This window comes from Hordeum vulgare, chromosome 3H (genome assembly GCF_904849725.1).
Source record: "Hordeum vulgare subsp. vulgare chromosome 3H, MorexV3_pseudomolecules_assembly, whole genome shotgun sequence".
In the NCBI taxonomy this organism is placed as follows: domain Eukaryota; kingdom Viridiplantae; phylum Streptophyta; class Magnoliopsida; order Poales; family Poaceae; genus Hordeum; species Hordeum vulgare.
Window position 1 is genome coordinate 140,619,392 of NC_058520.1, and position 72,089 is coordinate 140,691,480.

Here is a 72,089-nt window from a genome sequence, read left to right on the forward strand (position 1 = left end):
CTGTTTTTAACTCATCGGGACCATACAGATGGATCTGATGATAGCCCGAGTAGGCATCGAGAAACGACAGATGCTCGCCACCCGCAGTCGAATCGACAATTTGATATATGCGGGGGAGCGGAAAATGGTCTTTTGGGCAGACCTTATTGAGGTGCTTGAAGTCGATGCACATTCGGAGCGACTTGTCCTTCTTGGGCACCATCACAACATTGGCGAGCCACTCGGAGTGGTGAACCTCGCGAATGAAGTTGGCTGCTAGCAGCTTGGCCACCTCTTCCCCGATTGCCTTCCTCTTGCGCGCGGCGGACCGGCGCAGGCGCTCTCGGACAGGCCGAGCCGTGGAATCCATGTGCAGTCGGTGCTCAGCCAACTCCCTGGGTACACCTGGCATGTCAGAGGGTTTCCATGCGAAGATGTCCCAGTTCTCACGGAGGAATTGGGTGAGCTCGGCTTCCTATTTAGGATCGAGGGTGGTGGAGATGTTCGTCGGGGCAGCAGAGTCGTCCGTCGGGTGGATGCTGACCTTCTTCGTCTCTCCCGCCGACTGGAATGCGGATTCAGAAGCTGGTTTCTTTGAGCGCATCAGGTCGGCGGGGTCGAGTGTCTTCTTGTACTCGTCGAGCTCGAGAACAACCATCTGCTGGTCGGCGATTCTTGATCCCTGCTGCAGACACTCTTCGGCTCGCTGACGATTGCCCGTGATGGTGATCACGCCTTCCGGGCCTGGCATCTTCAGCTTCAAGTAGACGTAACACGGACGGGCCATGAAACGAGCATACGCCGGGCGGCCCAGGATTGCGTGATAAGTTCTCTGGAAGTCAACCACTTCGAACGTCAGCTTTTCCTTGCGGAAGTTCTTGTCGGAGCCGAAAACGATGTCCAACGCGATCTGGCCGAGTGATTTGGCCTTCCGTCCAGGGACGACTCCGTGGAACTGCATGCTGCTCTCGCTGAGTCTGGACATCGGGATGCCCATCCCCTTGAGGGTGTTGGCGTACATGATGTTCAAGCCGCTGCCGCCATCCATGAGGACTTTGCGCAGTCGGACTCCTTCCACCACCGAGTCGACGACCAGGGCCTGTCTTCCCGGGGTGGGTACATGTGCCGGATGATCCGACTGGTCGAAGGTGATCGCAGTCTGGGACCATTTGAGGAACTTGGGGTTGGAAGGGGTGGCCATGTTCACCTCTCTGTTCACCAGCTTCAGTCGGCTCTTGCTCTCGACGTCAGCAAAGATCATCAGGGTTGCATGGACTTGGGGGAACGGATCCTCCTTATCCTCTTCATCCTGTTCATGGTCCTTCTCACTCGGTTGCCCTTCGCTGAACCCCTGGATCAGGAGGCGACACTGTCGACTGGTATGCTTCGCATATATGGGGTTGCCCTCTTCGTCCATCGTCGTGTGAACCGGACAAGGCTGGTCCAGGATGGGATTGTTGAACGGCTTCTTCTTGGGGGTAAACTGCACCTTCCCTTTGCCCTTGAACTTGGCATTGGTTACGGCTGCAGCTTCTGCTTGCGGAGCGCTCAGAGCTTTCTGCTTCTGCTTCCGAGTATTGCCCCCATCGCCATCAGCGACTGTTTTGTGTTTGCCGCTTCGGATGCGGTCCTCTTCTTCTCCATTTGCGTAGCGTGTAGCTATCTCCATCATCTTGCTCATGGAGATGTCACCTGTTCGGCCGAACTTCAGGTACAGATCCCTGTACTGCACGCCTGCCTTGAAAGCGCAGACTGCTTGATGCTCGGTGACGTTCTCCACCGTGTGATAGAGAGTTGTCCAGCGCTGGATGAAGTCACGCAGGGGCTCATTCCGCTTCTGGACGCAGTGCTGGAGTTCCACAAGGCCAGCAGGGCGCTTCCACGTCCCTTCGAAGGTCCTGATGAACACTCGGGCCAGATCTGCCCAACTGTAGATGCTTGAGGGGGCCAATTGGTTCAGCCACGCTCGTGCCGAGCCGTCGAGCATCAGAGGGAGGTGCTTCATGGCAACATGGTCGTCCCCTCCTCCGATATGGACTGCCACTCGGTAGTCATCCAGCCATGTTTCTGGCTTGGACTCTCCTGTGAACTTGCTAATTCCCTTCGCCAATCGGAAGTTGGGAGGGATGTCAGCCAAACGGATGGCTCGACTGAAACACTCGGGGCCAGACACGGTGGCCCTGCTTCCACTCGGACGGTCGATATCGCGACCATCGCGGTGGGCTCGACCTCTCTCGACTCTTCGCTAGGCGATATGTCCTCTTGCGTCGGGTCTTGGGTCGTAAGTGTCGCCGACTGAACGCCGATCATCATGATGTCGGGACCCATAGGGCCCACCCCACGGAGGGGTGCGTGAGCGGCGACGGTCTTCGTGAATGACGGAACGGCTGCCTCCTCTGTGGCGCTGATGGGAACCAGGGCTGTGAACCGACCGATGCGTATTCGCGTGGACGGAACTGTTGTAGATCCGGTTGTGCGACTGGGAGACTGCCGAATTCTGCTACTGCGCCGTGTGCAACAGGGTTCGGATCTGCTCGATCCCTCTACCAGCCTCTGAATCAGTCGGCTGGAGGGAATCGGCTATTTTGGCAGCTGCAGCCAAGTTGAGGAGAGGTGTGCGGAACAGCTCCACGTTGCTCCGCCGAGTGCGCCGACTAGCAAAACGGTGAGGTGGACGACGTGCGCCGGACGTTTCTCCGATTTCGCGCTCGTTCCGGCCAGCCTGACGGGGATCTTCATGGGAGTTGGCCATGTGTACTTCTGCTGCAGGCCCTCGACCCGCCTACTCGGAAGGAAACTCAGTCGGAACAGAGCCCAAACGCTGGGAACGCGGGGCAACCACAACAGACTCCAGAACTGCCACTTGAGAAGACGCGATCTGACGCGCTCGGGCATGCTGCACCCAACGTTGGAGACGCGGACGGCGGGACTGCTTGTTGCGGCGCATGACGGAGGTGCAGGTCGACAACGGAGCCGATTGTTGGAGAAGAAGAACGTCGCGGGCGCCGGCACGGAAGTGTGTGGCCCCGCGATGGGGAAGCGCCTCGACGTCGAGAGGCGCCTCCCGAAGCCACGCCGAATCGTCGACGGTGAAGGAGAGAGCGCCGAAGAAGATCTGGTGACCCATGCTCGAATCTCCACCGGACGACATCACGAAAAGAAGTAGTCGCAAACTCGCCGGAAGTCGCTTAGACGCGTGCCCCACGGTGGGCGCCAACTGTCGTGTGTATAAGCCTGACAGTAGATGTGTAGGGTACGAATGAGATGGGCAGAGTCCTAGCTACGGCAAGGTTGTATGAGTTCAGGCCCCTCTACGGTGGAGGTAACAGCCCTACGTCTCAGTGCTCTCGGAGCTTGTTGTCGAGTGTAATATGGAATTCAATGATTTGCTAACCCCTCTACCAGTGGAGGAGGGTGGCTTATATAGAGTCCGCTGCCCTCCGCAACGGTTCCGGTACAGGGGTGGAGTAACGTGGGTTGAATGCGTACGTTACAGGTAACGTATGCCCTAAATGCTAATAAATGCACCCGGAAACGTACGGCAGTTTCCCTCCAGAGAGGTTACGATGCACCGAGTGTAGCGAGTCGGTTAGCCTGGTATCCTTCGAATGCTAATCTCCGACTGGATGATTCAGGACCTGTTACCGACTGAATGATGGGGACTCCTTAATTCAGTCGGGGCAGACTTAGGGCCCTGTCCTTTGTGTGGGGTAGTCCTTGGGTAGGACTTGAATGGGAGGCCTATGACCCTACCCTAGGACTATGACCCCATCACCACCCAAAATTATTATCTGTGTTTTCAAAGTTTGAGCTCTGGCACCTCTGCAAATCAATGCTCCCCTCTGCGAAGGGCCTGTCTATTTATTTTCCTGTCGAGTCATCCTTCTCTTATATAAGCACCAATTAGAGAGCACCTCTGTCATTTTTATGCTTTGCTTTTGATTGATATTGAGTATGACTATGACTGGATCTTAGTTGCTAATACAATGTTTAGTCAACCCTTGATCTTTGAAAGTGCTCCGCATTTATGTTTTGCGGTCTCAGAAAGAGCTAGCGAGATACCACCTATTCATATTGCTTCATGATTCTTTTGATTGAAGTGTTGGTATTTGAAACTCATTATTATTTGCTCGTTAGATGATTATGCCATTGATATTAGTTGACCGTGAGACCTTTGTGTCATTTTCTTATGTGGTTAACTTGTGATCTTGCTGAAATTCTAGTTATGAGTTAGACATAGTTGCAACAACAAGATCAAACAGAGTTTGTCAAAGTTTTTCTTTCTCTCTCAGTTTTTCAACTGAGTTGCTTGAGGACAAGCAAGGTTTTAAGCTTGGGGGAGTTGATACGTCTCCATCGTATCTAGTTTTCCAAACTCTTTTGCCCTTGTTTTGGACTCTAATTTGCATGATTTGAATGGAACTAACTTGGACTAACGCTGTTTTCAGCAGAATTGCCTTGGTGTTATTTTTGTGCAGAAATCAAAGTTCTCCAAACGTCCTGAAAATTTATGGGGAGCAGTTTTGGAAAATATCAAAAATATCTGCACCAAGTTCCACCTCAGGGGGTGGGCCAGTGGGACACAAGCCCTGGCTCCGCCACCACCCCCCTCGTGGCGGTGGGCAGGCTTGTGGGGCCCACACAGCTCAGCCGCCCCCAATTCCAGCTCTATAAGATCCCTTTCATCCTAGAAAAAATAAAAAGAGAAGTTTTCGTCGCGTTTGCGATACGGAGGCGCCGCCACCACCTGATTTTCATCTCGAGGGCAGATCTGGAGTCCGTCTTGGGCTCCGGAGAGGGGAAATCGTCGCCATCGTCATCATCAACCTTCTTCCCTCTCCAATTCCATGAAGCTCTTCGTCGTTCGTGAGTAGTCTATTCGTAGGCTCGCTAGGCGGTGATGAGTAGGATGAGATCTATCATGTAATCGAGTTAGTTTTGATGGGGATTGATCCCTAGTATCCACTATGTTCTGAGATTGATGTTGCTACTACTTTGCCATGCTTAATGCTTGTCACTAGGGCCCGAGTGCCATGATTTCAGATCTAAAATTATTATGTTGTCACCAATATATGTGTGTTTTAGATCCGATCTTTCAAGTTGTAGTTACCTACTACGTTGTTGGAAATATGCCCTAGAGGCAATAATGAATTAGTTATTATTATATTTCTTAGTTCATGATAATCGTTTATTATCCATGCTATAATTGTATTGATTGGAAACACAGTGCATGCGTGGATACATAGACAAAACACTGTCCCTAGTAAGCCTCTAGTTGACTAGCTCGTTGATCAAAGATGGTAAAGGTTTCCTGACCATAGGCAAGTGTTGTCACTTGATAACGGGATCACATCATTAGGAGAATCATGTGATGGACTAGACCCAAACTAATAGACGTAGCATGTTGATCGTGTCATTTTGTTGCTACTGTTTTCTGCGTGTCAAGTATTTGTTCCTATGACCATGAGATCATATAACTCACTGACACTGGAGGAATGCTTTGTGTGTATCAAACGTCGCACCATAATTGGGTGACTATAAAGATGCTCTACAGGTATCTTCGAAGGTGTTCGTTGAGTTAGTATGGATCGAGACTGGGATTTGTCACTCCGTGTGACGGAGAGGTGTCTCGGGGCCCACTCGGTAATACAACATCACACACAAGCCTTGCAAGAAATGTGACTTAGTGTAAGTTGCGGGATCTTGTATTACGGAACGAGTAAAGAGACTTGCCGGTAAACGAGATTGAAATAGGTATGTGGATACTGACGATCGAATCTCGGGCAAGTAACATACCGAAGGACAAAGGGAATGACATATGGGATTATATGAATCCTTGGCACTGAGGTTCAAACGATAAGATCTTCGTAGAATATGTAGGATCCAATATGGGCATCCAGGTCCCGCTATTGGATATTGACCGAGGAGTCACTCGGGTCATGTCTACATAGTTCTCGAACCCGCAGGGTCTGCACACTTAAGGTTCGACGTTGTTTTATGCGTATTTGAGTTATATGGTTGGTTACCGAATGTTGTTGGAGTCCCGGATGAGATCACAGACGTCACGAGGGTTTCCGAAATGGTCCGGAAACGAAGATTGATATATAGGATGACCTCATTTGGTTACCGGAAGGTTTTCGTGCATTACCGGAAAAGTTTCGGGCTCAAAGGTAGTGTACTGGGAGTGCCGGGAGGGGTGCCGAGGACCATCAGGAGGGGTGTCACGCCCCAAGGGGTCTCATGGGCTATGGGAAGAGATAAACCAGCCCCTAGTGGGCTGGAATAAGTTCCCACTAAGGCCCATAAGGTTTGAGAAGGAAAAAACACAAGGTGGAAAGAGTTTCCAAGTGGGAAGGTGGAATCCTACTCCAAGTAGGATTGGAGTAGGACTCCACCACCTCCAATTTCATCCAAACCTTTAGGTTTTGAGGCTGCCTCCTCCCCTCCCTCCGTCCTATATATAGTGGGGTTTTAGGGATGATTTGAGACAACTTTGCCACGGCAGCCCGACCACATATCTCCACGGTTTTACCTCTAGATCGCGTTTCTGCGGAGCTTGGGCGGAGCCCTACTGAGATTAGATCACCACCAACCTCCGGAGCGTCGTCACGCTGCCGGAGAACTCATCTACCTCTCCGTCTCTCTTGCTGGATCAAGAAGGCCGAGATCATCATCGAGATATACGTGTGCTGAACGCGGAGGTGCCGTCCGTTCGGCACTAGATCGTGGAACTGATCGCGGGACGGTTCGCGGGGCGGATCGAGGGACGTGAGGACGTTCCACTACATCAACCGCGTTCACTAACGCTTCTGCTGTGCGATCTACAAGGGTACGTAGATCGAATATCCCCTCTCGTAGATGGACATCACCATGATAGGTCTTCGTGCGCGTAGGAAATTTTTTGTTTCCCATGCGACGTTCCCCAACAGTGGCATCATGAGCTAGGTTCATGCGTAGATGTCTTCTCGAGTAGAACACAAAAGTTTTTGTGGGCGGTGATGTGCGTTTTGCTGCCCTCCTTAGTCTTTTCTTGATTCCGCGGTATTGTTGGATTAAAGCGGCTTGGACCGACATTACTCGTACGCTTACAAGAGACTGGTTTTATCGCTACGAGTAACCACGTTGCTCAAAGATGACTGGAAAGTGTCAGTTTCTCCATTGTGGTGTTTGCGTAAGTAAGATGCGATCCTACTAGATACCCATGGTCACCACGTAAAACATGCAACAACAAAATTAGAGGACGTCTAACTTGTTTGTGCAGGGTATGCTTGTGATGTGATATGGCCAACGATGTGATGTGATATATTGGATGTATGAGATGATCTTGTTGTAATAGATAATATCGACTTGCACGTCGATGGTACGGCAACCGGCAGGAGCCATAGGGTTGTCTTTAAACTAACGTTTGTGCTTGCAGATGCGTTTACTATTTTGCTAGGATGTAGCTTTAGTAGTAATAGCATGAGTAGCACGACAACCCCGATGGCGACACGTTGATGGAGATCATGGTGTGGTGCCGGTGATAAGAAGATCGTGTCGGTGCTTTGGTGATGGAGATCAAGGAGCACGTGATGATGGCCATATCATGTCACTTATGAATTGCATGTGATGTTAATCCTTTTATGCACCTTATTTTGCTTAGAACGACGGTAGCATTATGAGGTGATCTCTCACTAAAATTTCAAGACGAAATTGTGTTCTCCCTGACTGTGCACAGTTGCGACAGTTCTTCGTTTCGAGACACCACGTGATGATCGGGTGTGATAGACTCAACGTTCACATACAATGGGTGCAAAACAGTTGCACACGCAGAACACTCGGGTTAAGCTTGACGAGCCTAGCATTGCACACATGGCCTCGGAACACATGAGACCGAAAGGTCGAGCATGAATCGTATAGTTGATATGATTAGCATAGAGATGCTTACCACTGAAACTATTCTCGACTCACGTGATGATCGGACTTGAGATAGTGGATTTGGATCATGTACCACTCAAATGACTAGAGAGATGTACTTTTTGAGTGGGAGTTCTTAAGTAATATGATTAATTGAACTAATTGTCATGAACATAGTCTAATGGTCTTTACGAATTACGATGTAGCTTGCGCTAGAGCTCTACTGTTTTTATATGTTCCTAGAGAAAATTTAGTTGAAAGTTGATAGTAGCAAACTTTGAAGAGGATTTTCCTCGTTGCTGCGCAGAAGGCTTATGTCCTTAATGCACCACTCGGTGCGCTGCACCTTGAGCGTCGTCTGTGGATGCTGTGAACATCCGACATACACGTTTCTGATGACTACACGATAGTTCGGTGCAAAATATTTAATGGCTTAGAAGCAAGGCACCGAAGACGTTTTGAAACATCACGGAACATAAGTGATGTTCTAAAGAGATGAAATTGTGATTTCATGCTTGTGCCCTTGTTAAGAGGTACGAGACCTCCGACAAAATTCTTTGTCCACAAAGTAAAGGAGAAAAGCTCAGTCGTTGAGCGTGTGCTCAGATTGTCTGATTACGACAATCGCTTGAATCAAGTGGGAGTTAATCTTCGAGATGAGATAGTGATGGTTCTCCAAAGTCACTGCCACCAAGCTGTGAGAGCTTCGTGATGAACTATAACATATCAAGGATAGATACAATGATCCTTGAGAGATTCGCGATGTTTGACACTGCGAAAGTAGAAATCAAGAAGGAGCATCAATAGTTGATGGTTTGTAAAACCACTAAGTTTCAAGAAAGGCAAGGGCTAGAAGGAATACTTCGTGAAACGGCAAAACAGTTGCTGCACTAATGAAGAAACCCAAGATTAAACCCAAACCTGAGACTAAGTGCTTCTATAATGAGGGGAACAGTCACTGAGGCGGAGCAACTCTGGATACTTGGTAGATAAGAAGGCTGACAAAAGTCGAAAGAAGTATATTTGATATACATGATGTGTACTTTACTAGTACTCCTAGTAGCATGAGGGTATTGGATACCGGTTCGGTTGCTAAGTGATTAGTAACACGAAATGATAGCTACGGCATAAACGGAGACTAGCTAAAGGCGAGGTGACGGTACGTGTTGGAAGTGTTTCCAAGATTGATATGATCAAAACGTCGCACGCTCCCTCTACCATCGGGATTGGTGTTAAACCTAAATAATTGTTATTTGGTGCTTGCGTTAAGCATGAACATGACTGGATCGTGTTTATTGCAATACGATTATTCATTTAAAGAGAATAATGGTTACTCTATTTGCTTGAATAATCACCTTCAATGGTTTATTGAATCTCGATCGTAGTGTTACACATGTTCATGATATTGGTGCCAAAATATACGAGGTAATGATGATAGTACCACTTACTTGTGGCACTGCGCTTGAGTCATGTTGGTATAAATTGCATGAAGAGGCTCCATGCTGATGGATATTTATACTCACTTGATTTTGAATCACTAGTGACATGCAAATCATACCACATGAGCAAGGCCTTGTTTTCATTGAGATGAAACGAGATAGTAACTTGTTGGAAGTGATACATTTTGATGTATGCAGTCCAATGGGTGCTGAGGCACGCAGTGGATATCATTATGTTCTTACTTCAATGACAATTTGAGTAGATACAAGAGTATTTACTTAATGAATCACAAGTCTGAAATATTGAAAAGTTCAATTCTGTTTCAGGAGTGAAGTTCGTCGTAACAAGAGGATAAGCTGTCTACGATATGATCATACAAATGAATATCTGAGTTACGAGTTTTGGTACGCAGTTAAGACAATGTGGAAATTGTTTCGCAGTTCATGCCACCTAGAACATCAAAGTGTGATGATGTGTCTGAACGTCATAGCCATGCACTATTTGTTATGGTGCATGCTATGATGTCTCTTATCGAATTACCACTATCGTTTATGAGTTATGCATTAGAGACAACCGCATTCACTTTAATAGGGCACCGCGTATTTCCTTGAGATGACACAGTATAGACTGAGGTTTAGAGAAATCTAAACTGTCGTTTCTTGAAAGTTTGGGGCTTCGAAACTTCTGTGAAAAAGTTTCAGTCTGATAAGCTCGAACCCAAAGCGGATAAATGCATCTTCATAGGATATCCAAAACAGTTGGGTACATCTCCTATCTCAGATTCGAAAGCAAAGTGTTTGTTTCTAGAAACGGATCCTTTCTCGAGGAAAGGTTTGTCTCAAAATAATTGAGTGGGAGGGTGGTGGAACTTGATGAGGTTATTGAACCATCACTTCAACCAGTGTGTAGCAGGGCGCAGGAAGTTGTTCCTGTGGCGCCTACACCAATTGAAGTGAAAGCTGATGATGCATCGGATCAAGTTACTACAATCCTCGTAGGTTGACAAGGTCACGTACTACTGGAGAGTGGTATGGTAACCCTGTCTTGGAGGTCATGTTGTTGAGCAACAATGAACCTACGAGTTATGGAGAAAGCAATGGTGGGCCCGGATTCCGACAAATGGCTGGAGGCCATGAAATCCGAGAGAGGATCCATGTATGAAAACAAAGTGTAGACTTTGGAAGAACTACTTGATGGTCGTAGGACTATTGAGTAAAGATGGATTTTTAAAAGGAAGACAGACAATGATGGTGATAAGTCACTATTAAGAAAAGCTCGACTTGTCGCAAAGATGTTTTCGACAAGATCAAACAGTTGACTATGATGAGACTTTCTCACTCGTAGCGATGCTAAGAGTATGTTAGAATTATGTTAGTAGTTGCTGCATTATTTATGAAATATTGCACGTAGGATGTCAAAACATTGTTTCCTCGACGGTTTCCTTGAGCAAACATTGTATGTGATACAACCAGGAGGTTTTGTCGATCCTAAAGATACTAGCAAGTATGCAAGCTCCAGTAATCCTTCAATGGACTGGTGCAAGCATCTCGGAGTTGGAATATACACTTTGATGAGATGATCAAAGATTTTGGGTTTGTACAAGGTTTATGAGAAACTTGTATTTCCAAAGAAGTGAGTGGGAGCACAATAGAATTTCTGATAAGTATATGTGGTTGACATATTGTGGATCAGAAGTAATGTAGAATTTCTGTGAAGCATGCAAGGTTGTTTGAAAGAAGTTTTCAAAGGACTACTTGGATTGCGCTACTTGAACGTTGAGCATCAAAGATCTATGAAGATAGATCGAAAGCGCTTAATGGAAGTTTCAACAAGATGCATGCCTTGACAAGTTTTTGAAGGAGTTCAAAATAGATCAGCAAAGAAGGAGTTCTTGGTTGCGTTGTAAGGTGTGAATTTGAGTAAGACTCAAACCCCGACCACGGCAGAATAAAGAGAATAGACGAAGGTCGTCTTCTATGCCTTAACCTTAGACTCTAAAGTATGCCATGCTGAGTACCATACCTGATGTGTGCCTTGCAGCAAGTCTATTAAGAGGTACACAAAGTGATCCAGGATTGAATCACTGATCAGCGGTCAAAGTTATCCTTAGTAACTAAATAGACTAAGGAATTTTTCTCGATTATGGAGGTGGTTAAAGAGTTCGTCGTAAAAGGTTACGTCGATGCAAGCTTTGACACTAATCCGAATAACTATGAGTAGTGAAACGGATTCGTATAGTAGAGTAGATATTTGGAGCATTTCCGAATAGCACGTAGTAGCAGCATCTATAAGATGACATAAAGATTTGTAAAGAACGCACGGATCTGAAAGTTTAAGATCCGTTGACTAAAACCTCTCTCACGAGCAAGACGTGATCAGACCCCAGAACTATATGGGTGTTGGATTCGTTGAAATCACATGGTGATGTGAACTAGATTATTGACTCTAGTGCAAGTGGGAGACTGTTGGAAATATGCCCTAGAGGCAATAATAAATTAGTTATTATTATATTTCTTAGTTCATGATAATTTTTTATTATCCATGCTATAATTGTATTGATTGGAAACACAGTGCATGTGTGGATACATAGACAAAACACTGTCCCTAGTAAGCCTCTAGTTGACTAGCTCGTTGATCAAAGATGGTCAAGGTTTCCTGACCATAGGCAAGTGTTGTCACTTGATAACGGGATCACATCATTAGGAGAATCATGTGATGGACTAGACCCAAACTAATAGACGTAGCATATTGATCGTGTCATTTTGTTGCTACTGTTTGCTGCGTGTCAAGTATTTGTTCCTATGACCATGAGATCATATAACTCACTGACACTGGAGGAATGCTTTGTGTGTATCAAACGTCGCACCGTAACTGGGTGACTATAAAGATGCTCTACAGGTATCTCCGAAGGTGTTCGTTGAGTTAGTATGGATCGAGACTGGGATTTGTCACTCCGTGTGACGGAGAGGTGTCTCGGGGCCCACTCGGTAATACAACATCACACACAAGCCTTGCAAGCAATGTGACTTAGCGTAAGTTGCGGGATCTTGTATTACGGAACGAGTAAAGAGACTTGCCGGTAAACGAGACTGAAATAGGTATGCGGATACTGACGATCGAATCTCGGGAAAGTAACATACCGAAGGACAAATGGAATGACATACGGGATTATATGAATCCTTGGCACTGAGGTTCAAACGATAAGATCTTCATAGAATATGTAGGATCCAATATGGGCATCCAGGTCCCGCAATTGGATATTGACCGAGGAGTCACTCGGGTCATGTCTACATAGTTCTCGAACCCGCAGGGTCTGCACACTTAAGGTTCGATGTTGTTTTATGCGTATTTGAGTTATATGGTCGGTTACCGAATGTTGTTCGGAGTCCCGGATGAGATCACGGACGTCACGAGGGTTTCCGAAATGGTCCGGAAACGAAGATTGATATATAGGATGACCTCATTTGGTTACCGGAAGGTTTTCGTGCATTACCGGAAAAGTTTCGGGCTCATCGGTAGTGTACTGGGAGTGCCGGGAGGGGTGCCGAGGACCATCAGGAGGGGTGTCACGCCCCAAGGGGTCTCATGGGCTATGGGAAGAGATAAACCAGTCCCTAGTGGGCTGGAATAAGTTCCCACTAAGGCCCATAAGGTTTGAGAAGGAAAAAACACAAGGTGGAAAGAGTTTCCAAGTGGGAAGGTGGAATCCTACTCCAAGTAGGATTGGAGTAGGACTCCTCCACCTCCAATTTCGGCCAAACCTTTAGGTTTTGAGGCTGCCTCCTCCCCTCCCTCCCTCCGATATATAGTGGGGTTTTAGGGATGATTTGAGACAACTTTGCCACGGCAGCCCGACCACATATCTCCACGGTTTTACCTCTAGATCGCGTTTCTGCGGAGCTCGGGCGGAGCCCTGCTGAGATTAGATCACCACCAACCTCCGGAGCGTCGTCACGCTGCCGGAGAACTCATCTACCTCTCCGTCTCTCTTGATGGATCAAGAAGGCCGAGATCATCGTCGAGCTGTACGTGTGCTGAACGCGGAGGTGCCGTCCGTTCGGCACTAGATCGTGGAACTGATAGCAGGACGGCTCGCGGGGCGGATCGAGGGACGTGAGGACGTTCCACTACATCAACCGCGTTCACTAACGCTTCTGCTGTTCGATCTACAAGGGTGCGTAGATCGAATATCCCCTCTCGTAGATGGACATCACCATGATAGGTCGTCGTGCGCGTAGGAAATTTTTTGTTTCCCATGCGACGTTCCCCAACATATGTGTTATGATCTGGCAACCCCGGAGTGACAATAACCGGAACCACTCCCGGTGATGACCATAGTTTGAGGAGTTCATGTGTTCACCAAGTGCTAATGCGTTGGTCCGGTTCTTTATTAAAAGGAGAACCTTAATATCCCGTAGTTTCCTTTTGGACCCCGCTGCCACGGGAGGGATGGACAATAGATGTTATGCAAGTTCTTTTCCCTAAGCATGTATGAAGACACATGGAATGCATGCCTACATCACATTGACGAACGGGAGCTAGCCACATATCTCTCCGTGTTATAGCTGTTGCATGATGAATGTCATCCAAACAAATCACCGACCCATTGCCTACGAGTTTGTTCTACTACTGTTACTTGTCTTGCTCTGCTACTGCTGCTACTACTGTTGCTACTACTGTTGCTACTGTTGTTACTTGTCTTGCTCTGCTATTGCTACTACTGTTGCTATTGCTGTTACTTGTCTTGCTCTGCTGCTACTGTTGCTACTACTGTCGCTTGCTACTGCTGTCACTACTGCTTTTCCTTGCCGCTTCTACTGCTTGTTACACTGCCGTTACTCGCTACTTTGCTGTTACTACTTTGCTTGAAGATACTAATCTTTCAGGTGTGGTTGAATCTGACAAATTCAGCTGCTAATACTTGAGAGTATTCTCTCACCTCCCGTCGTGCGAACCAACAAATTTGGGTTGAATACTCTACCCTCGAAAACTGCTGCGAACCCACGCGCTGGTGGGCCATCAACAACATTCTTCTAGTTTCGTTGCTGGGGAGTGCTAGCAGCGTTCTTCTGGTGCCGTTGCAGGGGAAGATTTGTTGTCATTAGCATTCGTCTAGCCATCGCCAGAGATTGCAATCACTGCCCTACATGCTCAAGGCATCTATGTAATTCTCTTGCTATTGCTATGCTCGGTTTGTTGGGTTCTGATGGATTATGTTCAGATTGTTATGAGTTATATATTTGATTTTCCTTTTATATTATGTTCCTTAGTGATTCATGCATGTTCTCCATTGCTATTTATTTCTTTGGCCGAGTAGTAGATCGTAACTCCAAGAGGGAGCATGATTGTGGGTTCATGCCCCTCGATGTCTAGCTTGAGTGACAGAAACATGAGACTAGGGGATGTGTTGTTGCCATCAGGGAGAAAACAACGGTGCTTGTGACCATGGTTGCAAGGATTGTTTACCTTACGCACAGTTGTTTAATGCAGTTGTCCGTTGCTTTGAGTTTACACTTTGGGTGGAGCTCGCAACTTAATATCGGAGAGATGTTGTGGATAGATATCTCAAGGTGGATGATTAATAAGTAGATGCTGATGAATAAACAGTCTACTTGTCTTGGCGTACTGCCCATTACTATTGAACCTCTAACTATCAAGTAGCATAATTAGGATTGCGGTGCATTCATAATTCTGTCAATTACCCAACTCTGATTTGTTTACCCAAGCATAGTTGTTTATCGTCTTTTGGGAGAGAGACATCACTAGTGAACATCATGTGACTCCGGTCCATATCACCATCATTGTTTACACCTCCATCATTTACTGCTTTCATTTACCTTTTCGTTGCAATCACTATTACTATTCCCGCTTGTGTTTTGATCCTTTGCAAACTACAAGGCCGGAGAGATTGACAACCTCTCTGTACTCGTTGGGAGCAAAGTTATTTGTTGTGTGTGCAGGTCCACGTCTTCTGCTAGCGCCAGGGTGGAAGACACCTACTTGTTGATCCTAGGAGTCCTCCTGGTTCGATAAACCTTACAGTCTCCGTGTAAAGGAAAACTTGCTGCTGAGTACATCTCAACCTTCCATTTGAGGTAACCAACGAGGAGTGAGAAGTATATACATCATCTCATCATATCATCATCAACAATCACATCAATTTGAACCCATCGAGGGTGATACCTTGGATTTCTTTGATGTTATGGACACACAATTACTTTTACTTTAGTACTTGAACATGATGAGACGTGTGGAGCGAGTGGATACCTGTGTGATAGTGATGAGGTGTGGGCAGACATTGTTGTCCCTTACCACAAGTCCTTGAGACGGGGCGACTCGACCAGATATCGTGGGTCATTGATCGTCGCCGTAGTTAAGGAGCGGGTGGATACCCGCTGATAGTGACAAGGCGCGGTCGAGCATTATTGGCCCTTGCCACAAGTCCTCAAGACGGGACGACAGGGCGACATGACCACATATCATGGATCATTGATCGTCATCGCAGTTAATAAAACATTATTGGGGTTGGATATATGATGTGACAAGGCCTCTGGCCTGTTTCGCACTAACCACCACGCGAGAATAAGTATGAGCACTCTGCGTCGTACATTCGCCCGAAAGCTCTTCAGATGCCACAATTAAGCGGCACGTGTCCGGGTGGCTCGCGCAAGCACTCTATTTGTATAAAGAGGTGACAGGACTGACATCGACCGTCCATGTCACACGTAGTATTGTGAAGGGAGATTGGCCCATGACACCGTTGCGATTAGGATGTAGACCGGCGTGTGGCCTCTCTGTTGATCCTAGGAAGGACTACGGCGTGTTGATCAACTGAGGCCGGGCATGACCCAGTAAAGTGTGTCCAGTCAGAGCTAATCGAGCGTGTTGGGTAAGTTTGTGCACCCGTGCAGGGAAGTATATCTATCTGAATAGACGTGTCCACGGTAACGAACGCTCAAAGTTGTATCCCAATCTAATACAGCTAGAAGTGTGACTTAAATTGAAATGTGTCTCCAAGATTGCTTTCTCACAGGGAGTCGAGAAAGGATCTCTGGGCGTTATTAAATGAATTTGCTGCGACATAATTTTTACATATGTGTTACTGACCTACACTCTTCTAATGCCGCAAGACATTGAAGATGCTAGTCTTTGATAGGACCAAGCCTTCTTTCTATTTCGGCATTTCTGCAACCAGTCCAAAGATATGGCCCCATTCCTTTGGTACTCATGCATACTTGGCATAGTTCTAATGTGAGTCTTGCGAGTACTTTGGATGAGTACTCACCATTGCTTTGCTCCCCTTTTTCCTCTTGATACGATTGCCGCGGCCATATGACGGAGCCCAGGAGCCAGTTTATCCCGCCGACGACTACTACTACCCCCGACGGAACCTACTACTACGTGGAGGCCGCTGATGACTACGGGCAGTTAGGAGGCTCCCAAGCAGGAGGCCTTGCCTTTTTGATCCGATGCTATGTTTGTGCTAGCCTTCTTAAGGAAAAACTTGTTTCCTTATGTCTGTACTCAAATATTAATTTCTTCCGCTTACTCGTTTGTATTCGAACTTATGTATTCAAGCCCTTGAGGCATATGTCTTGTAATATGAAGCTTGTATGACTTTAATTTGTGTCTAGAGTTGTGTTGTGATATCTTACCGTGAGTCCCTAATCTTGGTCATACCTATTTACGTGTATGATTAGCATACAATCAAAATGAGGGCGTCACACCACCACACAATAAGTATCAAGGCAATGAACGTTAACTCAAGAGAACTAGATGAAAATAACTTGGTAAAATTCTTCTGTGTCCTCGAGATCTGTTTAATCCCTATAAGTAATACATCTTGCTTGTTCTTATCATAGTTAAAGACTAGGCCACTTGGTACACCATTGCACTTTTTTCACAAATTCCATATCAAACAACCCATCAAACAATCTATGAAACTTCTATAGTGATTCTTTACCAGTCTCCATGAGATAATTTTTTACTGCTTTTTAGGTTTGACACCCTTACTTATTGAAAAATGATTACAATATATCTGCTACATTTGTGGGTTTTTAAGAATCTTTTCTGCCAATGTTGCGTGGAAGTGTAGCACTTTTGGTAAATGAAATTTGGTAAGAAAAGTGTTTTTGTGTTTGTCATTTTTTATTTTTGTTTTCACTTTTAGTCCACCATGGAAAACCTTGTTGCAAATAATATGTTAGGAGGGATCGCCTACACCACTAACGTGGTTAGGAGGGAACCTCCACCTTCCGAAAAAGTTTATCAAATACCTATTGGCTTGGTTGAGCATGTGAGAACTAAACTTTATGCATAATACAAAACCGTTCAACCTAAAGATCGTTATCTCAAACTTAAAGATTTGTGTAATCTTTTTAGACATTCAGGTTTATGGGATGATGAAGCTAAGAAAAATATATATTCCCTATATATAACTTTGGAAGGCAAGACATTGGAATGGTTCAGGCTCTTGGATATTCCTTACTTTTTTGAAGTGAAGGCAAAAGATTTGTTTCATATATTAAATAAGAGAGGATAGTTGTTTGTTACAAACGGTGCACTCGTACACGACATGTGGGATTACTCGCGGTAATAATGATGTTTAATGTCTTTGCACAAGCGGTGATCCACAGGTTTGCCTCTTGATCAATGATGTTTAAGAGGATGGATGGTGGAGCGCTCCGGTGATGGAAGACCCAATCATTTCTATCATTCCACACCGTCCATGAGACAAGCATGATGAGAGAAGTCATTGCCTTCCTACTAGGGACCCTAAGCCCATTCTGTCAGCCCACCAGTTCAGCACTGAATCCTCGAGATGCCAAAAAATAGGGATAATCCTTATGAAATAGAAGCAATGAAATTGATTCTGAATTGAGCCCCAAAGTTGTCTTTTTGTGAAAGCTACTTTGTATTTTTTATCGAGAGCTACTCATATATTCAAATGACCTGAAATATGAAGCGTACCTCATGCACCAACTTATATTCCATGCAAAAAACAGTTGGAGTTTTTTTGAATTTTTTAGTACTTTTTGTGAATTTTCTTTTCACCAGGTGCAGATGAGTCTGAGCTCAGAAATGAATACTCCTTTTGAATGTTTCTTTAAAAATAAAGACATCAATAGTAGATGGAATCTTATTGAGAGGACATTCCACCCAGCTCCAAGGTGGCCATTTAACTTCTTTTCCCTTTGACTATTCGATGCCACATGGGTTATGGGTGATGTGGTTTTTGATAGAGGTTTAAAATTACGGGTTTGGAGTTCTAAGAGCAACTCCAATCGGCCGACCCAAACGAACGACGTACTTGTTCGTTTTTGTCCATTTGGGCTGGCCCGACGGATACCAACGTCCGCTTCCATGTTTGGATCAGCGCATGCGTCCAATGCAGGCACGACCAATTTTGACAACACGTGAAAAAATATGCAAACCATTTCCAAAAATAAAAACAAACATTAATTGAACATTAAAGCCGGCCACAAAGGCCGGCGAGAGTCCACATGTCCCCATTACATTAATTAAACAATAAAAAACCTGTCGCCCTAGCCGTCCTCGTCGGCGGCGCCACGGCCGGTGAGGTCGATCAACGTCGGCGCAGGACCAGCCGAGGGGAACACTGATACGTCTCAAACGTATCTATAATTTTTGATCGTTTTATGCTGTTATCTTGTCAACTTTGGATGTTTTTATACCTTTTATATCTTTTTTGGGACTAACTTATTAATTCAGTGCCAAGTGCCAGTTCTGTTTTTTCTTTGTTTTTGACTCTTTTGAGATCTAATTTTGGAACAGAGTCCAAACGGAATAAAATCCCTGAAATAATTTTTTCCAGAACAGAAGAAGATCGGGGGACTTGAGGGCCAAGCCAGGAGAGCCACAGGGGGCCCACAAGCTTTGTAGCCGCCACCAGGTGAGGGGGGCGGCTACCAGGCTTGTGGCCCCCTGGAGCTCCCCTGCCCTAGCTCTTTCACCTATATATTCCCTAAAATCCCAGAAAAAATCAGGGCATCCACGAAAACACTTTTCCGTCGCCGCAAGCTTCTGTTTCCGCGAGATCTCATCTCGAGACCCTTCCCCGTGCCCTGCCGGAGGGGACTTTGGAGTTGGAGGGCTTCTACATCAACATCATCGCCTCTCCAATGACTCGTGAGTAGTCCACTTCAGACCTACGGGTCTGTAGTTAGTAGCTAGATGGCTTCTTTTCTCTCTTGGATCTTCAATACAAAGATCTCCATGATCTTCATGGAGATCTATCCGATGTAATCCTCTTTGGCGGTGTGTTTGTCGAGATCCAATGAATTGTGGATTTGTGATCAGATTATCTATGAATTATATTTGAGTCTTTGCTGATTTCTTATATGCATGATTTGATATCCTTGTAAGTCTCTCCGAGTCTTGGGTTTTGTTTGGCCAACTAGATCTATGATTCTTGCAATGGGAGAAGTGCTTGGTTTTTGGTTCATACCGTGTGCTGACCTTTCCCAGTGACAGAAGGGGCAGCAAGGCATGCATCGTGTTGTTGCCATCAAGGGTAGCAAGATGGGCTTTCATCATAGATTTGAGATTGTCCATCTACATCATGTCATCTTGCTTAAGGCGTTACTCTGTTCTTTTGAACTTAATACACTAGATGCATGATGGATAGCGATCGACGTGTGGAGTAATAGTAGTAGATGCAGAAAGTATCGGTCTACTTGTTTTGGATGTGATGCCTATAGATATAATCATTGCCTTAGATAGCGTCACGACTTTGCGCGGTTCTATCAATTGCTCGACAGTAATTCGTTCACCCACCGTCTACTTGCTTTCATGAGAGAAGCCACTAGTGAACACTACGGCCCCCGGGTCTATTCACAACTATCGTCTCCACTTTCACTTTTACTTTGCTTTGTTTACTTTTTGCTTTCAGTTCTCGCTTTGCAACAATCTATAAGGGATTGACAACCCTTCATAGCATTGGGTGCAAGCTCTTTGTGTTTGTGCAGGTACTTGTGACTTGACGCGAGCCTCCCACTGGATCGATACCTTGGTTCTCAAACTGAGGGAAATACTTACCGCCGCTGTGCTACATCACCCTTTCCTCTTTAAGGGAACACCAACGCAAGGCTCCAAGGCCGCGGGGAAATCCTTTGCATATTTGCCAAGGAAGTCCTTATAGGCATAGCCCGTGACAAAAGGATTCCTGGCGCCGTTGCGAGGGAAGGTCTATTGTCGCAGTAGTAGAAGGATTTCTGGCGCCGTTGCCTAGGAGGAGGATCGCTTGCCGAGGAAGATCAAAACAAGAATAATCTCCGGTCAACAAGCCTATTTCTAGCGCCGTTGCCGGGGAGGAGAGATCAAGTCAAGATCTATCCAAGTAGGTGTCACAAACTCATCTCTTGCATTTACCTTTTTTGCCAGTTGCCTCTAGTTTTCCTCTCCCCCACTTCACATTTGCCTTTTTCGTTTGCCTTTTTCTTTGCCTTTTCTTTCGCCCTTTTCTCTCGCTTGCTTTATGTTCGCTTGTGTTCCATGTGCCTTCAATATGCTTGCATCTTTGCTTGCTGAAAATCTAGTGATATGGATCCTCATCCACTTGCTAATCTCTTTAAGAGATCCAATTATGTTGATACAATTGCTAGTGACTTGAGTGCACTTGACTATCTTTATGGAGTTTTGCTTGAGATGCTTGAATCTGAAAACTGTGAGAAAGAAATTTATGAAGAGATTCATGAGGGCTCCTTGGATGAAAAGCATGATTGCAATGGTTTCACTATAAATTCTATTAGTGACAATCATGCTAAAAATATGCAAAACCCTAAGCTTGGGGATGCTAGTTTTGCTATGACTACTACTTATTGCAATAATCATGATTGGGGTGATGATCTTTCTTATGGTATTGAAAATTTGTTTAAACCTCATCATGAATATGCTCTCCTCCTGCTCCCTCTCCAGTGGTTCGTCCTCTCCTTCCCGCTCCAGCTCCATCTGCTGCGCGCTGTCGGCGTGATCTTCCGTCAGGTGCTGCGCCCTCCAGTGTTGGAGGTAAGCAGCCTCCTATTGTAGTGTCGCGCCCAACCAGATGGGCGGCGCGGAGACCCACTCGTGGACGCAGCGGGTCCAGTGGTAGAGCTACGGCTCTGGATCCGTGGGCTCGGTCTTCGGCGGAGGGGCATGACACAGTAGCCGACGGCGAACAACGCGATGGCCTCCGTGAGCCGCGCCTCGTATGCCGCATCCTCCTCCTTGGCCTTGCGCCGCTCTTCCTCCTTGCTCTCGTGAAGTGTGGCTGCCAGCGCCGCCTGGTAGGCAGCCTCTGCCTCCTGATCCTCGTCGGTAATGACGGGCGTGGGCGGAGGAGGGCCTCCTGGCTGCAAGTCGCGCACGCCGCATCGGTGCTGCTCCTCGTGCTCGAGCCTGAACCAAACCTCCAAGTCGAGAGAGTTGGCCGCATACACAAGGTTGAGCCGCTGCTCCGACATCAGCCGCCGCCGGCGACTCACCTCCTCCGCATGTGTGCGTGCCCGCTGTGGCACGACAGGCACCAAGATCTTCTCCGAATCCAGATGCTAGTGGTGTGGCAGGATCACGTCTGGGTATGGCAGCGAGATGCAGTGCTCCCAGTGCCACTGCGCTTGGTGCACCGGGACGCTGACACTTTAGCGAGGCCGACGGGAAGGCGCCGACGGGAAGATCGCGGGGATAGATGAGGGACTTGCACTTGTTTTGGGAGGAGACAACCATGGTTGCTAGGGTTTGGTCACCAACGAGGGAGCAGAGAGGTGGTGAGACGGGGACGGGGGTTCTGAAAACAGATGAGGCCGAACCCGACCACCCACTCGGATTAAAAAAAGGTCGCCCGTGGTCGCTGCTGCATGGGCCCACGGAGGGCGGCCGTCATTAATTAAGTTGACTACGGGTAGTTGGACGACCGACGGGTGTGGATGGGGTGGTCACCGAGAAGGCGCGCGCGTCCGCTTCGTGTTCGCGCTGACGCATTTCAGTCCCAAATTTGGGTCGAAAATGTGAGTTAATCATGTTGCCCTGTAGACGTAGGATTAGGAAAGAAAGCCAAACCGAATACTAGTAGTACTAGGATACCTAGTCCTAGTCTATTTCCATAGTCCCTTGTGGACGTGTTTAAAAGGCACCCTAGGGGTGTTGCTTGTAACAACAGAAAAACGAAAAGCAATACAAAGTTTGACAGCCTCGATACGAGTCTGTGGCCATACATCGATTCGTGCCTTCGTGTTCGTTCCACCAAAATTGTGTCTGTCGATCGTAGCCGGTTGAAGAAACGATCCGGCTGCACACACACGTACGTGCCTGGATATCCATCCAGCTACCTGCTTGCTAGCTTGCTAGCTTTGCACGTACGTATGTGTGCTGCTGTTCTCGTCTTTTGATCTATGGATTAAAAGCCAACAATTGGTATCAGAGCCTCGACGATCTACGATCTACGATAACGGACGGCGACCTTGAGTCGGTCAAGTACGGCAAAGGCGGTCCCAAGGCGAACAAGAACGGCGACAAGGTGAAGAAGGGTGGAAAGTCAGCAACGAGTGGTGGAGGAACGAGCGGCGCCAACGTCCAGGTACATTGCAACATCCCCATCTAGTACCCGATGCTCACCGACGCCAACTATGGCGTGTGGGCGGTGAAGACGAAGATTATTCTCCGAACACTCCGAGTGTGGAAGGCAATCACGGACGACGACGTCGATGACGAGTCTGACGAAGGTGCCATGGCCGCCATAGCCCAGTCCGTGCCGATAACATTGGCGGAGTTTGAGATGGCAAGAGAGGCGTGGAACGCACTCAAAGAGATGAGGATTGGAGAAGATCGCGTCACCAAGGCTCGGGCACAAGTGGTGAAGCGCCAATTTCACAAGTTGAAGATGGAGGAAACTGAATCGGTGAACGACTACGCCATGCGTCTTACTACTTTGGTGGGAGAGATCCGTGCGCTTGGTGCAAAGCTCGAGGAGACCGAGATTGTGGAGAAAATTTTCAGTCCGGCGACTGAGAAATTCACGTACATCATCCGCAAGCTCGAGCAGCTTTACGACATCGACGACATGACCATAACGGAGGCGATGGGACGCCTGCGGACGTGGGAAGAGAATGCTCGTGGCTGTCGGAAAGGCAACGGAGCAGGTAGTGACCAACTCATGTACTCGCGTGCAGATTTGAAATTCCCAAGTAGCAAAGGAAGGCGTGATGGCAACGAAGGCTCAAGCAACGCAACGCGCGGCGGACAAACCGGAGAAGGCAAAGGAAAAGGCAAGCCACAAGGTCGTGGTAAGGCTGACCGAACTAATGGGTGGAAGCAACGGAACTTGGATATGTCCGAGTTCAAGTGCTATAACTGCAACGAGATGGGTCACTTTGCAAAGGATTGTCCGGAGCCTGACAAGCGAGAGATCAAGGCAAATTTGGCAAAGGAGGAAGATGAAGGTCCAGGTCTTCTGATGGTCGAAGTTTGTGATCTCGCTGAAATAGTGGTTGTGAAACCAAGCCGAAAGGTGCTACTTCATGAGAAGAATGTGACACCTAAGTTATCCGGGGATCACAACGTGTCGTGGTATCTCGACAAGGGTGCCAGTAACCACATGACGGGATGCAAGGAGAAATTTATCGAGCTAGAATGTGATGTTGAAGGCTCGTTCAAGTTTGGTGATGGTTCAAATGTGGAGATTTGGGGGCAAGGATTTGTCCTCTTCGAGGGTCTCACAGGCGAACATCACATACTCATCGAAGTGTACTACATCCCACGGCTTTGCAACAACATCGTCTCTATTGTGAAGCTTGACGAGAATGGATGCAAGGTGGGTATCGAGAACGGAGTGATGATGATCTTCGACAACCTTCAGAACGTGCTAGCTCGTGTTACTCGCACACGGAACAAGCTCTATTTCCTCAATCTTGATCAATCTCAACCGGAGTGTTGGCTCGCCAAGAGTCATGATGATTCGTGGTTATGGCATGATAGATTTGGACATGTTAACTTCCATGCCTTGAAGAAGATGTCAAAGATGGAGATGGTATCCGGGATGCCAGTTATTAACCATGTTGATCGAGTATGTGATGGTTGCTTGGTTGGAAAATAGCACCGCAGGCCGTTCCTTGCTCAGTCTACCTATCGTGCAAGTGATGCACTCGAGCTGCTCCATGGTGATCTATGTGGCCCTATCACCCCGGCAACTCACGGAGGAAAGAAGTACTTCTTCCTTGTGGTAGATGACTACTCGAGATATATGTGGGTCGTTCTCCTACGATCTAAAGATGAGGCGTTTGAAGCGTTCAAGAAGCTAAAGGTTGCAACGGAGATGGAACACAAGTTGAAAGTTCGCGCTCTACGGACAGATCACGGCGGAGAGTTTACTTCGAATGAGTTCAACGACTACTGCGAGAAGATTGGCATAAAAAGGTTCCTCACGGCACCTTACACGCCGCAGCAGAACAGGGTCGTTGGAAGGCGCAATCGAACCATCGTTGACATGGCAAGGAGTTTACTCAAGAGCACGAACCTGCCGGGGACTTTTTGGGGAGAAGCTGTCTCGACGGCGGTCTATCTTCTCAACCGGGCTCCAACGAAGGCGGTGATCGGCAAGACTCCGTATGAAGAAATTTACGGACGCAAAATGAATGTGTCTCATCTACGGACGTTCGGGTGCGTGGCACATGTGAAGACGACGGAGCCGCACCTCTCAAAGCTTGCCGATCATAGCACCAAGATGGTGTTCATCGGATACGAGAGGAGTTCTGGCACTAAGGCATACCGCTTCTACGAACCACAAACCAAGCGTCTACGGATTTCACGCGATGTCGTGTTTGAAGAAAACCAAGCGTGGAATTGGAGCGCCACAACCGACGATGCTCCAAACGGTAACATATTCACGGTTGAATTTCCAACTGATGATGATGCAGGGGAGGATGTCCGGGTGGTTGGCAAGACGCCCAACCAAGGTGACCACAATGGTAGTGATCATCATGGTGCCGACACCGACGACGACGTGCATAGGTCGCAAGGAGATAGCGACAACGAAGCGCACGGCACGGGTGGAGATCTCGACGACAACATCGACAACGAGGCGCATAGTGACGATGACAATCAAGATGATGGTCATGATCACGACGACTACGCCGACGACACGGATGTCGATGACACGCCCGGGTCTCATCCATCTGCCTCAAGTGCATCAACACCGGCACAATTTGTGTCGCCTCCTTCGCAAGCCACAACGGACTCCTCAGGGCCTCGTCGCTACAAGGCCCTCAAGAAAGTCTACAAGTACACAAAGCTAGTTACGCTCGAGTACTCCGGACTATGTTTGTTCGGAGTTGAGGAGCCGGCGAACTTCGTAGAGGCGAGCAAAAGTCCTAGCTGGACGCACGCCATGGATGAGGAGATGAAGGAGATTGAGAGCAATGGCACGTGGACTTTGGTAACCCGACCTCCAAACCAAAAGGCGATGGGTTTGAAGTGGGTTTACAAGTTAAAGAAGGACATGGAGAGTGCCATTGTGAAGTACAAGGCAAGACTCGTTGCAACGGGATACGTACAACGTCAAGGAGTTGACTATGATGAGGTGTTTGCACCGGTTGGTCAACTCGAGACGATGAGAGTGCTCCTAGCTTTGGCAGCACAAGAGGATTGGAAGGTTCATCATATGGATGTTAAATCCGCTTTCCTCAACGGCGATCTCACATAATAAGTGTATGTAGAACAACCCCTCAGCTACGAGAAGAAAGACGAACAAGCGGAAGTTGACAAGCTCAAGAAGGCACTTTACGGGCTGATGCAAGCGCCAAGAGCTTGGAATTCAAAGTTAGACCAAAGTATGGTCACGTTCGGGTTCAAAAGTTGTGCCCTCGATGATCCGAAGGACAGTCTACAAAGCACCAAAGAAGAGGTGAAGATTGAAGACACGACCAAAAAGGAGTGTTGTCATCAAGCTACGGACGATCCGACGACAGTAAAGACGGTCCATGAAATGTTGCAAGGGACGACAAAGGCCATGCCGATGATAACAGTTATGAGAAGCAACAATCGTGTTTGGGACCCAGGTCGGAAGTAAGGACATCGTGATTAGGGGGTGAATGTGAGTTAATCATGTTGCCCTGTACACGTAGGATTAGGAAAGAAAGCCAAACCGAATCCTAGTACTATTAGGATACCTAGTCCTAGTCTACCATAGTCCCTTATGGTCGTGTATAAAAGGCACCCTAGGGGTGTTTCTTGTAACAACTTAAAAACGAAAAGCAATACAAAGTTTGACAGGCTCGACACGAGTCTGCGGCCATACATCGATTCATGCCTTCGTGTTCGTTCCGCCGAAATCGTGTCGTGTCGATCGTAGCCGGTTGAAGAAACGATCCGGCTGCACACACACGTACGTGGCTGGATATCCATCCAGCTACCTGCTTTCTAGCTTGCTAGCTTTGCACGTACGTATGTGTGCTGCTGTTCTCATCTTTTGATCTATGGATTAAAAGCCAACAGAAAATGGATCGGCGCGGACGCGAAGCGGACGCGTTTTGATAATTGATCTACGTAGACCCAAACAAACGACGGCAGACGAAGTGGATCGACCCATTGAAGTTGCTCTAAGGCTTTCCACTATGTAATGAGTGCCAACTATCTGAAAGTGTTGCAACCAGATCATCGGTGCTCTGAGAAAATATGTTTGCACCGCTCGAGCAGTGTGTGTTTGCTGCATAGTAAAAAAATGGTTCATGCATGCATAAAGTAATTCACGCAACCAACTGTACACCACACATCGAAGCAGCCTAGCAGTAAAATATTACTGCTGGGAGGAATTGGACATAAGGGCATGTTGGTTTTTCAACCATAGATCAAATCTGCAGGCAGCAGCACTCCAACACTTCCTAGTGCAAAGCTAGCTTGTGAAGCTAGCAGGCACACAGGTGGATGGATCTTCTAGCTAGTTGCACGCTGTGCTTGATCGATCCAACGGAAACACTCGGCGGAAACTCTCCTGCTGTAGCAAACGAAATAGATCGATTGAAAACTGATTTTGGTGGGGCTTAAACTTGCACCGTTTGTTTCTCTTTGATTGCTATATAAAGAGATACATCGTTGCCGCGTCCAACGTGTTGCCGTCCGAGTCGGCAACCAACACGACGCAACTCCGGATTATACGTACAGGTATGTTGCCGGTTTATACACGTGATCGTTTCCTAAACAGACTTTGTAAACTTAATACTAAACTATCTAGGACTCTACTACAACTAGGTTAATTACTATATTCACCTCCTTAACCTGGTTGCTTTGTCTCCATTGCTTGCACTCCGACTTTCTTCCTCATCTCGATGAACTTCTGTCGACCGAGGGACTTGATGAAAATATCGGCAAGCTGGTCCTTCGTATTCACGTGTCGAACTTCGATCATCCCTTCCTCAATGCACTCCCGGATGTGATGGAACTTGGTATCTATGTGCTTTCTCCTTTCGTGATGAACCGGATTTTTGCACAATGAGATTGCAGCTTGGTTGTCAATCTTCGTTGACACCTTCTGCACCTCCCGCTTTGCAAGAATAGCTAGGAGTCTTCTCAGCCACACTGCTTGACAAGCTGCCGTGCTTGCCGCTATGTATTCTACCTCGCATGAAGACAGTGCCATCACCTTTTGCTTCTGAGAATTCCAGCTAATCGGATTCGGGCCAAGGTAGAAAACCATGCCCGTTGTGCTCTTTCGGTCATCAACATCACCTGCCATGTCACTATCTGAATATCTACGAAGGATCAATCCTTCCTTTCCCTTTCTGTACGTGCAACCAAGATTAATGGTGCCTTTCACATAGCGCAAGATTTGATTGACCGCGCTCATGTGCTCGGTTGTCGGATTCTCCATGAAACGACTCACGATCCCGACTGAATAAGCGAAGTCAGGTCGGGTATGCACCAAATATCTTAGGCTGCCCACAATGCTTTGATACATTGTGGTGTCCACCGGCGGATTTGAGCTACGCTTGCTCAACTTGTGACGTTGGTCCATTGGAACTTGTGTCTCGTAGCAACGTGACATGCCACACTTGTCCAATAACTTGACCGCGTAGGCCGATTGACATAGGGAAATCTCTCCGGAGTTTTGCTTCACTTCGATGCCCAAGTAATAGCTGAGTAATCCCAGATCACTCATGCTGAACTTGTTCTTCATTTGTGCCTTGAAACATTCAATTTCTTGTATGCTATCTCCGGTGATAATCAGATCGTCAACATAAACTCCAGCTAGCAGGTTTGAGCCTTTGGAGTTCTTTGTATAGACTGCGTGCTCGAGGGGACATCTCTTGAACCCGAGCGAGACCAGACTAGGTCTAACTTTGAGTTCCAAGCTCTTGGCGCTTGCTTCAACCCGTAAAGTGCCTTCTTGAGCTTGTAAACTTTCCCTTCTTCGCCTTTCTCCTCGTAGCCGAGGGGTTGTTCCACGTACACTTCTTCTGTGAGATCGCCGTTGAGGAAAGCGGATTTAACATCCATATGATGAGCCTTCCAATCCTCTTGTGCTGCCAAAGCTAGGAGCACTCTCACTGTCTCGATTCGAGCAACCAGTGCAAACACCTCATCATAGTCAACTCCTTGACGTTGTACGTAGCCCTTTGAAACGAATCTTGCATTGTACTTCACAATAGCACCCTCCGTTTCCTTCTTTAACTTGTAAGCCCACTTCAAACCTATCGTATTTTGATTTGGAAGTCGGGTTACCAAAGTCCACGTGCCATTGCCAGTTTAAGCACCACCAAAATCAGTTTTCAATCGATCTATTTTGTTCGCTACAGCAGGAGAGTTTCCGCCGAGTGTTTCCGCTGGATCGATCAAGCACAGCGTGCAACTAGCTAGCAAGAAGATCCATCCACCTGTGTGCCTGCTAGCTTCACAAGCTAGCTTTGCACTAGGAAGTGTTGGAGTGCTGCTGCCTGCTGATTTGATCTACGGTTCAAAAACCAACAATTGGTATCATAGTCTCGACGATCTACGATCTACGATGACAGACAGCGACGCTGAGTCGGTCAAGTGCGGCAAGGGCGGTGCCAAGGCGAACAAGAACGGCGACAAGGTGAAGAAGGGCGTCAAGTCAGCAACCAGTGATGGAGGAACGAGCGGCGCCAATGTCCAGGCGCATCGCAACATCCTCATCCAGTACCCGATGCTCACCGACGCCAACTACGGCGTGTGGGCGGTGAAGATGAAGATTATTCTTCGATCCCTTCGAGTGTGGGAGGCCATCACGGACGACGACGACGACGAGGAGCGCGACGAAGGTGCCATGGCCGCCATAGCCCAGTCTGTGCCGGATTCCGTGCTGATGACATTGACGGAGTTCGAGACGGCAAGAGAGATGTGGAACACACTCAAGGAGATGAGGATCGGAGAAGATCGCGTCACCAAGGCACAGGCACAAGTGCTGAAGCGCCAATTTCACAAGTTGAAGATGGAGGAAACTGATTTTGGTGGTGCTTAAACTTGCACCGTTTGTTTGTCTTTGATTGCTATATAAAGAGATACATCGTTGCCGCGTCCAACGCGTTGCCGTCCGAGTCGGCAACCAACACGACGCAACTCCGGATTATACGTACATGTACATTGCCGGTTTATACACGTGGTCGTTTCCTAAACAGGCTTTGTAAACTTAATACTAAACTATTTAGGACTCTACTACAACTAGGTTAATTACTACAGGGCAACTACTATTTTATCGACTTGATAGTGTAGGACATCGGTGTCAAATAAAGTAAGGGGTGATGTAGTTAAAACGATAAAAGTTTGTAGAGTTATAAAGATATCTTTATGAAGGAAAAAAGGACGACGACTTGACTTAAGAAATAAGCACACCCTATGGCAATCACAAACCGAGTGTAGAAGGAATAAAGAGGGATTGATGTAATAGATGATTGTATTGTTTGAGCGTGGGTATATATATATTTTACTGCTAGGCTGCTTCGATGTGTGGTGTAAAGTTGCAATAAATTCTGGCAATCGATCCCACGGAACTTTATTTATCTCAACAAACTAAGCAGAACATGAGTACACACTTCGATCCACAACGAACTGGAAAACATGCACTCGCAACAAAGAAACATAATTCAAGAGCATAGAATGTTAAGAGAACTAAAAACAAATCAAGTACGAAGTAGCTACAGGCTTATATAGCCTTTCAACCAAAATATACACCGCTAGGTTGCTAGTTGTTGATCTTCCCTTTGTTGCCTATGCCGGGGCTGTTCCCAGGGGCCGTCCCCCGGGACTCCACTGTAGTGGCGGTCGACATGGCTTCGCCGTCTAACCCTGCTGCCCCTGCTACACTAGTCTCAGTTGAAGTTGCTCTGAAGCTTCGACTGTTACTTTCCAACGCGCCCCATGGCTCCTTGCCCTTGCTCGCCACCGCCGCCACCCTCGCAGTCGTGAGGCGCCTCGCCTCGGCTTGGCTTGAGCTGACGACGATAATCAAAATGCAAGTGCACAGAACCTTTGAGCTAGCCATGTGAGAATGCTGATTAAGAGTGGAAGGCAAAAGGCCACTGTAGTTTAGCTCGGTGGGACTAGAAGGACCAATGCTTCTACCGCGTACTACTACTCTGGTGCTTCTTGGGGATAATGTGAGGTGCACACCGATATATATAGTGGAAGTGGTGTACGTAAAAGCTCGAGGAACGGACGAGCCATCAAGCAGTACTCCTTTTTTCTTGGATGCTAATGATGCTTGCACACAAGTTTTTTTCAAAGAAAAACAGTTTGTAAGGGTATGGTAATGATGCTTGCACACAAGTTCTTTTATAAAAAAACAGTTTGTAAGGGTATCTCCAACGCTGCCGCTGAAATTTTCTTCCGCATCCGTCCGCGGACCGGCCATCCAACGCTATTCGCATGCATGCAGCATTATTTTTTTAAGTCTATATGTTTAAATAACCGTATATATATAGCCTAGAATTGTTCAAATGTTCAAATGCAGCAATAGTTTTAATTTTAAAAAGTTCACATATTACACTCCAACATTGTGGTCCCCTTTAACCGCTCACAAATGCCAATAAGATCTTCTTTCAATTTCTCTTGAGTTGCTCGATGCTGAATTTGTTTATACATTTGAACAAACTCTTCAAGTGTGGTCGGGTTTTGGTTTGAAAGTTCGATAGGATAACTCAAGTTTTCAAATTCAAGAGTTGCGACAGCATCCTCACTTTCATCCTCCACGATCACGCTGTGCATGATCGCACAACAGGCCATCACCTCCCACGTGGTCTCCGGATCTCATTGTTTAGCAGTGTAACTCCAAAATGTGTGTGCAAAACTCCAAATGCCCTCTTAGCATCCTTTCTAGCTTATTATTCTTGGACAAGGTGAGACTTTTCTGACCAACAGGGTTAGAGATGGTCTTGACAAAGAAAGCCCATGGAGATTAGATACCGTGAACTAAATAGTATTTCATTTTGTACTAATGCCCATTGACGGTATGGTAACAAGGATGAACTTTTTCTTCGGTCGGCTAACAAACAATGGTGGCCGCTGCATCACGTTGATGTCATTGTGAGACCTAGACATGCAACTGCTTTAAAAATGATGGTGGACTTCTTAACATGACCTTAATATCTCCCTTGTAAAGATTTTGAGTAGACCTTCCATTTTTAATGCATGCAGTCAAGAAATCCGAGCAAATCTAGGCACCATCTTGCTTCCGAGCTTGCTAAGATCTTTTGGGTGTCTGCCACAGTAGGTTCTCTCGGGTACTGAGGTCCAAACACCTCGACAATGGCAGTTGGTTGCATCTCCGCATGTAGTCTGGAACATCTGTAGGTGCTCGTCCCACGAATCGGCGGTCCTGCCATATGCAAGCTTCCGTAGTGCTCTCGTGCACTTCTGGTAACCAAAGAACTCAATATTTCCCACGTTGTCCTTCTTCAAGATGAAGTAGTCATCAAAGAAATAGACATCATGGTAGAGATGATTGAAGACATTTTTGCGCATCCGAAAGCGTCGATGAATATTATTAGCATAGAGGGAATCGTGGGTCACATAGTGGTCCATCAACGTAAAATGGTCATCTGCCCTATTGCGGCTGAGCACTCGATAACCCTTGATCGATCCCTTCAAACTCAGAACATGCTCCTGTGCATGCTTCGTGTCTACAAGGATCACCTGCATCATCACCATCTCATCCGTGTAGTCCCCTTCGTCGGTCGAGCAGTTCGACGACTCTACATAGTGCTGAGATATATACTTCATATCAGAATTCATTGCTTTAAAGAAGAAGGGACACATTTTTTATCACGAGCAATTCACCAAACAGTCATCAGGCATGGTGAGTATCGTAGGAGTGAATGGTACCTGCGACGGTAGGAGAAGAGGTGTGGAACGGCGGCGGAGGACAAGCGGCATGGTGCTCAGGTGTACCGTCAGAGGTGAGCGGACTCGTCGAGTTCCGACGAGGGTTTGGGATGGCGGTCGGGGTGGTGAAGCGGCGGCAAAGGAAAGAGAGAAACAGAAAGAGAGAAAATGAAAGGATGGAGAAGCGGGGTTCGTAAGTGGTTTTGGTGGGGTTTGGGCGACAGTGTCGGAGTTCTACGTGGCTACTGTCCAGACTCCTGCAAAGCCCCGAAGTTGTCTCGAGTTAGCGGAAAAAGTACGTCCGACCTGTCGAAGGACCGATACGAGCCCGTGTTGGATAAAAAACATGTTCGAAACGCACAGTCCGAACGGTTTGAGGGTCCACTTTGAAAATGCCCCAATGTACAAAATTAAGCAGCTTTGAATATACTAAAATCACAGATGCCCACATGCATTCAACTGTGTGAACTCATGCATGCACACCCTACCATATGAGCACCTTCACATACTAAGCCGACATCACATCTTGAAATTGACGAAGTCATTATAAACGCCTTATAGTCGGCTACAACGTCTATCCCACTAAACGAATATCATTGGAAAATTTAAAATAAATCTAAAATGGTTGAGCAACAATGCCAGGTCCAAAATTTGAATGATATGGACCGGTTCCACCACAAGATACCTAATCAGTTCCTAAATAAAGCATTTAGCTGTCGAGTCAAGATTTTCATGATTTATATATGTTCCTGTAACAAATGAGGACGACCCCATGAAGATACTACAATCTAGTGGAGATTTTTTGTGTCTCGTCAACTGTGCACGTAATTTGACAGAACATACTTATTTAAATTGGTATGCCATCCAGGAAAAACAACGGATTCACGCCTTTTAGTGAAAGAAACTGGAAATAATTGTACGGCAGAACAAGGGAATCATCACCTTCGTTGGACCACAGCAGTTGTGTTTAATTTTGTCTATATTCCAGTTTTGCTCGCATGATCTTCACCATCCATCTTCACCATCTTTTGACCGGCTAAGGAAATTAGCCCTACATTTGTAAAGGGATCATCGTTCATCATTGTACAAATCTGCCATTAACGGCAGGGCCTCTGGTGAGCGCTCATTCACGATGGCTACAGAATTTTGCTACCATCCAACAAAAGTACTAAGATTCCTCGGCCAATTGCCTTTGTCTCCCAAAATTTTAAATGCTGGGATATGTTTATGGTGAGGACAACCGTACTTGTAAAATTAACAAGTACATACTGCTATCTGTGGTGCGAGAGGAGCATCATTTGCTGCAAAATTGTGTGGTGGTGGATGGAGATGTGTCACTTTTGTTGTCGATAAAAGGAATGGATAACCAAAATGTGATTATTATAACCGTACAATACCTTCGATCTGAATGAAATGGTGGTAAGTGACTTACATTGAGATCACATTTGCTCCATCATTCCACCTCTTAATTCCAATGCTTCATATATTCCTAAGCTGAATAATCCAAATATTAAGAACTAGACAATTATGAGGGCTCTTGAGCTAAGACTATCTCTAAGAGCATCTCTAGCAAACCCCGTATAATGCTCAAATCCGTAAAAAACCTGACGTGTTTACAGTTTCGGTCGGAAAAACGGCGCCTAGGAGACCCCGTAAAACTTGTTCGTCCGGTGAAATTTTTGAGGGGCACGGTAAATCCATCCGAGAAAACCTTATATGTGCAGTTTTGAAGGAAGTATACAGTTCAACCCATAAACTGGTCAAACCTCGTCGGAGCAAACGCGACGCCGCAGAACTGGCTGGAATCTATGAGGAACTCACCGGAATCCGTCGCCGCATGTCGGAAGAAGCTGCCGCACGTCGGAATTTGTCGCCACCGGACCGAGTTGCGGACAGCTCGACCTGCACCCGAGGCGAGGCCGTCCACGGGCAGGATGGAGCAGGCCACCGGCGGCCTGAATCAGGGCGGGGCGACACCGAAGAAGAGCGGGGCAGGTGTGGGAGCTTGTGCGGCCACGACGGGGAACATATGTGCGGCAGTGGGCAGTGTCGAGCTCAATCGGGGACGGGCAGTGCCTAGCTCAATCGGGGGCGGGCGGCGCAGGGCTCCTCCACTGCATGCATGGTCGGGAACGGGGCGCCAGGACGAGGCGGGCGACACCGAGGCGAGCCGGAGCAACAGGGCGAGGCACGCCGTGGTCGGAGACGTACTCGCCGGGACGAGAGGAGAAAAGAAAAAAAGAAAAAAAAATGGGATATAGCTGGTTATAGTTTTATTGACGCGATCTGTTCTGTCCGGGGCAATTTCGCACTGTAAAAAAGGTTTACAGTGCCCCTTATACGCGTTTTTAAGAGTCCGTTTTATGAGGTCTGCTAGGGATGCTCTAACAGACCCTTATCGTGTGGACCCTTAAAATCGTTATAAGGACCGAGGAAAACGTGTTTTAAGGGCTAAGTTTAGCTGCGCCTGAACAGATCCCGTATAATCAACTCCTACAAAAGAATATTTTCTAAATATATCAAGTTTATCAAGCAAGGCCCATAGCTGGCCCACTTTTTTTCTTGGCCGTCCTCTTCCTCATGCCCTTCCCATCTCCACCTCAATGCCGACACGACCCTAAGCAACGGCGACACAAGAACCTTCCTCGAGGCCAGTGCGGCGAGCATCAAGGATGAGGACACCGCCACCTTCGGTCGAGGAGACGCGAGCAAGCCACACACTCTGAACTCCTGAGACGCAGCGACCGAGATGAACTGGTGTGGGCAGCGGCCTGAACTGCAGTGGGAGAGATGTGGCCGGGCAGCGGTCGACGAACTAGCGGGCGGCATACTGAAGTGTAGTGGGAGAGAAGCGGGCGGGCGGGCGGGCGGGCGGGCGACCGACGGATGGTGGGACGGTGGTCGGGGTCGACGGGCGGGGCGACACAGACGGATCATGGAGATGTTTTTGTGGCAGTTGGCGGGAGGCTCCCGCAAACTACTTTCTTTCGATACAAAGCACGATACAAAGCACCGTAGAAACAGAAGCTGAAATAGTGTTTTTACAGATCGGGGGAGCTTTTTACCGCATCCCTTAAAAAAATTTAAAGGTCATAGGTGTATATATAAGGTGTCTATTCAGGTTATTTTTTTCATAAAAAACTGAAAATTAATGGTTATTTTATAGTTCGGTGAGATATAAGAGGTTGGCTCTAACACATTTGTACCTGCAACGTAAATTCAATGGTAAGCTTCACATGAAGCTCAGTTGCAATGCTTGGGTCTCAAGCCTATGTTGTACTCCTCAAAGACAGAAAAATAAAGGCCACCGAGAGTGCAAGATTATTCTTATGCATTGCATCAAACACATGATATGATACACACATGGTTAAGGAAATCAAAGGCTGAATAGTTTTAATAAACAAGCTAAGTTAAGACTTAACCAAGAAGATAGGCTGACATTGGCACATGCTTTGCCATCATGAAAGCTCTCTTATGCCCCTTTTGTGTGGTCGCCTATGGGGGCATGTAACGCCAATGAAAGCTTCTACATGCAAATAATTACTTGCAAAACGTTATTCCTGTGAACAAAAAGCTAGTCATAATCAACATTAGATTATTTAAAGAAGTAACACAAAATAAAGCGGGAGATAGAACCTCAAAATCGAATGCATGAAAGATTTGTAGTACATAAGCAACCCATGATATCCTCACCGTGGACAAGGTGGAACTTCGCTGCGATCACCATTCAATTTTTGCGACACATGACGCTACACTAGTGCAAAACAAAACAAAAATCTATTACGCAACCAAGAACATATTATTGGAGATAGATCACCCGATTAGATTTTACCATTCGACGTGCAGTCACGATAGGCAGAAGGAGAGTTGGCGGTGTGTGCCCCCGTCTCCTCCTCTCGAATCCCTCGTGCAACTTTTTGTGGTCTCCTCGAATGGTTCATCAGAGCGTCATAGGTCCAACACCTCCAAGTTATCCACGCATGTAGGAAGGAATGTTAGGCTGCAGAATGCTAGATCCGATCGTAGAAGATGTTGGCATGCAAGTGATGGTGGCTAGGCCGCGAGACTATTGAAACCCTTTCTACGCTCTCGCCCCTTCACTTTTGTAGATGTCTAAATCGGGCTCAACAGTTGAGGCCTATTAGGACTCCATGCTCATTTCCACCTGGATCCAATTCGAGTGGGCTCATGCTCCTTAAGTGTGTGGCCCTATAGGTTCACGTACACATGGACATAATCCGAGTCGATAGTTGGTAGAGGCTCCTAGTAGAACATGCCAACTCCCATGTGTACACAAAGTCGTATTGATGAATCGTAGCAAGTGACATATGCAACATTAGTTTTCCTCACGATCTTTGTTGTCGATGTCAACGAGAGTACTTGTCACCCTTGTTGGTAACTCGATCTTTCTTCTCAAAACCATGATACACATTCCCAAACCGCGATAACACTCAACCCAAGTTGTATGGCGATGCTTTCTAGATATGATCACTCGAGAGGGACCAAAGAACATCTCTTCGAATCCAAGGGGCAAATCCCATCTTGGTCAACCATGTCTCGTGGCATGTCTCATGACTCACCCGAAAGCTATCTTGATAACTATCTAGTTACAGAGTAGCGTTTGATATACCCTAAGTGAGTGGATCCTCATCTTGAGAACATGTGAGAACCTCGCGCATGACCTATACATTTTACATGAGACTAATAGATGACAATATATTGTTGCATCTCAAAGTGGGTTTGTGCAACTCCGTGATCCCTGTCCCGACTACCTACTATCGAGTTAGGATCTCTATGCCCATGGCTTCATTGGTGAAACAAAGGCATCAACTAAATAGTATAATCTCTACTCCTAAAGGGTTAACTAGTAGGATTGCATCCACGGTTATTTTTCGTCCCCCACTGTCTTCTGTTTTTTTTTCATCTCTCCACCCACTTTCATTTTGTTTTTTCCGTCTCTCCTCCCAATACCCCCTACCCTGGTCTATCGATTTATTTTTCTCTCCACTCTTTTATGACAAAGCAACACTTTCCAAACGTATAAAAAAATTACATATCTAATTTTCTTAAGTTATCCAAATCAATTGATCCCTCTCATTAGTGCAATTTATTTTAGACAACAAATAACAGATTTTTAGGAAACAAATATCATATTTTAATGTAACTTTCCTAACTTATCCAAATCAACCGTTACCTCTCATTAGTCTAATTTGTTTTAGGAATCAAATACCATACTTTCAGGAAACAAATAATAGACTTTAAGGAAATTAACATCTAAATCATGACAATCCAATCTCATTATGAAAGAATTATGTACGATAGGACATGACCGTTGTAACCGATGCCTCCTCTCCCAAATGAGATGCAACTCCCGCCGAACCGAGGAGATGCTGGCGACCGTTGTCGCCCCCGTGGATCAGCAGGACATGACCATCACGGATTATCAGAACATCGACGACCCACTGCCATCACACGTGCCTTGGATACGCCACGGATCACTGATACGTCTCCAACGTATCTATAATTTTTAACGATTTCATGCTATTATCTTGTCAAATTTTGAATGTTTTGCATGCATTTTATATATTTTTTTGGGACTAACTTATTAACTCAGTGCCAAGTGTAAGTTCCTGTTTTTTCCATGTTTTTGACCCCTTTCAGAGGAGATTTTGAAACGGAGTCCAAACGGAAGAAAATCCCCAAAAAGATTTTTTCTGGAACGGAAGAAGATTAGGGAGCTTGGGAGCCAAGGCAGGGGAGCCCCAGGGGCCCCACAAGCCCCCACCCCGTGGCCAGGGGGGAGGCCGCGCCATCCAGGCTTGTGGCCCCCCTGAGCGCCCCCTGACCTAGGGGTTGCGCCTATAAATTCCCTAAAAATCCCAAAAAAAATCAGGAGATCATCGAAAGTAATTTTCCGCCGTCGCAAGCTTCTCTCTCCGCAAGATCCCATCTGGGGCACGTCCTGGTGCCCTGCCGGAGGGGGCGATTCGGACACGGAGGGTTTCTTCATCAACACCATGACCTCTCGGATGATGCATGCGTAGCTCACCATAGACCTACGGGTCCATAGCTAGTAACTAGATGGCTTCTTCTCTCTCTTGGATCTTCAATACAAAGTTCTCCATGATCTTCATGGAGATCTATCCGATGTAATCTTCTTTTGCGGTGTGTTTGTCGAGATCCGATGAATTGTGGATTTATGATCAGATTATCTATGAATCTTATTTGAGTTTCTTCTGATATCTCTTATGCATGATTTTGTATCCTTGTAATTCTCTTCGAGTTGTGGGTTTTGTCTGGCCAACTAGATCTATGATTCTTGCAATGGGAGAAGTGCTTGGTTTTGGGTTCATACCATGTGGTGACCTCACCCAGTGACAGAAGGGGTAGCGAGGCACGTATCGTGTTGTTGCCATCAAGAGATGAACTAGGGTTTGGAGATGAGATGGTGCTGATGAACATGTTGATGGTGACGAGTCCCCTCTGACGAGAGGAGTGTTGGTGATGACGATGGCGATGATTTCCCCCTCCGGGAGGGAAGTTTCCCCGGCAGGATCGTCCTGCCGGAGCTCTAGATTGGTTATGCTCAAGTTCCACCTCGTGGCGGCGGCGAATCCACGAAAAAGCTCCGCCCTGATTTTTTTCCGGACAAAACCCTTCATAGAGCAGAAGAGGCGGGCCATTGGGCCACCAGGGTGCCCACAAGCCCTGTTGCTGCGGCCAGGGGGGCAGGTCACGGCCACCAGGCTTGTGGGCCCCTGGCAGCTCCCCTCTGGCACGTCTTTCGCCTAGTATTTTTATATATTCCCAAAAAATTCCACGTTGATTTTTAGGGCATTTGGAGTTGCGCAGAATAGAGGACTCAGACTTGCTCCTTTTCCAGTCCAGAATTCCAGCTGCCGGTATTCTCCCACTTCAAATAAACCTTGCAAAATAAGAGAGAAAAGGCATAAGTATGGTAGCACAAAGTATAATAACAGTCCATAAAGCGATAAATATCAACATGAAAGCATGATGCAAAATGGACGTATCAACTCCCCCAAGGTTAGACCTCGATTGTCCTCAAGCGAAAACCAAGATCCATAAACATGTCCACATGTTTAGGGATGATGGTGTCGATAAAACATAATACAGACATGAGGGCATCATGATCACACATAGAACAACAATATATCGTAAAGATTCTTATGGGAAAGTAACAATTCCTTCACAAAGCAAAGTATGAAACAAAAACCTTACCGAGAAGTAGCCAACAACAGTCCATAGTCATCGAAGCAATTGCAATTTATCATAACATCAGAAAGAGCCAAGTAAGAGCTTGTAAAGCAAATCCACATACTCAATCGTCTCTTTTGTTTTCCACAGTTGTTACAACTCACGTGGTACTCATGGCATCAATGTTTCAGTTGGACACAGATAAAGATAGGGGCTTATAATTTTGCCTCCCAACCATTTACCTCAAGGGTAAAGTCAACAATAATAAAGCATAAGTACTCATCTCCAAGTTGATATATGAATATAGATCTTTCCCTAGCATATGACGTTCACCAAGATGAAGACGGAATAGGGAACTGGTGTTGATCACCATGACTTTCACAAGGACAAAAGTAAAGGTACAAGATAGGCCCTTCGCAGAGGGAAGCAAAGGTTGTCATGCGCTTTTGAGGTTGGGATGCGTGTCCTCTTAGTGTGGAGGAACGTCAATTTATATTGCCTCCTGTGATAAAGAACTTATTATGTAGTCTGTCGCTTTTATGTCTTCCTCATCACAGGTTCGTACAAAGCTTATTTTCCACACACTAATAAATCATACATATTAGAGAGCAATTTTATTGCTTGCACCGATGACAACTTACTTGAAGGATCTTATTCAATCCATAAGTAGGTAGGGTGGACACTCATGGAAAAACTAGGTTGAAGGTTTATGGATGCACAAGTAGTATCTCTTCTTGGTGCGGGAGTTTTAGCTAATATGAGGTGGAAGCAATCGTCACATGCTAAGGGATCTCTAATAATATAACATTGTTTGGAATCAAGCAAACACAATTCATTATGTTGTCTACCTTGTCCAACATCTACTTCTAAGCATGTAATAGTTTGGTGAGTGCTCACAGTTGTAAAAAGTGTCTAAGATGATATATTTATATGTGAGCCTCTCTTTATTTATTACTTATTATTAATTGCAACAATGACTGGGGTCTATGTTGGTCTATTCTCAACAAGTTTCAATCATCATTATTGTTATATGTGAAGCTATCACTTTCCATAAGATCATCTCATGATCTTTCATGCTATCGTTCTTTCCATACTTTTGATCACGACAAAAAACAAAGCCCTTGACTAAGATACTGTTTATTGTATAGCTCGCAAGCTCGAATACATCGGAGGAGAGACAAGGCAAAAGACTCAAACTAAACACTAAAGACTTACTCAACTAAGAGAAGAAAGTAAAAACTGAAAAAGGAAAGAACTAAAACAAAGGTAAAAGCAAAAGATATAAAGGTGATACGATACCACGGCAACTCCCCCAAGCTTGGCAAAAGCTAAGGGGATTTCCCATAACAATGCTCAGTTGTCTTCCTTTGGTGGTGGTGGAGGAGTTGTTGCAGCGGTCTTGAGCTTGCCTAATTTCCACTTGAGCATAAAATTCTGCTCTCTCAGATCATCATTTTCTTCCTCAAGCTTCAACAACTTTGACAAAGTTCCTGCTTACTCTCCTGCAAGAAACGAGAAGGGATAAACAAGTTCTTAGGCTTCTTCCTTGAGTCAGGGAGGCTCGACTTCTTGAACTCTAGATGAGTGCGTCCATGTTGAGGTAGAGGAGCCTCCTCTTCATCGGAACTCGTTTGTTCCTTCCCCTTGGGATCATAGTCCTCTTCCTCGTCAGTGGTCCAGCCATATGGTTCCAAGTCCCCATAGACCTTGGGGTTAGCAAGGTAATCAGCCACATAGCTCTCCCTCTCTGAATACTGAGAAGACATCTTGACATAAATCTGCTGCAGAAAATAGGCTCGAAACGAAAACAGAGGAAAACTGGGCGATACGAAGATCAAAACCCTCGGGCGTATATATAATGATTTTTTCTGGACCAGAAGGAGTGCTCCGCAAGAAAACGGATTCCGGGAGGCACACGAGGTGCCCACAAGCCCTGTCGCCGCGGCCAGGGGGTAGGCCGTGACGACCAAGCTTGTGGCCGCCTCGTGCGCTCTCCGGACTGCTTTTTTCTTCTTCTAATTTTCCATAAATTCTAAAATTGAGAAAATTTCCTACTGGAAAAGTTTTGGAGTCCAATTACTTACCGAAACACATACCTCTTCGTTTTCAGAGTCTGAAACAGGCTGATAAACATCCCTTATATACTCCTCTGGAGTTATGATATTGATGATATTGGTCTCAACATTTATGGGAGTACCAGAGATATAATGCTTGACTCTTTCCCATTTACCACTCTAGGAAAATTACCTTCCGTGTTAATGATTTTGATGGCACCGGAACGATATACTTCCTCAAGAACGTAGGGACCTTCCCATTTAGAGAGAAGTTTGCCTGCGAAGAATCTTAAGCGAGAATTGTATAGCAGGACATAATCACCTACATTGAACTCACGTTTTTGTATTCTTTTATCGTGCCATCTCTTAACCTTTTCCTTGAACAATTTGGCATTCTCATATGCCTGGGCCCTCCATTCATCTAATGAGCCGATATCAAACAACCGCTTTGTGACAGCCCGATGCCGACGTTCTAGAAGATTCCCCCCTTTATTACGTTTTGTCATGTGTCTATTTTATTTTGTCGCATCATCATCACATCATTCGCATCATCTGCATTGCAGCGGCATCTCCGTTGCCGCCAGTTTTCAAAACTTGCATCCGTTGTTAGTTGCCGTTTCTCGTCGTTGTCCGTTCTCAGCCCGACCGCACTCGCACGCGCCCGCGACATCGTTCGAATCTTGTTTTTAAAAGTGTGTGTAAAACTTTCTCTGATCGGGGTGAAACTTGGCATGCGGTCGCAATTAGATATAGCTAGGCCGCCTGTCGAATTTCGTCGCGATCGGAGTTCGTCTGGTACCCGAACGGTCGACCGTAGAGGCACCGTATTCGGTCTACCGTCGGACGTTTGTCGGTGTTTTAAAATGCGTTGCTGCGCCGCTCCTTTTCCCTCTCGTCTCCGGTAAACCACTCTTCACGGCCACGTAACCATTTCCGCGTTCGAAATTATCCAAATCCGGCCGCACGGTTGGATCGAGAACGAAATTCCGGTTAACCTAGCCCCCCTTTTTTTCTCTATAAATAGACCCCGGGTATTTTTTTAACAGCCCCCCTCTCCTCCTACCTTGGGAACCGCGCCCACCTACCCTAACCCTAATCCTCCTGCAGCCTCTCGCCCCCAGCCCCGCGGGCCTGCCGAGCCCATCGCAGGCCCGCCCGAGGCCCGAGCCGCCGCCGCCCGTACAGCCTCCCGAGCTCCTGCCTGGAGTTTCTCTCCAGCTCCTCGCCGTCGGAGAGCGCGCCGCTAGTTCCCCGCCGGTCCGCAACCACTCCTCCTCACCGGCTGACGTGCCGCCGGCAGCCTGCTCGTCGGAGAGCATGCAAGACTTATCGGCCTTGCCAAGCTCTCCCTGCTAGCGCTAGCCTTCCCCGCCGCCGGAGCCTTCCCTGCTCGCCCCGTTGCCGTCCGGCCCGGATCCGGCGAGATCCGGCCGGATCCCGCCGCCCCTCACCGATGCTTCGCCCTCCCCACCGTAGCCCTGCGAGCTGCCGCCGCTGCCCCCTCCCGTGTTGCGCTCGGCACCGAGCCGAGCTCGGGGACGAGGCTGCTCCAGGCAGGCCACCAACCCCCGCGTGGGCCGATTCCCTCCTCTTGCGGCCCAGCCGGCTCAGGCTCCCGCGACCACTCCTCCGGGCCGGCCTCCTCGTTGGCCCAGGCCAGGGCGCCCCAGCAACCCACTGGCCTCCTCCAACCGGTCCGAGGTGAGCAGCTCCTTTCCCTCGCCCCCAGCACCTTTTATTTATCTTGCGCCCCCTGTCGGACCAGTTAGTATTTTAAGTTTTTTTCGGTTTAGATAAATTCCAGAAATTAGACGTTTAATAAAAGCCTCGTAACTTTTAAACCGTTTGTCGGATCGTAATGAATTAGATATGTATTTGGTGTAGTTTTGCGTGTAAAATCCGATTATAAAACTTGCATATTTGTTTGGCATGGTTTGCCGTGCCATATGCCTAGGTTTATGTGCTGTCAAGATAGGATAGACGCTCGTATTTCTTTTTCGCGCAAGACCGGATTGCTCGTATGACGTAGTAGAAATGTTCATGTTTTAGGAACCCTCTTGCGATGTATTTTAGAGCGGTCATTTGTATTTTTGCGTGTAGGGATTGCCGCTAGTTTATTTTTCGTGTATAGGTTATTCTCTCGCATTTACGTGTGGCAATATTTTTGTGTTGCAACCCCACATATTTTATAAGTGTTTGGGGTGGGATTTTTCTGTGGAATTAGTTTTAGCTTTTGAGCAAGTTAGTTCGCGCGATATTTTGCCATGTTACCCTCTTATCTATTTCATAGGATTTATTTCGTGCTTTGTTTGATTAAGTTGTCAACTAGGGAGTTGTTCTTGGGTGTTTAGACTAGCCCCTGGTAATTTTGGTTGCAATCGAAATGCATGTTTAGGTGTGGTTTGCTTCCTCTCAAGTTGCTAGAAATAGTGATGTTTTATAGATGCTGAAATATTTCTAAGTCTGGAATCTGTTATATTTTGTTGCTGTCTTGTCTTTCTTCTATCTTGTCTTCTGTAGCTCTTTTGAGGTTGGTGCAATGGAGTTAGTAGTAAACTTTCTGTTCCTCTAGCATGCTGTGAATTTTAATGCCATTTGGAGACCTGTAGATTATGGTTTTTCTGCTGTCAATATGGCTTCAGATCGAAAACTGCACTTTCATGAAGTGTAATTTTCACTAAGTCTGAAACGACGTGTGAGAAGTCATTTTGTGACTTCTTTTCCTAGTGATCCTTTCTGCCATGCTAGTTGTTGTTAGTTATTTGTTGTAGTGCTTCTTTCCCTCTATCGTGTCATGCCTTGCTTCAGCATATTGGGATTTTGTAGCTCGTAGTTGTGGGGCGTAGAAAATGCTAAGTGGCTGATTTTGGCAGATTGTAGTGATTTCTTGTTTTGCTCGTAGCTTTTGATACGAAGCTCCGTTTTGATTGTGTCCTATATGAAGCTTGCTTAGAATCTCGTGTAGTTTCATTTTCTTTTGCTGGTTGTATGTTTTGGAGTGCTCGTGACCGTCGTTGCACACATATTGCATTCATGCCATCATATCTTGCTGTGTCCGTATCTTTTGAATCGTAGCTCCGTTGGAGATGATCTCTATGTGTAAATTGCTTGTCTCGATGCGTAGAATCACGTGAACCTATTTGTTTTGCTGTTTAACAACTAATTAAATGTGTTAGTTCAGATCTGGAGAGAATTGTAAATTAACATGTGAGGTCGTCTCGGAGATGCTATATGTCATTTCCGACCTCATTTAAAATGCCTAGATAGGTAGTTTAATTACGCTTCACCTCTTGCCATGTTTAACCACATTTAATATTGCCGTGTACCTAATCGGGATAGTACTAAATAAATAAACATGGAGTTTCGTCAATATGCAAGTCGTTGCATATTGAACTTCACTTAATGTGTAGTGTTTGTTTGTGTGATTTGCCATACCGTGACTTGCATGTATTCAGCTGCTCATGCATCATTTGTGTTGTGCATCGTGAGGTGAATTTCCGTGTGTTGATTTGTGTTTCCGGTTTGCTTCGTCTCGTTAGAGTTCCGCAGCGTGCCGGATTGTGAGGACCCGTTCGACCACGTCGGTTCGTCTGCTTCACGGAGGCATTCTTCTTCCAAGCGGGATCTCAGGCAAGATGACCATTTCCCCAGATACTGTTACTATCATTGCCATGCTAGTTTTATCGCTTCTATCGATTATGTCTCGTTGCCTACCACCTGTTAAATTTCAGCCTCTCAACAATGCCATGAAACCTTCAACCTGTTCAACCTACCAAACCACTGATTGGCTATGTTACCGCTTGCTTAACCCTGTGTCAGCATTGCTAGTTGCAGGCGCATTGCTTCCATGTGAAAGCATGGGTTCCTTGTTATACCATCATATTAATGCTATTTAATTTAATGCACCTATATACTTGGTAAAAGGTGGAAGGCTCGGCCTTTCTAGCCTGGTGTTTTGTTCCACCTTTGCCCCCTTAGTTTCGGCTACCGGTGTTATGTTCCATATTTGAGCGCTCCTAACACGATCGGGGTTGTTATGGGGACCCCCTTGATAATTCGTTTTAGATTAAAGCTGGTCTGGCAAGGCCCAACATTGGTACTATTTGCCCAACATAATAATTCTGATAATACTGAAATGCATAGGGAGTTAGCACTAACCGGGGAGTAATTCTACATAAGACAGGGAGGACCAGTGCTGATGGTGCTGGTCCAAAACAGAGCACTGTGCGGTGCCAACCCAGGGCAACTTGGGTGATTTCTATGAGGCCACCGTACGCGTCGCTCATCCGTCGTGTCCTGAGAATGAGATACGCGGCTCCTATCGGGATCGTCGACACGCGGGGCGGCCTTGCTGGATTAGTTTTACCTTTGAAGAGATATCTTGTACATCGGGATTCCGGTGATGCTTTGGGTAATCTCAGAGTTGAGGTTTGCCACTAAGGAATCCGATGAGATCGCGAGCTTTGTGATCGAGGATTTCTATGCGGCTTGTGGTAACTTGTGATGAAATGGTTGGAGCACCCCTACAGGGTTAAATCTTTCGGAAAGCCGTGCCCGCGGTTATGTGGCAACGTGGAAACTTTGTTTAACACTGGTTCTAGATAACTTGAAGTTAACTTAATTAAAATATGCCAAGTGTGTGCGTAACCGTGACTGTCTCTTTCGTGAGTTCCTTCTCCGATCGAGGACACGGTGGGGTTATGTCTGGCATAGGTAGGTGCTCAGGATCATTCATGTGATCATCAGTAGTCACGTCCGCTATGCGTAGATCATCCCCCTCTTATTTCTTGTAATCGTAAGTTTAGCCACCAAATATATGCTTAGCCGCTGCTGCAACCTCACCACTTAACCATGCCTCACCCATTAAGCTTTGCTAGTCTTGATACCTTCGGAAATGAGATTGCTGAGTCCCCTGTGGCTCACAGATTACTACAACACCAGTTGCAGGTACAGGTAAAGGTTACTTGACATGAGCGCATTGATTGTTCATTTGGAGTTGCTTCTTCTTCTTCTTCATCGACCTACGATGGGTTCCAGGCTGGGAGCCTGGGATAGCAAGGATGGACGTCATTCTTCTTTTGTCGTTTGTTTTCGTTCATAGTCGAACCCTGCTCTTACACTTGATGAATATGTATTATACTGTTGTGACTCTGATGTAGCTTGTGGCAAGTGTAAGCCAATTCTATATATATCTCTTCTTTTCAGTACATGTACTTCTAACGATATCCATTCTTGCGACACGACGAGATGCGCTTCTATCCCTAACGAGGCGTTCATGCCAAATTGAGGATAGGGTCGCATCTTGGGCGTGACAAGTTGGTATTAGAGCAGTACATACCTAGGAGCCCCCTTGATTGATCGAACTTGGCCGAGTCGAGTCTAGTGAAAAACTGCTTTGAGTCTAGTTATATATCGGAGAGTAGGATTCTTTTTTCTCCTCTTCCATGCTCTGGTGGGGAATCTTGACGTAACAATTTACTCTACTCCTCTTCTCACTCAAATTTTTTTAGGATCACGCGGATATTTTTGGGATCTATATGATGCCGATGTGACGGAGTTCTGTCTTGGTGGCTCCTGTCTGACTTGATTTTCTTCTGGGAGTTGAGCTCCAAGGGATTCTTGAGCACATCGTTATCATTCAGATTTCTTAGTATCTCAGAACGAATGATGTTCGTAATTTCTTCAATATTAGTAGTGGCGAGATAACCCCGATGTCCCTAGTACTGCTGCAGATTGTTCGGGAGTACTGCCATACTTTGTATCGTTGTGATCACGAGGGTCTGTAGTAGATGAAGGTCCGAGATTCTGGTCGTGTGTTGACGGATGTGATACAGGTGACGGGTTACTATAGGAGTTGTGTGATTGTTACTCCTTGTATCCGTGTACCAGATTGCATGACCAGATATTTTGGGAATTCATAGGTGGGAATTCAAGTAGTTACTTATAGGACAATCTTCCAACAAATGCGTGATGTTAGGTTGGGGTTCGACATCTAGTGGATTCGTTTGTTGACGGTCAACTAATAGCGGTTCTCGTTGTGTCTTAAAGAGTCCTTGTAGCTTGCTACGACTCGGGGACGCTTCATATGTCGGGTGCACTGCCTTGCACTTGATGACTGCTGTAAGGATCGAGCCCGTGCGATCCTGTCCACGAAAATATCAGACGAAATCTTTCTCATGAGTTTGTTCTGGTTTGTTTCATAAGCCTCACCCTTTGTTTTGTTGGAATATGGTAATTCAAGTTGCTTCGATGTCAAGTGGTGATTTCAGATCTTTCCTAAGAGGTGTTCTCGTATTTTTATGTGAGAATGCAAATTCTTTTGCTCAAATCAATTCTCTTGTCAATTCTTGTCAACCAGAGTCATTTTGTTAATTCTTTTTCAACCGGTGTGTTTCTCTTCAAGTGGATTCCATGCTCTCCAATTTTTCAAGATCAATCTATCAATTCTTACCAGAGTTTGTCTCATCTGTCCCAAGTTGTCTTTGTTTTTCCCCGCCCTCCCGCCCTTTTTCTTAGGTGATTCAATTTTCTTCCAAGAGTTTTCTTTTCATTGTGCTTCCGCTGTCTGTTCTTTTCTCTCTTACCCGGTGAATTTAATTCAGTTATCCGTGTCATCTTATCCTATTCATCCTTGTAATTCTTTCCTACGTTGGGAATTCTTATGAGCCTATCTTGTTATTCATTCATCTCTCTTTCTATCCGGAGTGTTGAAGATATTTTAGATGTCCTGATTCTCGATTCTTCAACTATTTCGACGTGCTCAACCTCATCAAGTTTTCATTTGTACCGGTGCAATATCTATCTTTTTAGCAATCTTTTCAACGGTGGTTTCTTTTGAGTGGGCCCATAACCCACAGGTTCTTTCCCAGGATCTTTCCTGGCGCTTTTAATCTTTTCCCGGAGATCTTTAATTCTTTCAACTATGACGTAAGTATGAATTTCATCAGTTATATTCCTTCTCCAAGATCTATTCGAATTAATTCATTCTTTGGCTCAACCTTTCATTCTTCGTTATTTCGGAGTGTCTCAATTATTCTTGGTGGTGTTCTCCTCGTCATTTTCAGCTTTGAAGACCAAAGGAGTGTTTCTCACAAATATTGGTCCATTCTCTTGGAGATTCATCATTTCAGCTTTGTGCCATCGCCTTAATTATTGTCAATCATGAGTATCCCGTTCTTGCTATCCGGTGCTTTTCTGAGTTGTTTTCATTCTCGATCCTCCGAAGGCCATCATTTTATAAGATTCTTCGTTCTCAGCTTTCAGCTTTCATCCTCAATTCTTCTCCATTGTTGTCTCTTCGTTCGTCCCTCAATTATTCTGGTGCCTTGTTTAAGTTTTTCTTCTCTCAGGTGGCTCATGATCTCTTCATTTTCATATATCTCCATTCATGCATGATTGCCTCATTCGTCTCAATTCTTGTCGGTGGTTGTTTCAAGACTTCTTAAGTTCGGCTTTATCTATCTCTCCTTAATCTTTTCAAGAAGAATAAGTTGTATGCTAAATCCGTTGCTTGTCATCAATTAAACTTGATGAAGGATGAGCATAACATAATTCTTATTCTTGTTCTTCTGTCTTCCAAGAGATTTCAATTCTTCTTACAGAGAGGCTCATGATATTAATTCATTCTCAAGTCTTCTTCAAGATTCTTGCTGGAGATCCTCAAGTACCCTTTCTCTTGCATTTCAAAGTGCAATTCTTCCTCCGTTATCATTTGAGGTGGTATTATAGCATTCTTGTTAGTGTAGGAGCCTCGAAGAGTTTTCCTTTCAAGTATGAGATAATTAAAACCACAAATTCTATGATCATGAGATATTTTTTTCAACCCATGATTTCTTCATTGAGCTATCTTGGTTTGGATTTCACCTAAAGCTTTTCCTATGGATTGTTTCTATCATGGGGCTTGTCATTAATCCAAGTTCTCAATGTATCCGCTTGGTGTAAGTAATTGTTCATATCTTGTTTCTCCCAATCAATCCTTGTTTCTGTTAGTGGCTGGTTGTCACTTCATTAGTTTGCAAAGGTTTCCATAATCCCACTTCTATCTTGTTCTTTTCGTTGTTGTTTTTCCAACAACTCCGTTCAATTCTTCTTGCAAGGATGCTTGCCAAGTTCATTTGAGATAGTAGTTGTCATTCTTTCTTCATTCTCTTCTTCCATATGAGTTAGTTCCTATTCTATTGTTCCGGAGGCGTTGTGATGTTGCTCTTTTGGGTCTATTATGTTATTCTATCAAGATCATGGTGTTCCCTTGTTCTATTTAGTTGTTTGTTATGAATATTGTCTAATTCTTCCATCTTATCGAATGTTTTTGTCCCATTTTCCTACCGAACTGCTCCCGAAGTTTTCCGTGAATTCTTGCTTCTTTCTCATATCATTCCTCATATCTTTGCAACCTTCAAGGATCGTTGGTTTCACTCGTTTGTCAAAGAAGCGACTAAGTTTTTACCTCTTTCTTTCTCATCTTCTTACCCCTTTCATTCTTGGATCTCGAGGCAAGATCCTCTTGTAGTATAGGAGAGTTGTGACAGCCTGATGCCGACGTTCTAGAAGATTCCCCCCTTTATTCTGTTTTCGTCGTGTGTCTATTTTATTTTTTCGCATCATCATCACATCATTCGCATCATCTGCATTGCAGCGGCATCTCCCTTGCCGCCAGTTTTCAAAACTTGCATCCGTTGTTAGTTGCCGGTTCTTGTCGTTGTCCGTTCTGAGCCCGACCCCACTCGCACGCGCCCGCGACATCGTTCGGATCTTGTTTTTAAAAGTGTGTGTAAAACTTTCTCTGATCGGGGTGAAACTTGGCATGCGGTCGTAATTAGATATAGCTAGGCCGCCTGTTGAATTTTGTCATGATTGGAGTTCGTCTCGTACTCGAACGGTCGACCGTAGCGGCACCGTATTCGGTCTACCGTCGGACGTTTGTCGGTGTTTTAAAATGCGTTGCCGCGCCGCCCGTTTTCCCTCTCGTCTCCGGTAAACCACTCTTCATGGCCACGTAACAATTTCCGCGTTCAGAATTATCCGAATCCGGCCACACGGTTGGATCCGGAACGAAATTCCGGTTAACCTAGCCCCCCTTTTTTCTCTATAAATAGACCCCGGGTATTTTTTTAACAGCCCCCCTCTCCTACTACCTTGGGAACCGTGCCCACCTACCTTAACCCTAATCCTCCCGCAGCCTCTCTCCCCCAGCCCCGCGGGCCCACCGAGCCCATCGCAGGCCCGCCCGGGGCCCGAGCCAACGCTGCCCCGTACAACCTCCCGAGCTCCTGCCCGGAGTTTCTCTCCAGCTCCTCGCCGCCGGAGAGCGCGCCGCCCTAGCGCCGCTGGTTCCTCGCCGGTCCGTAGCCGCTCCTCCTCGCCGGCCGACGTGCCGCCGGCAGCCTGCTCGCCGAAGAGCGGGCACGACTGCTGGGCCTTGCCAAGCTCTCCCTGCTAGTGCTAGCCTTCCCCGCTGCCGGAGCCTTCCCTGCTCGCCCCGCCACCATCCGGCCCGCATCTGGCGAGATTCGGCCGGATCCCGCCGCCCCTCGCCGGTGCTTCACCCTCCCCGCCGTAGCCCTGCGAGCTGCCGCCGCCGCCCCCTCCCATGTTGCGCTCGGGACCGAGCCGAGCTCGAGGACGAGGCCCCTCCACGAAGAACACCAACCCCCATGTGGGCCGATTCCCTCCTCCCGCGGCCCAGCCGGCTCAGGCTCCCGCGGCCACTCCTCCAGGCCGGCCTCCTCGCCGGCCCACGCCAGGGCGCCCCAGCAGCCCAGCTGGCCACCTCCAGCCGGCCCGAGGTGAGCAGCTCCTTTCCCTCGCCCCCAACGCCTTTTATTTATCTTGCGCCCCCTGTCGGCCGAGTTAGTATTTTAGGTTTTTTTCGGTTTAGATAAATTCCAGAAATTAGACGTTTAATAAAACCCCCGTAACTTTTAAACTGTTTGTCGGATCGCGATGAATTAGATATGTATTTGGTGTAGTTTTGCGCGTAGAATCCGATTATAAAACTTGCATATTTGTTTGACGTGGTTTGCCATGCCATATGCCTCGGTTTATGTGCTGTCTAGATAGGATAGACGCCCGTATTTCTTTTTCGCGCAAGACCAGATTGCTCGTATGCCATAGTAGAAATGCTCATGTTTTAGGAACACTCTTGCCATGTATTTTAGAGCGGTCATTTGTATTTTTGCGTGTAGGGATTGCCGCTAGTTTATTTTTCCGTGTATAGGTTATTCTCTCGCATTTACGTGTGGCAATATTTTTGTGTTGCAACCCCACATATTTTATATGTTTTCGGGGTAGAAAAATCCATGGGATTTTTCTGTGCAATTAGTTTTAGCTTTTGAGCAAGTTAGTTCGTGCGATATTTTGCCATGTTGCCCTCTTATCTATTTCGTAGGATTTATTCCGTGCTTCGTTTGATTAAGTTGTCAACTAGGGAGTTGTTCTTGGGTGTTTAGACTAGCCCCTGGTAATTTTGGTTGCAATAGAAATGCATGTTTAGGTGCGGTTTGCTTGCTCTCAAGTTGCTAGAAATAGTGATGTTTTAGAGATGCTGAAATATTTCTAAGTCTGGAATCTGTTATATTTTTTTGTTGTCTTGTCTTGCTTCTATCTTGTCTTCTGTAGCTCTTTTGAGGTTGGTGCAATGGAGTTAGTTGTAAACTTTGTGTTCCTCTAGCATGATGTGAATTTTCATGCCATTTGTAGACCTGTAGCTTTTGGTTTTGCTGCTGTCAATATGGCTTCAGATCGAAAACTGCACTTTCATGAAGTGTAATTTTCACTAAGTCTGAAACTGTGTGTGAGAAGTCATTTTGGGACTTCTTTTCCTAGTGATCCTTGCTGCCATGCTAGTTGTTTGTTGTAGTGCTTCTTGCCCTCTATCGTATCATGCCTTGCTTGAGCATATTGGGATTTTGTAGCTCGTAGTTGTGGGGCGTAGAAAATGCTAAGTGGCTGATTTTGGCAGATTGTAGTGATTTCTTGTTTTGCTCGTAGCTTTTGATTCGTAGCTCCTTTTTGATCGTGTCCTATACGAAACTTGCTTAGAATCTCATGTAGTTTCATTTTCTTTTGCTGGTTGTATGTTTTGGAGTGCTCGTGACCATTGTTGCACACATATTGCATTCATGCCATCATATCTTGCAGTGTCCGTATCTTTTGAACCGTAGCTCCGTTGGAGATGATCTCTTTGTGTAAATTGCTTGTCTCGACGCGTAGAATCACGTGAACCTACTTGTTTTTCTGTTTAACAACTAATTAAATGTGTTAGTTCAGATCTGGACAGAATTGTAAATTAACATGTGAGGTCGTCTCGGAGATGCTATATGTCATTTCCGACCTCATTTAAAATGCCTAGATAGGTAGTTTAATTACGCTTCACTTCTTGCCATGTTTAACCACATTTTATATTGCCGTGTACCTAATCGGGATAGAACTAAATAAATAAATGTGGAGTTTCGTCAATATGCAACTCGTTGCATATTGAACTTCACTTAATGTGTACTGTTTGTTTGTGTGATTTGCCATGCCGTGACTTGCATGTATTCAGCTGCTCATGCTTCATTTGTGTTGTGCATCGTGAGGTGAATTTCCGGGTGTTGATTTGTGTTTCCGGTTTGCTTCTTCTCGTTAGAGTTCCGCAGCGTGCCGGATTGTGAGGACCCGTTCGACCACGTCGGTTTGCCTGCTTCATGGAGGAATTCTTCTTCCAAGCGGGATCTCAGTCAAGATGACCATTTCCCCAGATACCATTACTATCATTGCCATGCTAGTTTTATCGCTTCTATCGATTATGTCTCATTGCCTACCACCTGTTAAATGTCAGCCTCTCAACAATGCCATGAAACCTTCAACCTGTTCAACCTAGCAAACCACTGATTGGCTATGTTATCGCTTGCTTAACCCTGTGTTAGTGTTGCTAGTTGCTGGTGCATTGCTTCCATGTGAAAGCATGGGTTCCTTGTTATACCATCATATCAATGCTATTTAATTTGATGCACCTATATACTTGGTAAAAGGTGGAAGGCTCGGCCTTTCTAGCCTGGTGTTTTGTTCCACCTTTGCCCCCTTAGTTTCGGCTACCGGTGTTAGGTTCCATATTTGAGCGCTCCTAACACGATCGGGGTTGTTATGGGGACCTCCTTGAAAATTCGTTTTAGATTAAAGGTAGTCTGGCAAGGCCCAACATTGGTACTATTTGCCCAACATAATAATTCTGATAATACTGAAATGCATAGGGAGTTAGCGCTACCCGAAGAGTAATTCTACATAAGACAGGGAGGACCAATGCTGATGGTGCTGGTCCAAAACAGAGCACTGCGCGGGGCCAACCCAGGGCAACTTGGGTGATTTCTATTAGGCCACCGTACGCGTCACTCATCCATCGTGTCATGAGAACGAGATACTCGGCTCCTATTGGGATCGTCGACACGTCGGGCGACCTTGCTGGATTAGTTTTACCTTTGACGAGATATCTTGTGCATCGGGATTCCGGTGATGCTTTGGGTAATCTCAGAGTTGAGGTTTTCCACTAAGGAATCCGACGAGATCGCGAGCTTCGTGATCGAGGATTTCTATGCAGCTTGTGGTAATTTGTGATGGACTAGTTGGAGCACCCGTGCAGGGTTAAATCTTTCGGAAAGCCATGCCCGCGGTTATGTGGCAAGGTGGAAACTTTTTTTAACACTTGTTCTAGATAACTTGAAGTTAACTTAATTAAAATATGCCAACTGTGTACATAACCGTGACTATCTCTTTCGTGAGTTCCTTCTCCGATCGAGGACACGGTAGGGTTATGTCTAGTGTAGGTAGGTGTTCAGGATCATTCATTTGATCATCAGTAGTCACGTCCGCTATGCGTAGATCATCCCCCTCTTATTTCTTGTACTCGTAAGTTTAGACACCAAATATATGCTTAGCCGCTGCTGCAACCTCACCACTTAACCATGCCTCACCCATTAAGCTTTGCTAGTCTTGATACCTTTGGAAATGAGATTGCTGAGTCCCCTGTGGCTCACAGATTACTTCAACACCAGTTGCAGGTACAGGTAAAGGTTACTTGACACGAGCGCGTTGATTGTTCATTTGGAGTTGCTTCTTCTTCTTCTTCATCGAACTAGAATGGGTTCCAGGCCGGCAGCCTGGGATAGCAAGGATGGACGTCGTTTTTCTTTTGTCGTTTGTTTCCGTTCGTAGTCGGACCCTGCTCTTACTCTTGATGAATATGTACTATACTATTGTGACTCTGATGTAGCTTGTGGCGAGTGTAAGCCAATTCTATATATACATCTCTTCTTTTCAGTACATGTACTTGTAACGATATCCAGTCTTGCGACACAACGAGATGCGCTTCTATCCCTGACGAGGCCTGCGTGCCAAATTGAGTATAGGGTCGCATCCTGGGCGTGACACGCTTCTCACCGGCAAGTTTGAAATCGAAGTTGAGCTCTTTGATTGCCCAATAAGCTTTGTGTTCTAGCTCAAGAGGTAAATGACAGGCCTTACCGTAAACCATTTTATACGGAGACATGCCCATGGGATTCTTATATGCAGTCCTATAAGCCCATAGTGCATCGTCAAGTTTGCTAGACCAATTCTTTCAAGATCTATTGACAGTCTTTTGTAAGATCAATTTGATCTCCCTATTACTCAACTCCACTTGACCACTAGATTGAGGATGATAAGGAGATGCAACTCTATGGTTGACATCATACTTAGAGAGCATCTTGCGGAAAACACCATGAATGAAGTGTGAACCGCCATCAGTCATCAGATACTAGGGACTCCAAATCTTGGGAAAATGACTTCTTAAGCATCTTAATAGAGGTGTGGTGATTAACATTTCTAGTGGGGATAACTTTTACCCACTTAGTGACGTAATCAATAACAACTAAGATGTGAGTATACCCATTGGAACTCGGGAAGGGTCCCATATAATCAAAGCCCCAGACATCAAATGGTTCAATTACAAGTGAATAGTTCATAGGCATTTCCTGACGTTTACTGATGTGCCCTATTCTTTGGCATTCGTCACAAGACAAGACAAACTTACGGGCATCCTTGAAGAGAGTGGGCCAATAGAAACCTGATTGCAGTACCTTATGAGCAGTTGTATCTCCAGCATGGTGTCCTCCGTAGGCTTCGGAATGACACTTCTGCCCGGATCTATCCCTGTTCATGTTCAGGCACACAACGTGTAATAACACCATCTACTCCTTCCTTATAAAGGTAAGGATCATCCCAAAAGAAGTGTCTCAAATCAAAGAAGAATTTTTTCTTTTGCTGGTAGGTGAAACTGGGTGGTATGTATTTGGCTACGATATAGTTTGCGTAATCAGCATACCACGGTGCACTATGTGAAGTACGGATGACATTCAATTGCTCATCAGAAAAGTTGTTATCAATAGGTCGTGGGTCATCAAGGACATTCTCTAGCCTGGACAAGTTATCTCCTATAGGGTTATCAGCACCCTTTTGGTCAACAACGTGCAAATCAAATTCTTGTACCAGGAGAACACATCTGATTAGCCTAGGTTTAGTGTCCTTCTTCTCCATAAGGTACTTAATAGCAGCATGATCAAAGTGAATAATGACTTTGCAGTCAACTATATAAGATCTGAACTTTTCACATGCAAACACGACTGCTAAAAATTCCTTCTCCGTAGTAGCATAGTTTCTCTGGGCACTGCCTAGAGTTTTACTAGCGTAGTGAATAACATTCAACTTCCTGTCAACTCTTTGTCCTAGAACATCACCAACAGCATAATCACTAGCGTCGCACATGATTTCAAAGGGCAAGTTCCAATCAGGTGGTTGGACAATAGGTGCGGTTATCAAGGCCTTCTTAAGTATTTCGAAAGCTTCCTCACAATCCTCATCAAAAAGAAAAGGAACATCCTTATGCAAGAGGTTGGTAAGAGGCCTAGAAATCTTAGAGAAGTCTTTAATGAACCTTCTATAGAAACCAACATGACCCAGGAAACTTTGTATACCTCTGATATATGTGGGGCAAGGCATTTTATCAATGGAATCCACCTTAGCCTTATCAACTTCAATGCCTTCCTCAGAGATTTTGTGTCCGAAGATGATGCCTTCATTAACCATGAAGTGGCACTTCTCCCAGTTCAAGACGAGGTTGGTATCTTTGCATCTCTATAAGACTCGATCAAGGTTGCTGGTGCAATCATCAAAGGAAGAACCATAAACGGAGAAATCATCAATGAAAACCTCAACAATCATTTCACAAAAGTCAGAGAATATTGCCATCATACATCTTTGAAAGGTGGCAAGTGCATTGCATAAGCCAAAAGGCATACGTCTATAAGCAAAGGTACTGAAGGGGCAAGTGAAAGTGGTTTTCTTCTGATCAGATTGTGCAACAGGTATTTGCGAGAAACCTGAATAACCGTCTAGAATGCAGAAGTGTGTGTGTTTAGATATCCTTTCTAGCATTTGGTCGATAAACGACATAGGATAATGGTCTTTCCTGGTTGCCTTGTCCAGATTCCGGAAGTCTATCACCATCCTATAGCCAGTAATAATCCTCTGTGGGATTAGTTCATTCTTATCATTAAGAACGACGGTGATACCTCCCTTCTTGGGTACGCAATGTACTGGACTTACCCAATCACTATGAGCAACAAGATAACTGATTCCTGCTTCCAGAAGCTTTAAAATTTATTTTCTCACGACCTCTTTCATCCTAGGATTTAATCTCCGTTGATGATCAGCAACTGGCTTAGAATCAGGATCGGATTTAATCTTGTGCTGACATAGAGTTGGACTAATACCCTTAAGGTCATCAAGAGTATATCCAATAACAACACGGTGCTTCCTCAAAGTTTTTAATAACTTCTTCTCTTATTGATTCGAGAGGTGAGCACTAATAATAACAGGATATATCTCCTTCTCATCAAGATAGGCATACTTAAGTGTATCTGGTAACTGTTTTTGCTCGAACACAGGATCACCCTTTGGTGGGGGAGGATCCCCAAGCAATTCAACAGGCAGATTATTCTTAAGAATAGGATATTGTTCTAAAACAATTTTATCTATCCCATCTCTTTCATCCATATGCATATCGTTTTCATTCTCAAGGAGATATTGTTCTAAAGGATCCGTACGAGGTACGGCAATAAAGGCAAGAGCAATGATTCCATCCCTACCAGAAGACTCTTTTTCATGGGGTTGTCTTCCAAACATGGAGAAGTTAAATTCATGAGACACACCCTCGAAACTAACAGTGACAATCTGTTTAATGCAATCAATATGAGCATTGACAGTGTTGAGAAAGGGTCTACCAAATATGATGGGACAAAAGCTATCTTGTGCAGTAGCAAGGACGAGGAAATCAGTAGGATACTTCGTCTTGCCACACAGGACTTCTACGTCTCTCACAATTCCCACAGGGCAGATAGTGTCTCTATTAGCTAGCGTAATAGTGACATCAATGGGTTCTAACTCAGCAGGTGCAATCTCATCTTTGATTTCATCATATAGGGACCGGGGTATTGCACTAACACTAGCACCCATATCACATAAACCATGATAACAGTGATCTCCTATCTTGACAGAAACAACGGGCAGGCCAACTACAGGTCCGTATTTGTCTTCCGCGTGAGGTTTAGCAATTCTAGCGGAGTCCTCACAGAATTTGATAACATGCCCGTCTATGTCTTCGGCTAAGAGATCTTTGGTAATAGCAACACTAGGTTCAACTCTAATTTCCTTAGGGGTGCAAGTGGTCTAATGTAACCCCTACGTATCACAGTTGGAGCTTTAGAATAATCCTTTTATTAGCAGGGTAAGCTAGTTTCTCAGTGTAGGCACAAGGAACAATATGATCATTATAGGCAATGACTTTTTCTTCAACTAGATTGGGTTTAACTATGTTGACTTCTATAGGAGGATGATACTTAAACCACTTCTCTTTAGGAAGATCAATATGAGCAGCAAAAGATTCACATAGAGAAGCTACTATCTGAGAGTCAAGTCCATACTTAGCGCTAAAATATCTAGAAGTGTTTGTTTCAACAAAAGATTTAACGCAATCAAACTGGAAATTCATACCTGACTCCTTACCTTCTTCAAGCTCCCAATCTCCAGAGTTACGTTTGATTCTTTCCAATAAATTCCACTTGTGGTCAATATCCTTCTTCATAAAAGAATCGGTACAAGAAGTGTCAAGCATGGTACGATCTTCATGAGAAAGCCGAGCATAAAAATTTTGAGTGATAATTTCTCTCGAGAGCTCATGATTGGGGCATGAATATAGCATTGATTTAAGCCTCCCCCAAGCTTGAGCTATGCTTTCCCTGTCACGAGGCCAAAAGTTATAAATACAATTCTGATCACGATGTACTAAATGCATAGGATAAATTTTTTGATGGAATTCCAATTTCAACCGATTGTAGTCCCATGATCCAGTATCATCACATAGCCTATACCATGTCAACACCTTATCCTTCAAAGATAAAGGAAATACTTTCTTCTTTACCTCATCCTCGGGCAAAGCTGCAAGCTTAAATAAACCACAGACTTCATCTACATAGATTATATGTAAGTCTGGATGTGATGATCCATCTCCTGTAGAAGGATTAGCAAGCAGTTTCTCAAGCATACCCGAAGGAATTTCATAAAAGATATTTTCAGTAGGTACCTTTGGTTGAGGAGCAACTCCTCGTGCTTCTGTTCGTGGTGAAGATACCCCAAACAAATTCCTCAAAGGAACAGTTTCCATAGTGACAAGTGACAATAAATGTCAGCATAGTATATAAATTTTTTCTTACCAAATCCCACTTACCAAAGGCGCTTTGCTCCTCGGCAACGGCGCCAGAAAAGAGTCTTGATGACCCACAAGTACATGGGATCAATCATAGTCCTTTCGATAAGTAAGAGTGTCGAACCCAATGAGGAGTAGAAGGCTCTGATAAACGGTTTTCAGCAAGGTAATAACTGCAAGCACTGAAAGTTGCGGTAACAAGTGATGGTGTAGTGAGGTGAAACGTAGCAGGTGAAAAGTAACAAGTAACACGTAATAGCAACGGTGCAGCAAAGTGGCCCAATCCCTTTTGTAGCAAGGGACAAGCCTGAACAAAGTCTTATAAGAGGAAAAACGCTCCCGAGGACACACGGGAATTTCTGTCATGCTAGTTTCATCATGTTCATATGATTCGCGTTCGTTACTTTGATAGTTTGACATGTGGGTGACCGGCGCTTGGGTACTGCCCTTACTTGGACAAGAACCCCTCTCGAAAGAATCCGCAACTACGAAATAAGAATTAAGACAACGTCTAACCATAGCATTAAACTAGTGGATCCAAATCAGCCCCTTACGAAGCAACGCATAGACTGGGGTTTAAGCTTCTGTCACTCGAGCAACCCATCATCTACTTACTACTCCCCAATGCCTTCCTCTAGGCCCAAATATGGTGAAGCGTTATGTAGTCGACGTTCACATAACACCACTAGAGGAAAAACAACATACAACATATCAAAATACCGAACGAATACCAAATTCACATGACTATTATTAGCATGACTTATCCCATGTCCTCAGGAACAAAAGTAACTACTCACAAAGCATAATCATAATCATGATCAGAGGTGTAATGAGTAGCTTCAAGGATCTAAACATAAACTCTTCCACCAAGTAATCCAACTAGCATCAACTACAAAGAGTAATCAACACTACTAGCAACCTTACAAGTACCAATCGGAGTCGCGAGACGGAGATTGGTTACAAGAGATGAACTAGGGTTTGGAGATGAGATGGTACTGATGAAGATGTTGATGGTGATGAGTCCCCTCCAATGATAGGAGTGTTGGTGAGGATGATGGCGACGATTTCCCCCTCCGGGAGGGAAGTTTCCCCGGCAGGATCGTCCTGCCGGAGCTCTAGATTGGTTATGCTCAAGTTCCACCTCGTGGCGGCGGTGAGTCCACGAAAAGCTCCGCCCTGATTTTATTCCGGATGAAACCCTTCATATAGCAGAGGAGGGGGGCCAGTGGTCCACCAGGGTGCCCACAGGCCCTGTTGCCGCGGCCAGGGGGGCAGGCCGCGACCACCAGGCTTGTGGGCCCCTGGCAGCTCCCCTCTGGCTCTTCTTTCGCCCAGTATTTTTTATATATTCCCAAAAAATTCCACATTGATTTTCAGGGCATTTGGTGTTGCGCAGAATAGAGGTCTCAGGCTTGCTCCTTTTCCAGTCCAGAATTCCAGCTGCCGGTATTCTCCCTCTTCAGATAAACGTTGCAAAATAAGAGAGAAAAGGCATAAGTATGGTACCACAAAGTATAATAACAGTCCATAGAGCGATAAATATCAACATGAAAGCATGATGCAAAATAGACGTATCAATACTCATGAGATCAAAGTTTCGGCTAGACACAGAGAAAGATAGGGGCTTATAGTTTCGCCTCCCAACTCCTTACCACAAGGGTAAAGTCAACAATAATAATTCATGAGTACTTACTTCCAAGTTGACATATGAATATAGATCTTTCCCTAGCATATGACGTTAGCCAAGATAAAGACGAAACAAGGAATTGGTGAAGGTCACCATGACCCTTTCAAGGAAAAAAAGTAAAGGTACAAGATAGGCCCTTCGCAGAGGGAAGCAGAGGTTGTCATGCGCTTTTGAGGTTTGGATGCGTGTCCTCTTAGTGCGGAGGAACGTCACTTTATATTGCCTCTTGTGATAAAGAACTTTATTATGTAGTCTGTTGCTTTTATGTCTTCCTCATCACAGGTTCGTACAAAGCTTATTTTCCACACACTAATAGATAATACATATTAGGGAGCAAGTTTTATTGCTTGCATCGATGACAACTTACTTGAGGGATCTTAGTCAATCCATACGTAGGTATGGTGGACTCTCATGGCAAAACCGGGTTGAAGGTTTGTGGATGCACAAGTACTATCTCTACTTGGTGCGGGAGTTTTGGCTAATATGAGCTGGAAGCAATCGTCACATGCTAAGGGATCTCTAATCATATAACCTTGTTCGGAACCAAGCAAACACAATTCATTATGTTGTCTTCCTTGTCCAACATCTACTTCTAGGCATGCAATAGTTTAGTGAGTGTTCACAATCATAGATGGTGTCAAAGATGATATATTTATATGTGAACCTCTCCTTCTTTATCACATCCTATTAGTTGCAACAATGACCAAGGTCTACGTTTGTCTACCCTCAACAAGTTTCAATCAACATTCTTTTTATATGTGAAGTCATCACTTCCCATAAGATCATTACATGATCTTTCATGCTTTTGTTCTTTTCTCAATCTATTGATCATGGCATGAGGAAAAGCCCTTCAACTAATACACTCTTTATTATATGGCTCACAAGCTTGAATACATCGGGGGTTAAACAAAGCAAAACTCAAGCCTAAAACACTAAGACCTTAATTCTACTAGAGAAAGAGAAAACTGAAAAGGAACAAACTAAAACAAAGGTAAAGGAAAAAGATGTGATGGTGATACAATATCGGGGCAACTCCCGCAAGCTTGGCACAAGCCAAGGGGATTGCCCATACCCATGTTTAGTTGTCTTCCTTTGGAGGTGATGGTGGTGGAGTTGTTGCAACATGGGTTTGATCCTCCGTCTTCCAAGGCATAGGTGCTCCATCATGGAAAGATGAACGAGTCTCCGGAATCCTCAAATCTGCAGCCAACCGTATTGATTTAAATCTATACTCATACTCATAGTTTGGTTCTGCAGGTCATAGATCTGGGATTGGAGGTGATCAATCCTGTCATAGAGCCTGGAGAGGTTCTTCCCAATGTCATTGGCATCGATCTTGTGCTTGCTGGTGAACTCCGTGATCATCATTTGGTTGGCGTTGAGTCCACGCTCCACCATCCCTTGGCACTTGAAGACTTGTTGCTCCATTGCTTCAAGCCTCGCCTCCATGCTTCCAGTCTTCTTAGGCCCCTCAACATCATAGATGTGCAACATCCCCTCACGCATCTCGATAGATTGAGGGTGTTGCAGCACTCCCGTGAGGTAGGGATTGATGACCTTCTCGAAGATATTGTCCTTCAGAGATTTTGGGGACGTCATAGCGATCTAGATCTGCAGCAGAAACATGCTCGAAACAAAAACAGAGGAAATCTGCGTGATATGAGGGTCAGACCTAATGGGAGAATATATAATGATTTTTTCCAGACCAGAAGGAGTACTTCGGATGAAAACAGAGTCTGGGAGGCACACGAGGTGGCCACAAGCCCCCAGGCGCGGCCAGGGGGTGGCCCCGCGCCTGGCAGGTTTGTCGCCTCCTCGCGCGCTTTCCGGACTACTTCCAATTTTTCTATTTTTTCAATTATTCCAAAACGGAGAAAATTTCCTACTCAAAAAGTTTTGGAGTTTGTTTTCTTACCGAATCACATACCTCTCCGTTTTCGAAGTCTGAAACAAGCTGATAATTATCCCTTAGGTATTCTTCCGGAGTTATGGTATTGATAATATTGCTTTCAACATTTATGGGAGTACCTGAGATATAATGCTTGATTCTCTGCCCATTTACCTCTCTCGGACAATTAGCTTCCGTGTTGTTGATCTTGATAGCACTGGAACGATATACTTCCTCAAGAATATAGGGACCTTCCCATTTAGTGAGAAGCTTGCCTGCAAAAAATCTTAAACGACAATTATATAGCAAGACATAATCACCTACATTGAACTCACGCTTTTGTATCCTTTTATCATGCCACATCTTAACCTTTTCTTTGAACAACTTGGCATTCTCATATGCCTGAGTTCTCCATTCATCAAGCGAGCTAATATCAAATAACCTCTTCTCACCAGCAAGTTTAAAATCAAAGTTGAGCTCTTTGATTGCCCAATAAGCTTTATGCTCTAGATCAAGAGGTAAATGACATGCTTTACCGTACACCATTTTGTATGGAGACATACCCATGGGATTCTTATAGGCAGCTCTATAAGCCCACAGTGCATCATCGAGATTCTTAGACCAATTCTTTCTAGACCTATTGACAGTCTTTTGCAGAATCAGTTTAATCTCTCTATTGCTTAGCTCTACTTGACCACTGGACTGAGGGTGATAGGGAGACGCAATTCTATGGTTGACATCGTACTTAGCAAGCGTTTTACGAAAAGCACCATGAATGAAATGTGAACCACCGTCGGTCATTAGATATCTAGGGACTCCAAATCTAGGGAAAATAACTTCTTTGAGCATCCTGATAGGAGTATTGTGATCAGCACTACTAGTGGGGATAGCTTCTACCCACTTAGTGACGTAATCAACAACAACTAGGATATGAGTATACCCGTTGGATTTTGGAAAAGGTCCCATATAATCAAAGCCCCAGACATCAAATGGTTCAATGACAAATGAATAGTTTGTAGGCATTTCCTGACGTTTACTGATATTACCTACTCTTTGACATTCGTCACAATACAAGACAAACTTACGGGCATCCTTGAAGAGAGTGGGCCAATAGAAACTTGATTGCAATACCTTGTGTGCAGTTCTATCTCCTGCATGGTGTCCTCCGTAGGCCTCGGAGTGAATCTTCTGTAGGATCTATCCCTGTTCATGTTCAGGTACACAACATCTAATAACACCATCTACTCCTTCCTTATAAAGGTGATGATCATCCCAAAAGTAATGTCTCAAGTCAAATAAGAATTTCTTCTTTTGTTGGTATGTGAACCTAGGTGGTATATATTTGGCAACGATATAGTTTGCATAATCAGCATACCACGATGCACTACGTGAGACATTCATGACATTCAATTTCTCATCGGGAAAGCTATCATCAATGGGTTGTGGGTCATCAAGAACGTTCTCCAACCTAGACAAGTTATCTTCTACAGGGTTATCAGCACCCTTCCCGTTGACAACGTGCAAATCAAATTCTTGTAGCAAGAGAACCCTTCTTATAAGTCTAGGTTTAGCATCTTTCTTCTCCATTAGGTACTTAATAGCAGCATGATCAGTGTGAATAGTGACTTTGGAATCAACTATGTAAGACCTGAACTTTTCACATGCAAACACGACTGCTAAAAATTCCTTTTCCGTAGTAGCATAGTTTCTTTGGGCACTGTCTAGAGTTTTACTAGCATAGTGAACAACATTCAACTTCTTATCAACTCTTTGCCCTAAGACAACACCAACAGCATAATCACTAGCATCACACATGATTTCAAAAGGTAAGTTCCAATCAGGTGGTTGAACAATAGGTGCAGTTATCAAGGCCTTCTTAAGTATTTCGAAGGCTTCCTCACAATCATCGTCAAAAACAAAAGGAATATGCTTTTGCAAGAGACTGGTAAGAGGCCTAGAAATCTTAGAAAAGTCTTTAATAAACCTCCTATAGAAACCAGCATGACCAAGGAAACTTCTTATACCTTTGATGTCTGTGGGGTATGGCATTTTCTCGATTGAATCAACCTTAGCCTTATCGACTTCAATACCTCTTTCAGAAATTTTATGTCCTAAGACGATGCCTTCACTAACCATAAAGTGACACTTCTCCCAATTCAAGACAAGATTGGTGTCTTTACATCTCTGCAAGACTCGATCAAGGTTGGCGAGGCAATCATCGAAGGAAGACCCGTAAACGAAGAATTCATCCATGAAAACCTCAACAATCTTTTCACAAAAGTCAGAGAAAATAGCCATCATACATCATTGAAAGGTGGCAGGTGCATTACATAAGCCAAAAGGCATACGTCTATAAGCAAAGGTACCGAAAGGGTAGGTGAAAGTGGTTTTCTCCTCATCAGATTGTGCAACTAGTATTTGGGAGAAACCAGAATAACCGTCTAGAAAGCAGAAGTGTGTGTGTTTAGACAGTCTTTCTAGCATTTGGTCGATAAAAGGCAAGGGGTAATGATCTTTCCTAGTGGCTTTATTCAATTTCCTAAAATCGATCACCCTCCTATAGCCAGTAATAATCCTCTATGGGATCAATTCATCCTTATCATTAGGGACTACGGTAATGCCTCCCTTCTTAGGGACCTAATGCACCGGACTCACCCAATCGCTATGAGCAACATGATAGATAATACCTGCTTCTACGAGCTTTAGTATTTCTTTCCTTACTACTTCTTTCATCTTAGGATTCAATCTTCCTTGATGATCAACAACTGGTTTGGAATCAGGATCAGTTTTGATCTTGTGCTGGCATAGAGTGGGACCAATGCCCTTAAGATCATCAAGAGTTAGGGAGAACACAATTTCATCTTGAAATTTTAGTGAGAGATCACCTTATAATGCTACCCTCGTTCCAAGAAAAATAAGGTGCATAAAAGGATTAACATCACATGCAATTCATAAGTGACATGATATGGCCATGATCTTGTGCTTCTTGATCTCCATCACGAAAGCACCGACATGTTCTTCTTGTCGCTGACGCCACACCATGATCTCCATTATCGTGTCGCCGTCGAGGTTGTCATGCTATCTACGCTATTACTACTAAAGCTACGACCTACCAATATAGTAAACGCATCTGCATACACAAACGTTAGTTTAAAGATAACCCTATGGCTCCTGTCGGTTGCCGTAGCATCGATGTGCAAGTCGATATTAACTATTACAACATGATCATATCATACATCCAATATATCACATCATGTCTATGGCCATATCACATAACAAGCATACCCTGCAAAAACAAGTTGGATGTCCTCCAATTTGTTGTTGCATGTTTTACGTGGCTGCTATGGGTATCTAGTATGATCGCATCTTACTTACACAAAAACCAAAAGAGAGATGTGAAAATTTCTATTTAAACTCTCTCCAAGGACCACCTCGGTCAAAACCAATTCGACTAAAGTTGAAGAAACCGACACCCGCCAGTCATCTTTATGCAATGAGTTGCATGTCAGTCGATGAAACCAGTCTCTCGTAAGCGTACAAGTAATGTGAGTCCGGGTCACTTCAATCCAACAATACCGCCGAATCGAGAAAAGAAGAAGGAGGGTAGAAAATCAAACATCAACGGCCACAAAACCTTTTGTGTTCTACTCGAGATAACATCTACGCATGAACCTAGGTCATGATGCACTATTGGGGAACGTTGCATGGGAACAAAAAAAATTCCTACGCACACGAAGACCTATCATGGTGATGTCCATCTACGAGACGACATTAGATCCACATACCCTTGTAGATTGCTAAGCAGGAAGCTTTAAGAAACGTGGTTGATGTAGTGGTACAGCTTCGTGATTCAAATCACCGTCGTCCAAGGATCCGTCCCATGATCCATTCCGATCTAGCGCCGAACGGACGTCACCTCCGCGTTCAGCACACGTACATCTCGATGACGATCTCGGCCTTCTGGATCCAGCAAGAGAGACGGAGAAGTAGCTGAGTTCTCCAGCAGATTACGGCGCTCTGGTGGTGGTGATGATCTACTCCTGCAGGGCTTCGCCCGAGCTCCGCATAAATCCGATCTAGAGGGAGAACTACGTGGTATAGGTTTGAGTTGCATGTGGCAAAGTTTGTATTAAAATCCCTAAAACCACCAATATATATAGGAGGAGGGGAGGGGTTAACCTTGGGGCTCAAGGGATCCCCAAGGGCGCCGACCGAAGGGAGGAGGTGGATTCCCACCCCAATTGGGTTTGGGGGAAGGAGTCCACTCCTTCCATCCCACCTCCCTCTTTCCTTTTTTTCTTTCCTTTGGTATTTTCCCTTGTGGTGCCATAGCCCTATTGGGCTGGCCTCACCAGCCCACTATGGTCTGGTGTGCCACCCTAGGATCACTGGGCTCACTCTCTGGTGGGTGGGCCCCCTCCCGGTGAATGCCCGGAAGCCATTCGCCACTCCTGGTACAGTGTCGGTAATGCCCGAAACTTTCCGATGAACAAATGAAACCATCCTATATATCACTCTCCGTTTCCAGACCATTCCGGAAACCCTCGTGACGTCCGTGATCTCATCCGGGACTCCGAACAACCTTTGTTAACCACACATATAACTCAACTATACTACAACATCATCGAACCTTAAGTGTGCAGACCCTGCGGGTTTGAGAACTATGTAGACATGACCCGAGACACTCCCCGGTCAATATCCAATAGCAGGACCTAGATGTTCATATCGGATCCTACATATACTACGAAGATCTTATCAGTTGAACCCCTGTGCCAAGGATCCATATAATCCCGTATGTCATTCCCTTTGTCCTTCGTTATGTTACTTGCCCGAGATTTCGATCGTCGGTATCCGTATACCTACTTTAATCTCGTTACCGGCAAGTCTCTTTACTCGTTCCATAATACAAGATCCCGTGACTCACACTTGAGTCACATTGCTTGCAAGGCTTGTGTGTGATGTTGTATTTCTGATTGGGCCCCGATATACCTCTCCGTCACACGGAGTGACAAATCCCAGTCTTGATCCATACTAACTCAACGGACACCTTTGGAGATACCTGTAGAGCTCCTTTATAGCCACACAGTTACGTTGTGCCATTTGATACACAAAAGGTATTCCTCCGGTGTGAGTGAGTTATATGATCTAATGGTCATAGGAATGAATACTTGACACACATAAAACAAAAACAATAAAATGACACGATCACATGCTACGTTCATAGTTTGGGTCTAGTCCATCACATGATTCTCCTAATGATGTGATCCAGTTATCAAGTGACAACACTTGTATATGGTCAGAAAACCATAACCATCCTTGATCAACTGGCTAGCCAACTAGAGGCTTGCTAGGGACATTGTTTTGTCTATGTATCCACACATGTATCTATGTTTTCATTCAATACAATTATAGCATGGATAATAAACGATTATCTTGAAACAGGAAATATAATAATAACTATTTTATCATTGCCTCTAGGGCATATTTCCAACAAACCCTTGTCGGGTGATACGTATCCAACATATCTATAATTTTTGATGGTTCCATGCTATTATCTTGTCAAACTTTGGATGTTTTGTATGCCTTTTATATCTTCTTTTGGGACTAACTTATTAACTCAGTGCCAAGTGCCAGTTCCTGTTTTCTCCGTGTTTTTGACCCTTTTTCAGAGGAGGATTTTAAACGGTGTCCAAACGGAATAAAACTTCTGAAAAGATTTTTTTCGGAACCGAAGATACGCACGGGACTTGAGAACCAAGACAGAGGCCACCAGAGGACAGCACAAGCCCCCTAGGCACGGCCTGGGGGCGCCTAGCAGGCTTGTGGGCCCCCTATGGCTCGTCTGCCCTACCTCTTCCGCCTATAAATTCCTGAAAAATCCAAAACTATGAAAGAGATCCACGAAAATACTTTTTCGCTGCCGCAAGCTTCTGTCTCCGCAAGATGCCATCTGGGCACGTTCTGGTGCCCTGCCGGAGGGGGATTCGGATACGGAGGGCTTCTTCATCAACACGATGACCTCTCCGATGATGCGTGAGTAGTTCACCATAGACCTTCGGGTCCATAGCTAGTAGCTAGATGGCTTCTTCTCTCTCTTGGATCTTCAATACAAAGTTCTAGATGATTTTCTAGGAGATCTATCCGATGTAATATTCTTTTACGGTGTGTTTGTCGAGATCCGATGAATTGTGCATTTATGATCAGATTATCTATGAATCTTATTTGAGTTTCTTCTCATCTCTTATATGCATGATTTCATATCCTTGTAATTCTCTTTGAGTTGTGGGTTTTGTTTGGCCAACCTGATCTATGATTCGTGCAATGGCAGAAGTACTTGGTTTTGGGTTCATACCATGCAGTGACCTCACCCAGTGACAGAAGGGGTAGCGAGGCACGCATCGTGTTGTTGCCATCAAGGGTAAAAAGATGGGGTTTACATCATTGGTTTGAGTTTACCCCTCTACATCATTTCATCTTGCTTAAGGGTTACTCTGTTCGTCATGAACTCAATACACTAGATGCATGTTGGATAGCGGTCGATGTGTGGAGTAATTGTAGTAAATGCAGAAAGTATCGGTCTACTTGTCTTGGACGTGATGCCTATATGTATGATCATTGCCTTAGATATCGTCATGACTTTGCGCGGTTCTATCAATTGCTCGACAGTAATTTGTTCACCCACCGTAATATTTGCTATTTTGAGAGCAGCCTCTAGTGAACACTATGGCCCCCGGGTCTACTTCACACCATATTTTCAGCCTTTCACTTTTACTTCGTTGCACTTTCCACCTTCAGATCTCACTTTGTAATCAATCTTGATTGTATTGACAACCCCTTTATAGCGTTGGGTGCAAGCTCGTTTGTGTTTGCACAGGTACTATGGCCACGACTGGATTGATACCTTGGTTCTCAAACTGATGGAAATACTTACTGCTCCGATGCTGCATCACCCTTTCCTCTTTAAGGGAAAAACCAACGCAAGCTCAAGAGGCAGCAACAGAATTTCTAGGGCCATTTCCAGGGAGGATCAAGTCAAGAACTCATCCAAGTAAGTGTCACAAACTCATCTCTTGCATTTACCTTTTTTGCCTCTCGTTTTCCTCTCCCCAACTTCTGAAAAACAAAAATTTACAAAAATATTTGCCTTTTTCGTTCGCCCTTTTCTCTCGCTTGCTTTCTTTTCGCTTGTGTGCTTGTTTGCTTGCCGAAGTCACCATGACTGAAAACACCAAACTTTGTGACTTATCGAATACTAATAATAATGATTTTATTAGTACTCTGATTGCTCCCGCCACTAGTGCGGAATCATACGAAATCAATGCTGCTTTGCTGAATCTTGTTATGAAAGAGCAATTCTCCGGCCTTCCTAGTGAACATGCCGCATCCCATCTTAATATCTTCATTGAGCTTTGCGATATACAAAATAAGAAATATGTGGATAATGATGTGATTAAATTGAAGTTTTTTCCGTTCTCGTTGCGAGATCGAGCAAAAACTTGGTTTTCGTCTTTGCGCAAAAATAGTATTGATTCTTGGAACAAGTGCAAAGATTCTTATATATCCATGTATTTTCCGCCGGCTAAGATTATCTCTCTCCGTATTGATATCATGAATTTTAAGCAACTTGATCATGAACATGTTGCACAATCTTGGGAGAGAATGAAATTGATGATTAGAAATTGTCCCACTCATGGCTTGAGTCTCTGGATGATTATACAAATCTTCTATGCTGGTTTGAATTTTGCTTCTAGAAATATCTTGGACACCGCCTCAGGTGGAACGTTCATGAAAATCACATTAGGAGAAGCCACAAAACTCCTAGACAATATCATGACAAACTACTCTCAGTGGCACCCTGAAAGGTCACCTACTAGTAAAAAGGTACATGCTATAGAATAAATTAACTCGTTGAGTGCTAAGTTGGATGAGTTAATGAATTTGGTTGCTAGTATAAGTGCTCCTTTAGATCCTAATGACATGCCCTTGTCTTCCTTGATTGAGAGTAGTAATGTGAGCTTGGACGTTAATTTTGTTGGTAGGAATAATTTTGGCAACAACAATGCTTTTAGAGGAAACTATGTTTCTAGGCCTTTTCCTAGTAACCCCTCTGATAACTTTGGCAACTCCTACAAAAATACTCATGGAAATTACAATAAATTACCCTGTGATCCAGAGAGTAATATCAAAGAGTTTATCAACTCGCAAAAGATTTTCAATGCGTCCATAGAGGAAAAACTACTCAAAATTCACGATTTGGCTAGGAGCGTTGATAGAATGTCTAGTGATATAGATGCTTTGAAAGTTAGATGTGCTCCTCCCAAGATAAATATGGATGAAACTTTGAAAGCTATGCGTGTTTATATGATTGAGAGCAAAGAAAGAACCAGCCAAATTCGTGGTAGACATGAATGGATTAAAAAGGCGTGTTCTCGTGATGAGAATCACGAAGATCTTAAAGTGCTTGGTCTGACTCCCATTGAATCTTTGTTTTTTTGTGACAAACCTAATAATGATGGGGCTGGATATGAATCCACTTTGGTTGAAAAACGCCCCAATGATTCGGAGTCCATCTATCTTGATGCTAAAAGCATTGAAAGTGGAGTAGAAGTTATCAAAACTTTGAGTAGTAATGAAACTACTACTTTGGATTTCAAGGAATTCAATTATGATAGTTGCTCCTTGATTGAATGCATTTCCTTGATGCAATCCATGCTAAACTCTCCACACGTTTATAGCCAAAACAAGGCCTTTACCGATCATATCGTCGAAGCTATGATCAAATTTATTGAACAGAAACTTGAGTTGAAGTTTCTATTCCTAGAAAGCTTCATG

At 45.2% G+C, this 72,089-nt stretch overlaps 1 protein-coding gene across 1 annotated transcript; it reads right to left on the bottom strand.

Annotated features, from left to right (window-relative positions):
* Positions 1-30,284: 30,284 nt before the first annotated feature.
* On the bottom strand, positions 30,285-30,891 carry LOC123439686. The gene has a single exon (XM_045116375.1). It carries the CDS (start codon positions 30,800-30,802, stop codon positions 30,503-30,505), a length of 300 nt encoding a protein of 99 aa, XP_044972310.1. The 5' UTR covers positions 30,803-30,891; the 3' UTR covers positions 30,285-30,502.
* Positions 30,892-72,089: the final 41,198 nt, after the last annotated feature.

Bases quoted from the DNA above. Each gene is read 5' to 3' on its own strand.
- LOC123439686 (XM_045116375.1), bottom strand. From the start codon at position 30,802: ATGGCTAGCTCAAAGGTTCTGTGCACTTGCATTTTGATTATCGTCGTC.